A 72,089-nucleotide genomic window follows, 5' to 3' on the forward strand; every position below is an offset into this window, starting at 1 on the left:
TTTAAAACTGAACTGAACCGAACCTTATTTTAATTTTAAAAAATATAACATTGATTCTATTAAAAATGTCAAAACCGAATTTGAAATCGAATCAAACTGCATATATGCGGTTCGGTTCGATTTCACATATTAGAAAATTCGGTTCGGTTTGAACCAGTAAATCAGTTCGATTTGATTTCACATATTAGAAAATTCGATTCGGTTCGTTTTGACCACCGAACCGAACCGTTTCCACCCCTACCATTTTATACCCAACCATGGAATATACACACATATAATTTTCATTATCTTCTATTATACTATGTTGATTCTTTCATTTTCTAATTTGTATGTTTATTTATTATTATTAATTTATAATAATGTGAGAAAAATAAGAGAAATCAAATGATGGAAACATCTTGAATAGTGACAGTGGTTCAAATATAGTTGGAAGTTGTTGAGGTTTTTATTAGGAAGACAATGGAAATCTCACATCTCAATTAATAATTTTAAACATTTTCAAAAATATAAAGGGGAAAAATTATATGACTTTAAGCTTAAATAGATAATATTAAACATATAGAAATGATAATTCGTATCTTGATAATTATGACAACAAATTCAAATGTTCCTTTCACACTAAAATTACTTTACATAATTACGGATATGTAGTTAATTTGTGTTGGCATAGTCAACCATTAAAAGAGATTTTATTTTATGAAATAAATTTTAGTTGTGATTGAAAAATGTTTATTTATAAGACCTGTCCTTTGATCATGCTTGTTTACTAACATTCTTCTTTGCTTTATACAATTTTAAGTACAATAACATTTTTGAAATCCAAAATTTTCAAATTTTAGCTTGATTTTTTAAAATAATGATAAAAAGTAGATGAGAAAGTAAGAAATTTATAGACTTAATTTTCACAGACTAAAAATTAAAAATCAAATGACTACCAAACGGATCATAGTTTTCACAAATCTATTTTTGTCGTCGAGATTTGTCTAAAAGATGACAAGAAGTAAAACTCACCACCTTATTGCTTTTAATTTATATTAAATTATAAAAGACGGATAATTTGAAGGGCACGTGCCCGCCCTTGCGTGGATCCATCCTTGAACATGTGGGTCGAGAAATTTGAACCTCTAATCTTCTGGACAAACACGCATATGCTTAAACCAGTCGAGTTATGCTTGAATTGACTACACAACCTTAATTCATAAAATATAAAATGAACGCAAGTGTGGGCATAGTTGTTAGTAATTGGAATGCCTTGAATATGTTCTTTGATATGGGGATCAGGGGCAACATCCCCAAAACCCAAATTGGATACAAATTATATGCTATATACGGTTTTGGGCCTAGAGTTTAGAGGGGTATTATATATGAACCCTTTAATCCCATTGACAACTTTATATATGTATTTTTATGATTTTTCCCTCAAAGAATAAACTACTTTCTCTCCCTCAGCCCGTGGACATAGCTAACACATTGTCAGTGAATTACGTAGATCTCTCCATCGCTCTTCATTGTTTATGCTTTCTTTGCGTGTCAATTTCATTTTTGTCATAAACAGCTGTAAGACAAAATCACATTCCAAAAGCCAATAGTTCAATCTCCAACATCCATACTCGTTGAACTAACAAAACACGAGAATAATCATCATCAAATGGGCTTCTACACATTAATTCTCATCATTAAGGTAAAAAAAAGATAACAAGTACTTGGGTAGCATGAGAGACCTAGATGTAAAGATGCTTTTAAGGCAAAAAATTCATAATAAGATGTAGGTGTAGATAAAAGAGAGTATAAATGCTTTCACCAACTAAAAGAAAAAGGTGAAAAAATGATGAGACATAGTGATTAGTGGCATTATAAAAGGGTAAGTCTCTAATGATTTTATGAGTGAATAATGAATGAGAGCTACCAATAAGTCCTTGAAGCATGTTCCAAGTTTGAGCAGTCTTAGCTAATTTTGTGCCTTATTAACTACCAAAGCTTAAATGAAGGCTATTCTATTATTAATGAAAAGCCTCCAAAGTTGGCGAGATTTGATCCACTTTCTCTAATCGTTTTCAATTTCAACGTGACACTTTAACAACACTTGTGGAAGTCCAGCTGTTGACACTAAGAATTTTTTTATCTTTTTATATTTTTTTGGTTTTTGAAGATGTTAATGCATTTTTATACACAAACACATGTAATGGAGGAATAGATTTGAATCTTTAGTTTACTATTATTATTTTAATTTTTACTTAAGCTAGAGTTTGAAACCATAACCATTCAACTTAAATTTAGTCATTCAAACTTTTATAAAAGGACATTACGTGGATATATTTTAAAAATTTATAGAGTGTGAACAAAAACTCTTTTTTTAATTATTTAAAAAAAAAAACTAACAAGAACGAAAATAATTAGATGTAGCTTTAACTACACTGATCTCTTTATAGCCTCTTCATTTATCACATAACAATAAAATGATAATTTAATTTTTTTGAAAAAGTCAAAATATCTTGCCATGTGACAGTTTTTAATTAGGTAATTGGTAGGTTACATGAAGATAGGTGCGGTCTGGGCTATGTCCAAATATTTTTTATTTATAATTTATTGATTATAGGTTAAAATTAGACATTTGAAAGTACAATGACTAAAATGAAATGAATCTAAATAAAGAAAATAAAATGACGTTTTAACTCAAAAAGTATTTATAAACGTAAAATCATATTGTGAATAAAGGAACTAAGTACTACTGGAGTACTCGAAAATTTTCCATCATGAAAATGTCCATGTGTCATACCATAGATTTCAAATTAATCAATGCCACAAAAGAGCAAGGGCAGTTTGAGATTAATTTTGAAATTATTAAAATCACTTTTGTTATATTCAAAATCACTCTAAAACATCCTATTAATTACTTAAAATTAATTTAATATTTTATTCCATAATTTTAAATGTAATTTTCATATCATCAAAACTGATTTTTAATGACTAAAAATATGTTATAGATTGTTTTTGAAGTAACAAATGATTTTAACCATTTAAGAATCACCTCCAAACATGCCCTAAATCATAGGGTAATTGTAATCCATGAATTCAAGTTCTTAATAGCTAACAATCCAAAGTAGATTTTACGTAAACCATATAATTGGACTAGTTTTTACCAAGGGCAGGGGTTTATTGTTTCCTCCAGGGCATAGAGTCATAGTCCTTAAATAAAATGAAACCATACTAAGTAAAATGAATCACAGTTCTTGTTAAAAACTAATCGCATTCAAATTGACTTTATTGAATTTTCTTTACGAGGATAGCCATAATACAGAGATCGAAATTTGGACTGCTCGATCTCTTAGGAGCAAAAGCGACATCTTTGCTTAGAGAAGGGTCATTATCGACTTGATCCCTTAAGGCTATGTGCTCTCCCTTCGACAAAATGGCTATTTTCTCCAACTCGGTTTCAACCTGATGCGTCATTTGTATTGATTGTATATGGATTGACTTAGACTGTTGTTGCTTTTGGTTTGGTTTGGTTTTTTCATCAGATTTTGGGTGCATCTGATTGATGTTCTTTGAATTATTGTTTTTCTTGGAATTTGCCTTTCCGTGAAGGTTTCTTGTATCGTCAATCCAATTTACATCTTTCTATTTTGTCTCTCTTTTTTGGCCCACCTCTCCCTTGGATTTTGTTTGTTTATATTATTCTCTTTTAAATGTTAAGTGTCCGTTTGGTTCTTTTTTTTTTTTTTTTTTTTTTTTTTTTTTTTGGTTTTCTTGATATCTCTTTGGATATTTCATTTATCAATGAAATTGTTTTTTATAATAGAAAAAATTGTTCAGGTGCATGTTCATTTTCAAATTATCTAAGATGTGATTTTTTTTAGTATAACAACTATGGGATGAGGAAATAAACCTCCGACCTTAAGCGCAGAGAAGTCATGTCAATACCACTAAACTAAGCTTGCATCGAACAACTTAATTAGCAAATGGCAGTTTGGCAATTAACAAATATGCACTAGCAAAGTAGCAATATGAAAAATGTATTTAAAAAATTCAATCACACAAATAAATATATTCTTGAGGGTAGAAAATAAAAGGTCACAATCACTGAGAATTATTAATAAAACATTCATATTTCCACTAAAAATATTAAACCAAATGGATACTTTCATGCCAAGGGCACCCAGACTTCCACTACAAATTACATCAATAACAGGCATTAACAAGTACATTAATAATAAGCATTCAAATTTTCACTACAAATATTAAAGCATATAATATCAATAATAGACATCAACAAATATATGATAGCAATGTAACAATATAAAGAATGCAGTTACATAGATAAATTCATTCTTGGTAAAAGATAAAAGTCACAATTATAAAGAATTATCATTAAACTGTAGTGAAAGCATGCTTTAAGGTAATTTTGAAATGGTCTATATCAGTTTAAAACATAATTTTACTTTTAATCATTGGAAATCAATTTTAATGATATGAAAATCACATTTAAAAGTGTAAACTAAAAATTTTAGAAGACGCTCGAGTGAAGTTGTTTAACCGTGAGCCAACAATAAGTTTAACATATATTTTCTTCATTTACTTTCATTGAGAAAAAAGGAGCGACTAGGGGTGTAAGTGGTACCGAACCGGCCAATCAATTATTGATATTTAGAGAATTGGAATCAAATGGGACCAATGAGAAACCATGTCGCCTGTACCGCTCAGACTGACGGTTTGGTCGGCTCCGTTCTAGATTTATCGTGTGTGTACGCTCAAAAAAGATGGGGACGAGGGAGCAGGAAAGAGGGAAATTTATAAATAAAATAAAATCTTGCATAACCCCATAATTGAATTCACGATAATTGAATTCATGACTTCAACGATGTAGGCACGTTTGCTCGCCATTCTAACTGAACCACTATTTTGTTAAACCTATAGAAATTAAATATATACATTATATAACGATCCGTTTGGTTTTCAAACTTCTTTTGGTCTAACCCGAACCTGACCAATTACTTTTGGTTTTATATATTTTCAATCCAAAACCGCTGAACCGATTGGTTTTAACCTAAACCGACGAGCGGGTTCTGTCGGTTTAAGCAATTTTTACGGTTTTCCGCTTTTTCCTTGCACCCCTAGGAACGACATTAGCAACTCCACCTCTTCAACTCTTACTCCTTGAACCAATGCTCTAAATTCCTTCTAAATAATTAAAGACAGGTTTCAAAATGATTTCACAAGTTTCAAAATCACTTCAGAAGAACATAACATAACACATGGAATTTAAGACATTGATGGCAAGGGAACCGAATTTCCACTACAAACAAAGTAGTGAGTAAGATGAGGGCAAAAAGGAACTTCAATGAATTGCACATCAACTGCCATGTTTGACAGATTGGTGGTCTAAATTTTGAAAAACAACCAACCAAGAAACGTGAAGCAAATGAAACCATAAGTGTTCATGGAAAAAATTAACCTGAAAAACCCTATAACCACTCCCACCCATAAAAATAAACAAATAAAATAATGGTAGTAACAGCACAACCGACGTACCTGCAAATGCATAATTGGTTTCATATGATTTGATGACAGCTCAAGCAAATTAAAAGTAACACCGGAAACAGAGGGATAAAGTAGCAAAACTAATAACAGCTACAACAAAGGTCAAACCAAACATGCTACGCTTTAGGCGTTTCAAGTTCAACAATTAAAGATATATTCAATAACATAATCAAAAGGGAGTCCAATTCAAGAATCACAACCGTATTTGGCATTTGACTTAAACGTCTAGCTATGCTACAAACCAACCGCTTCACGTGCATCTCGCTGGTGTTTGTTTCCTGAATTATCAGAGAGCCTATAATGAGCATAACAACACTTTTTCTTTGCTTTTTTTTTTTAGTATAACAATTTGGGAGGAAAATAAACTTTGACCTCTCGTTGAAAGTGTGTCTCTTAAACCGGTTGAATTGTGCTCAAGTTAGCTAAGCGTAAAAACACTTGATTCAAAATGAATGGTATTTATACGGATGGAATCTATAGAAGAAACGAAAAAATGTTATCCATCAAAAAGTAACTTCAAAAAAAAAAGTACATGGTCAAAATTTCGGATTAAATTAAAAGATCTTTGTTTTCTCTATTCATGTATGCATTGGTTGAGAGTGTTATAACAATTGAACTATGCTTAGGTTAGCTGAGATTAAAAATACTTTCCAAATGAGTGGAATCTATAGAAGGAATGGGAAAAAGCTATCAACCAAAAAGTAACTTCGGAATAAAAAGTAAATGGTAGAAAATTTGGATTAAATTAAAAGATCTCTATCATCTACTCATGTATGCGTCAGTTCAAATTTGAAATAACTCAACTTCTTCAAAAGTCTAAACTGGCCTATTTTCCAAAAACTGATGAAGATGCGCCTCTTAAACAATTCAAATGCTCAAGTGTGAGTTACAAGAGACTGCGTATCTGGTACGTGTCAAGCGCAAAGGCAGAAAAAATGTGATCTACTTCTTTTTCTTTGATTTGTTTGACGATGACCGAGAATATGCAGTACCCTGCATTATCAATGAGAGACAATCTCAGTCAGTACGGAAGACGAAACGACTTCAAATTTTGATCATATTTAATTACAGGCCAATGAACTTACCTCAAGCCATTCGTCCAATGATGCATCTGAGGTCTTGGTTCCGACTTCAACCTTAGGAGCCCTCTTCGTTTTCTAAAATTAAAGGGAAAAAAAGGTATTATAAGACTGCTTAATATGGATGTGGGTGTGTGTTTAATGTTGACGCAACAAAACATTCAATAGCCATCAATTCATGATCATGAGAGTGTAAGAAACTCAGGATGCCAATCTAATTACCAATAAGAAAGAAATATACGATGTTACTTTAAAAAGGAAAAACAAAAGAGTCCTCGTTTCTATTTTCTTTATAAGAGATCATTTTCACCAGTGAGAGAATAATTACAAAGGGAGTGAAGATAAGAAGTCCTCACGACCTATAACAATTAAAAGAGAGTGAAATTAGAATTAATCAAGGAACTAAAACAAATTAAAAGCCATAAGTACAAGAATCACGACCAGTCTTGCTGAAACCAGTAGGTGTGATACAATGATATTTTGAAAGTCATTATTCCTTCTCAAAAATTATTTTGTACATTAACCACAAAACAAATGCAATTTCTTTCCCAGAAAAAATATTTGCAATCATTTTTAGTGCAAATGTCATTTCATTTATTAAGAGAGAAAAACAAAACCAAACCAAACCAAAACAATAGCCCATTAACAGAACTTAACACACATCAAAATCCCTACTGCGCAAAATGTACCTGGTCTTTTGATAGGAAACTAAGAAAACTTCATCGATTAAAAAAATACAAAAAAGGGTGATAAGAAATCGACCCCTGAACCAAGGGAAAAGTCTATCAACATATTGCATAATAAGATTTACTGAACACATCTGCTAGTTATTTTTTGTGTGGTTACACATAATTCACCCACAGGAATGCTGCATAGATTCTTCGAAGCACTGATATTTAGCATTTGCCGCTTGAAAACAAAAAACAAGTCATCAAAAAATCCAGTTTTAGCAGGCTTGCATACCTTGGAAAGATTCTGTATTTGACCATGAATCCATAAACCAAGCAGCACGATAAGTGCAATTCCAAGGGTAACTAGAAATACGGATTCAATGCTGAGAAAACCACCAGCTTCAGCAACTTCAATGGTACCATTGAAGAAGGTACTTTGATATGGATGCTGATCTATTTCATAGATAATGGTTCCAACGAGATCAAAATTTCCGGACTGTATAAAGAGAAACAATGTCTTTTTATCCATTTATGCATTCTTATACTTACAGTCGAAAAGCAAGGTAAAGGAGAGAGAATCTAGATAACAATAAATTTAATTTCAATATAGAGGACTTCACATCAACACAAAAACCTGAAGATATTTGCTGACAGCAAAAAGGTAGGGGAAAGTTGCTTGTGACGATGCTGGTACTGATCCATTGTTAAAAGCCTGGAACCAAAACATAAACATAAATAAATAACAGAAGGGAATCAACTAGATGCAAAATGCAGTAGCGAGTAATATGTACATACAGGCACATGAGAAATTCTTAGAAAAAGAGAAACAAGACATTACTTATCTACTCTTTTGAGCATAAAGAACTGAAGTTATGTGCGAAAAAAGAACTAGAAAATTTCAAAAATACAGTGAGATAAAATCTCACTTATGGAATGATTATCGACACCAAGGAGGACAGCCAAAACTACAATAGAATTTCATGAACTAAAATATAAAATATTGATATGGAAGTGATACAACAACACAACAACGTTTCTTATAAGAAACCTTTCAGTATCAAAAAAAATAAGAAGAGAGTGGATGCCCCCAACAACCAATAGGAGTTCCAAAATGGTTCTCCAACTTGTACAAATAACAAAAGACAAGTGTTTACCGAAAAGGGGAAAAAATATCCATCCAAGAATAAGTAAAGACTCAAAACAGAAACACAGCAATTTTATGTAAGAAATTAGCTTTTCACTAAATAAGGCTGAATTACTACTTTCCCAATTAGCACAAATCATGGAAAGCTCATAATCACAAAATAAGCTATTAAAAGAAGTACAAGAGCCAAATAGAGATCTATATCTTTGAATTCCAAGATTTCTCTACCACTCTCCTATAAAATTTCTCCTATTTCTCTACATAGAAAGGATTTCAGAAAAGAATCCAGCAACAACGAACCAATCATTAAGAATCCAGTATCTTAACAATGCATAGTTTGTAACACTTTGGTCTTATTACATCCTTTTCAGATACTTCTCAAAGTCTGACGACTGTCTATTTCTTAGCAAGGAAAAAGAAAAAAGAAAAGGAAACACATACAATTTCTTAAAGATCCCAAATGTCACAAGATTTCTTTTTTTTTATAGAAACGGTATGTATACACCCCCCCCCCCCCCCAAAAAAAAAAAAAAAAAAAAAACCCTAAGGGCAAGGAGTTGAGAGGACCCTTCCAAAGAGCTAATGAAGGAGAGTCTTCCAATTGCTAATAATCATTAAAAGACAACAATTACAAAAGAATTTGGTGTAATTAGTGCAGCACCAAGAGATTGTATGCTGAATAGAAGACCAAAAAGAATTAGAAGAAACAAATTTAACTTCAAACAACCTACATTGTTCTTACTTCTTTCCAAAGGAATTGGTCTGGAGAGTCAACAGCCTTCTTGAAACTTTTGCTAATGCAGTAACGTAAATTATATGGTGTCTCAGGTCTACCCTACTTATCCAGCCACTTAAACAAAGTTGAGGTGGTTTCTAACACGTCTCTACTTAAAGGCCTCGGCCCCTTGAGAGCTAGGGCCATTTTAATGTAAATATTTTCTGGTTAGCCTTACCAATGTGGCCTCTACTCTGCCATAGACTTGATCTTTAACCCAAGATTTTCCCAAAAGTTCAAAAAGTTCATAAAGTTGTTAGCTCCTAGGAAGATTAAAGAAAAGTTGTTGCAGAAAAAAGCCTCCAAGTTCCTAACGAAATAGTAGAGTTGTTTATCATGAGCGTGCAGTAGGACCTTCATTGCTTTTTTTGTTCGTTGCCCATTTTACCATTTCATTCAAGATGGTAAATCTGGTTGAATTCCTTCAATCTTGATTGAGTATTTTCAACGTATTGATTTTTTTTTTTTTTAAGAACAAAAATATGTTCGCTGATAAAAAAGATGTACAGCCAGCTACACAACAACTTTTGTAATTATAATAGTTTTTTTATCAGCCTCGATTGTAGTGCCTTATTGTAGTCTTTTGGAGGCTGGGTTTCCCCTTCCCTAGTCTTTAGACTGTACAATGTACATTTCTTTGTGATTTATCTGGTAGCTGTTTTTTGTATGGAATCTATGTGTGACTGATTACTGTTACTGTATACTAAATTTTAATAGGTCAAACAGCAACAACATCTCCTCCTAGGCTTCAGAGCTCGAGAAAGGTGATTTATATTACGGACCCTGATAGTAATAAGCTAAAGCAGGACCAACCTCCTAGAGCTAAGAAAAGGGCTCCTTGCGGAATTTAAATCATATCTCACAGCTTTAACTTAATCAAGAATTCATCCCCCTAATATATAAATTACATAATAGGTCAATCATGCTACATCATGAATACTTGAACCCAGTGAGTAAAAGTTCTGGAATTTTCTTGGCATAAAATTATGCTTGCATATGGCAGACAGGATATAAGTTATGCAATGAAATGATGGGGGAAAAAGACCTTGTATACATTAACCATGCAGCCACATACCTGTGCAGTAAGATTTTGAATCAGTAACCGGTGATCGAAAGTGTAATGGACACTGGCCTTTATTGCAATGACATTCAAGCTAGAATCCCCTGTTTTTTTTTACCAAAAGAAATGAAGTAAGAAACACAACAGACAACTCGCATCAATTGAAAAAGGGAAAAAAGTAATGAATAAAATAAAAAATAGAAAAGATATAACAGCAGGAAACTCCATCATTGAAAATATATGGGAAAACTTCAAGCAATCCTTTCAAGATAAAGTTTTCAAACCCCAGCTTGAGGTATCCGATAAGGGCGCCCTCACTGTTTTTTGTGCACTTGAGCCCTAGTAACCCTCACAATTACAAATAAAAAACTATAACGAAAAAAGGTATTACTACATGAAGAAAACAGAGATTAAAAAAAATAATTATACAATGCACAAATTGGAAAAACGGGAAGAATCAAGAAACTCAAACTGAAAATGGTGCATTCCCCGTGAGAAGACAAGATAGCAATACTTAAGTCTAAACTAAAATTAAAGCCACTTAAGACACCAAATGAAATATAAGACTGCCGACGGTTGCTGATTATACAAAAATAACGACAATATAACACTTGTAATTGATAGGTAAGGGTCAATTACCATTATTTTTTATTCCTGCTAATAGTTCAGTCTCTTCTCCGGCCACCACTACTGCATTTGGAGAAGTTATAAATTAGTTACACTACTTTTTTACATCATATTTAAAAGAATATATTTCTGTTCAACTTAAATAGAATACTCACAACGTGCACTATTTTTGGGGAAAACACACACTGTATCAACCCCTGGAGCAGCGCTGAAACTCCCATCACCAAAATCTAGTTCATCCTCCCCAACAATCCCCAAGTCAGTGGCATCATCAACGGCAGCATCTTCAGATTCCACGTCCGCATCCGATTGACATCTAACAACTTAAGAAGGAAAAGAAACGAAAATACATAAAAACAAAGGAAGAATTGAAGTATACAGAGTCATCATATCGCGGAAGATGGATAACAACTTTAACAGAAGAACAACCTAAAGCCAGCTATTAACCAGAACGAAAACGTTAGAAACGCGCGAATCAAAGTCCGTTCAACGAACCCAAATATCGAGCTTAATTTATATAGTTGACATGGATACGCTAAAAACGCTGCCCAAGCAATTCGTTTAAACTAAAATCAAGTATAAGAGAGTCGAAGAGCCACAGAAAGGCTATCGAACACAGCATATAAATGTTGAAGAAAAAAATCACCGCGAAGATTATAGCTGAAAATTAGCAAATCAAACGCGCACAAGATCCAATAGAAAATCGAAAAAGCTCTAGCACCAAATGCAATAGAACCAGAGAGAAATGCATAAATGGACCCGGATCTCAATGAAATGGAGAATTGAAACTGTAACCGTGCAAGCGAGATCAAAATTCGATTAAATCTAGAGCCAACAGTTTAAACATATGCAGGTCCAAGCAGAAATTTAGGGATATAGAATTAAGCAAGCAAAACCTTGGAGAAAAGGCGACGCAAGGAGAAGGAGCGTAAGAAAGAAAATCCTGAAGACCTTCGACGCCATGATTGAGAGCTCCGAAGACTGCCGTAGCCTGAGTGAGTTTCGTGAGGAAGAAAATCGGTGAGCAACGCGTGGATTTCAACGCCACGCCGAGCCAATCTCAGGGATTAATGGCTCGAAAGACCCCTTTTAAAGGTCTTAAATAGCAAATGATATAGTTTTTGAAAAAAATGTCAAATGCTCATTTGCTTTGTGACCACATGAGGTTACATTTGTTGAAACGTCCTAGATCTTGTCATGATCACGTGAAATTACATTAGTTGGAAATGTCTTAAAACTCGCTAAACTTTGGAATATCCTATAAGTGGCATATGGTAAACTTTAAACATATTCTATTCACAATAAATATATTATTGAGATTTCTTTTAATAAAGATGTTATTGAATTGTATTCATTACTAAATCCAATAGACTAACTTATGACTATAATATAAATACTTAAACTTTATGTAGAGATATAAAAGATGATCAAGTTTAAGTATATAGCCAAAAATGTAACGCTCCAAAGTTTTAAAAAAAAAAAGAAAGGAAAAAGAAAGAACAAAAAAGAAGGGAAATTGTTGGCTATTTTGAGAATAAAGAGTTAGGATTTTAAAAAGGGGAGTCTTGGGTTGTGTGTAAAAAGAAAAAAAAAAAAAAAAGAGAGAGAATTTCTTTTTCTTTTCTTCTTCTTCTTCCTCCTCCAGCCGCTCGATTGTGGGCCTCCCAATGCAATCATCTTTGCCGTCAACTGCGCCGCCGTCGACCGTGGGTTCCAGCCGCGCCGAAGTTTTTCCCTTCCAACGTCGTTCTCTGTCCGCCATTTGTCATCAGCGCTGGTAACGGTCGGTTCGCGATAGTCCGGTCGAGTGGTCTGTTAGGGATAAGTTGTTTTCTTTGTTTTGTTGGCAGCCCATTGTCATTTGGGGGTTCTTGGACCTAAGCTAACATTCACCCATGGATTTTGCAATTGGTTTCAGGAGCGTGTGTCGGTAAAGGAAGTCTTCGAGCGGAGTAGGGTCTTGTTTTGGGCAGTGAGTTATCTTGAGGTAAGTGGTTTATTGTTGTTTGCCCTAGGATGTTGTTAGGCCTACTGAGGAATATTTTTATGTCATATGTGAAACTGTGATGAAGTCTGCTATAGGTTTTGTGTTGAGTTTTATGTGTTGAATTTGAAGTATTCTTATTGTGATGAATTGGGTGTAAGGATTAAAGGGATACTGTGATAAGGTTGAAGCATGGATATAATGTGTTACCAGTGAATCACTTTCCTCCTCTCTTCTTTTCTTCATTCCAGAAGTTCCTATAAAAATGGGAAATGCCCTACCTTTGAGTGCGGGATTAAAGGGATACTGTGATAAGGTTGAAGCATGGATATAATGTGTTAAGGCCTGATGTTTGAGTACTGATGTATGAGTTATGAGTAAGTACTGATGTATGAGTATGAGTTATAAGTAAGTACTGATGTATGAGTTATGAGTAGTCTGTGAAACAGTTGATTGATGTATGGGTAACGGTGCTAAAGTTTGATGTTGAGTCATGGCCTTGATTGTATGCTTATGTTTAATTATGTACTGGATGTTTGTAAGCTTATGTCCATATGAGATTTTAGTGACTGTTAGTGTACCATTGGGCCATGCACATCGCATGTGTGAGCCTTCGGGCCACACCCTATGCTTATTACGGTGTCCTTTTTGGGATCACCACTTGTAATTATGCTGTGACATTTGTGTCACTACTTATGAAAACATGCCTTCGGGTTCGCCCCTTATGCCTATGTCTATGCCTATGTTCATGATGTCTTTGTGCATTTTTGGTCCAATTGATAAATTAATAGGTCACTGAGTGGGCCCAGTAGTGGGCCACTTACTGAGTATATTTTAATACTCACCCTTTTCTCTCCCTTTTCAGGTAAGAGTAATGGCAGACTGGTGCATGACAAGAGAGATCCGTGACCTGGCCATTAGGACGATTCACTGCTTCCGCATATAGCATTATGTTGTGAGATATGGGTTAGGAGTTAGGCGTCTTTCACTATTATGCAAAATATCTCAATTTTATTATTTGACTATTTAATTTCAAACATTTGTTTTAGTAGAAATAAGGGGTACCCCAACTGGTAAATTATTTTATTTTATTTTGCTTTAGTTTATTTATTATTATTTAATTATGATTTCCCATCCTTGCTCGTTTGAGCATTATTAAATAAAATTTTTGGCTCTTTAATTTGGTGATTTAAAAGATATTGTACGATTGAGTCTATGCATGCATGAACTAGCGTCCTAGAATGTTGTAGAAAACTAGGGTCGTTATAAAAAATGTTTATAAGTATATGGATAAAGTTAGGTACCTAATCCTGGGGACACTATGGATGCAGCCCACTTTGTATATTGATTGATGTGATCCCAAATCGTTCATGTAGAGACATGTGAATGGGGGCATACTATACAAAAGATGTTTGCATAAGACTGGACCACGAAATAGACACTTTTCTTTATAACATTGTTTATTATTAAAACTGATTATTTCAATTCGATGACCTAAGGTAACTCGATCTAAATCCTGAGCTAATTGTGGACTCCTATTTATTCGAGATTATCCTTTAATCTGTATAGGTGAGAGTGGTTCAACATCACCACTCAATAAATCTTTCATTTTAGGGGCAAGACTGGATAGATAGTTGGGGGCATAGTTCTGCAAAATGAAACTCACTCCTACCCATTTTAGGGTTAGCAGATAAGTTGTTCCCTTAAGTACTAACTCCTGGTCTTGAATAAACGGGTCAGCCTTCTCGTGGCTGAGAGGGATTCGGTTTATTGGTAGGACCATAAACCAATTATTCATTAGAGGATCAGTTGAGACTTAAGGAGAAAATGTATTACAGGGGTAAAATGGTAATTTTGACCTAGCTGTAAATACGAACGACCTGTGAATGATTGACTCACTAATTATGGTTAAATCAAGTGGACGGAAATATATCTATCGTGAGGAGGGTGCAACTACTGAGCTATAGGGGTATGTCTCGGTAGTTAAATATTGATTAATTCGGTTTAAAGAGTTTAGCCAATTAATCTTAAATCGTTGGAGCTCGTGATCTATAGGTTTAAGGTTTGGATTATTATATTAAATATAATCTATGTTTAATTTTTAAATTTAACGTTTTTGTTTTAGAGAGTTGACAATATTTAAATATGATTTAAATAGTTAATGAGGTGTTATATTAAGAAGGGCTTCACTTGGAAGAAGAAAATGAAATACGAACAACCGCGCTGGTCATAATAGATCGACTTTCATGCTAATTCTTGCTCCAGCATGAAAAGGAACGACCATCAGCAGCGGTAGTACGATTCTATCCGTTCGAGTCTAGGTCTACCGGTGGGTCGTCCTCTGAGTCATTCTTGCAAACAAAGAAAAAAAGAGATGGAATTAATTCAAGCCAGCAAAGGACTAAGGTAGGGACGAGAAAGGTAAAGAGAAGTAAATCCTTTGCTCTTTTTCCTTCTCTCTTCCAGTTCTCCCCCTAGACTAGATTTGACAGGGGCGGACATTGGGTTGCCTAAATTGTCGGATGATGCTATGCGGGTCGATGCTTGCATACGCTCAGAGCAACTATGTGTCGAATATGTTGGCTTATCGAGTTGGTTGCTTTTTGGGTATGAGGGCTCAGTAAGACTTGGACATGACAAGAGTGTCAGCCAAGTTCGTTGGCATTAATATTTGATATTAAAATAAATTAATTACATTAGTTTAATTAATTTTCCAATTTAATAATTATTAAATTTTTAATTTTTATAAATCAAAATTATAAAATTGGATTAATTGTTTTTTAGATTTATATTCAATTTTAAATAAGTTAATTTATTGAAATTGGAAAAATTGGAAATCGATGAAAGTGAGATAATCCTACTTATTCCACTTTGAATAATACCTCAAGCCACTAAGTTGAATGGAATATGAAGTGGCTACTTCATGTTTAGTCTCAGTGCATGATCTTCTTCTATATAATGAAGTTAATAGATCAGATTGTATGAGTATGCAATCTGAAAATCAAAAAAAGAAAAATCAGTTTTTCCTCTGAATCTCAACTCTCAAAACCACTTCAAATTCCCCTCAATTTGAAGACCACACCTCAATCTAAGGTCTGAGATTAGTAGAAAAGATACTTGTGGTGGTCTACTATAGAGATTGAAGAAGAAACTCGAGGTGAATCCAGTCAATTTGGGAGAATCATCAAAGGTATTCACTTGAAACCCTAATATGCTAAAACTCTGAACATGCATGCTAATTAAATATTGATGTAGTTAGAGTGTTTAGATCCTTAATTACTCCCGTTTGTTAAATGTAAACTCCATCAACATTATTGTCCGTCTTTTTTCTTTTTCCTATTTTTCTCTGGTGCGAGAAATTTTCTTCTGCACCTCGTCTTCTTCTTCTCCAGCTTCTTCTCCTTTGTACGTCTTCCTCTTCTCCGGCACAACGAGTCCATGTGAATAGCTTTGATGCGACAAACTTTAGTGAGCAAGAGACGAGATAAATGAGTGATTTTGTGAGTGATGAAACGAAGAGAAAGCGAGACGAGCTGGAGCAAGAGACACAGTAAATTGTGAGTGAAAAAAAAAAGAAGAGAGAGCAAAATGAGCTAGAGCGAGAGATATAATGATTTGTGAGTGAAAAAAAGAAGAGAGAGCGAGATGAGCGAGCGAGACTACTTTTCCACGTGCATGTGAATATACTTTGGTAATTTCACCCGAATTTGACATCAGCAAAGGGTCATTCGACATTTTTTTAAAAAATGGGTCATTTCACATTTTTCGTTTATTTTTTAGATCATTCATTCGACGGACCCCAATCTTAGGTTCTCAGGTCAAATCCCACATCTCAGCCAATTTTAACCCTGTAGTAAATTGCCTAGTTATTTTCATAATAATAATTTCAATATATTTAACCAACTAAATCTTCAGATCAATTAAATTATATAGCAACTTTTAGAAATAATTAAAAAAAACATATATGTATATATTAAATTAGATTAAAGTAGATTTAAGAAGTGAAAAAAAATTCCAAGGCGTGAAATGGTGGTTGAACAACTAAAGACAGGGAATGAAGTTGTGGATGAAGGGTAGGGGGTCTGCATCATGATTTAGATAATGAGAGAGAGAGAAAAAATAAGATTTAATTACCATTAAAGTTTTTTCTTTTACCTTTTTTGTTTTTATTAATTTATTTTGTTTTGAATCGCTAGGTTTAAGTAGACTTTTAAATAAAATAAGTTGTGGATTGGGTTTTTTTCGAGTGGTTGAACTTAAATTTGAAGAAAAAAGATCCAGTGTATCCCTTTCACATATCAGATACGCATATCTAATTTTTTTTTTTTTTTTTTAAAAAAAAAGATACTTCAAATTACGAATCGGGCATGTATCTAGATATATCCATATCAAGTACGTATTCAATACTGATTCCCTGCACAAGTAAAAGTATTTGTGCTTCCTAATTTGTAACCATTTCATTTTTTATTTAGTTCTTTTTTTTAAATTAAGCCTATTCTCTTCTAATTTTTTTCCTATAATGTTCATATTTATCAAGTAAAAGAGCTAAATTCTAAAAACGAAAACAAATTTTTAAAATTTATTTTCTATAGTTTTCAAAACTTAATTTAGTTTTTTAAAACATTGATAGAAAGTAAATAACAATCCAAGAAATTTTAGAGGGTTGAAAATGTTTTCAAAAACTAAGAACCAATAATTAAATATGGTTATCAAACGAAACCAAAATTATATCGCAACTTTGTAGGTATAAAAATTGTCGAGGTGAATATATTTTTTTCCTCAACAATAAAAAAGGTAGAAATTTGAATTATCTTTCACGTGATTGAACTAACAAAATAAATAAATAAGTGTTAATAGCTATAAAAATAGTAAAATTGCTTATTGTTTTAGGGTAGCGGTTTTAAGTGGCAAAATTACTAGAGATATTTTCAAATATAAGAAAATGTAAATGTCTATTAGTTACTGATATTGATAGACCTTGATAGACTACTACCATCTATCAATGTCTTATCATTATTATTTTATTATATTTGAAAATATTTTCGACAGTTTTCTATATTTAAAAACAGCTTTTGTTTTTAATAATTTATTCAATTATAGCTATCATCCGGATGTTTCTTTCTCTATGGCAAGAAAATAAAATTAAATATCTAGAGAAAGATAGTTCACTACTATGATCTCATGAACTCAGAGTGGATGGTCCAACAAGGCATCATCTTGTATGAGTGGCAAGATATGTGGAAACTATATCAGTATCTCACTCAAAATGTGGATAAACCCCCAAATAAAACCTTAATTATGCTTTTCCGACATAACATGAATAAAGTTTATAAGAGAAGAAGCCTCTGAATAATCAAAAAGGCTATCTCAACCAAAAATAATAAAGTCCCACATATAGCTAAATCAATTGATGTCTCAACTAATTCCATTGGTCTAATAAAGTTATGTATACCTTTCGTTGCAAGCATTGCCTTGTCCTCGATCTTCACTGCATTAGTATTGAACTTGAAGAAATCAAGTGGGAGATGTTGCCATCTAGAGGTATCGACTGTGCTCGGGCTAGTACGTTCCAAAACTAAGTTTGAGTTGAAAGGCTTCTAAAAGTATTTTGTCATGCATCACCCTCTTTCATATCCATGCATCACCCTATGAACAGACTATTTTAAATTATACATTTTACTATTTATATTGAAGAAAAAAAAAAGATCTTCGATATCCACGAACGAGGCATCTGTAAACTATAAGGGGCTGTTTGGGGTGCTAAATTGAAATAAAATATTTAGAGTTCATAGGTCTGTTTTGGAGTGCAGAGTTGAGTTCATATATTTGAGTATCTGATGCAGTTTTGAACTCTAAATAATATGCTTTTATGATTACTATTTTTGTTTTGAAACTTTTTTATTTAATAATTCTACTCATCTTTGTTTGAATAAAATATGGACTACAATTTTTCTTTCTTTTAATTTTTAAATCTTTTCTTTCTTTTTTTTTTTTCTTTTTTGGGTAATAAACAACAATTAACCCATTATATTTCTTATAGAAATATGGTTCAATAAAACGAGTAACTAAAGCGAAATCAAAACTTTTGATTCTAGCTAATTTTTCTCCATAAATTCCATTGTTATCTTCTTCTTATTGTTGCTCTATATTTTTACTGTCATGAATTTTCTTAATTAAATCTCCCGTATGAATAACAGCTAGGAAATTTTTTTTCATTTTATGTTTTTTTTTTTGGTTATATTTTACATATTTTTCAACTACATACATACCTTTTGTCTAAATATTGTTAACACTTATTTGATATGTGAATTCATTATGTATAAATATTGCATTTAATATAGAAAAAATAATATTTTTTTTTTTATATAATCAACAACCCTACAACATACTTTTAACAGTCATCAGTCTTATAGTAGTCGGAGATGGTTGTCGAAGTTGATTATCGAAAATGATTTTTGTTGGAGTTTGTAGTCAGAGGTGGTTGTCGAAGCCTGAAGTTGGTCATTACACCAAAGGCTTGAAGTGAACGAGAGAAGCTATCGAGAGAGTACAAAATGCTGACGGTCAAAGTTTTTCATCAGATGTGGTTTTCGAATCTCTGAGTTGGTCAAGCAAAAGTGGTCGTCGAAGTTGATCGTCGAAGATGATTTTCGCTGGAGATTGTAGTCGAAAATGACTATCAGAGCCCAAAGTTAGTCGCATGAAGGTGATATTAGAGTTGATTGTCGGAGTTTGTTTTCGAAGGTGGTTGTCGAAACCTCAAGTTGGTCGTCAGAGTTGCTCGCTCAAGGTGATCATCGAAAGTGGTTTTCATCGAAGTTTGTAGTCGGAGGTGGTTATCAAAGGCCACGAAGGTGATTGTCGAAGTTGGTCATCGGAGTTTGTTGTCAAAGTCAATTGATCGTCGGAGTTGGTAGCACGAAGGTGGTTGTCGGAGTTGGGTCACCGGAGGTGGTTTTCGAAGGCAAGAATTGGTTGTCGAAGTTGGTCGCCAAAACTGTCATCAAAGATGGTCGTCGGAATTGTCATCAGAGGTGGTTGTTGGAACCTAGAGTTGTCAACAAAGGTAGTTATCTGAGCCCGAAGTTAGTCAGAATATGACAGTGGCTGATCAATGAAACCACTAAAAACATGGGAAGAAAGGAGAGTTGGGATGAGTTGGGGTAAGTTGATAAAATATATCAACTCAACTCCACCAACATTTAAAGTTGGTGGGCCAAACAATGAGTTGGTATATTCATATATTATACCAACTCAACTCAACACATGTTGGTGAGCCGAACACCCTCTAAGAGACATGTCGTATGCACACATACATCACCTCAATTTATCTTGTGTAAGTTATATGAATATTTGTTTCTTTTTAAAATACAAAGAGATGAAGTAACTTATTTTTTTTACAAATCTTTTAAGACATGTTTGACACATAGTGTGGGAAGCTATGGAGCACAGATACAGATACAGCTACATGATACGGATACGATTAAATATGACAATTCGTCAATTTCTAAAAACTTAAGATACGGATACGTCTAAAAATGCGTCATTTTTTTATATATTCTTTTTATATATATATTTCTAAAAAAAACAAGGATACTGATACATTGAAGATACATTTTTTTCTTTAAAAAAATCTAGGATATAGATAAATTTAGCATACAAGTTAATAACAATAGCACAAAATAGAATACAAACACTGAAGTACAATACAAAAAAAGCAATATATAAGATGTTAAAGTACAATAGTTAATAAAATACAATAGAAAAGCAACTCATATTGTAAAGAAGAAGAAAAAGATTAGAGAGAGAAGTATGAAGATAAATGAAGAACTTATTGTTGAAGATATCCAAATGATTTATATTTTGGTGGACTTTGTGAGGATTCCAATGTGAAGATGAAGATTTGATGATTCTAGTATAGGGTTTGGTCCGTTATTTTTTTTTTTTTTCCTTTTAGTTTTGGACTCGAGTAGTGAGCTTTTTAAATAGGTTGCTTAATTTTATATTAGAAAAGATTAGATAAGTTACTTGTTTTTTTTTCTTAAAAAAAAGTACGCATAAAAATAGATACGTCAAATCGCGTGTCAGATACATATCTAAAAAGTATTTGAAAGTATAGATACAACAAATCACGTGTCAGATACGTATCTGGGATGTATCGGTATCCGATACGTGTCTGTGCTTCATAAATGGGAAGAATAGAATTGTTAACTCCTATTCTTATTTGACCCAAGGAATAAGTTAGCCATGAACTAAAAAACCATCAAGCTCTATCACTTATTAACTATTTACTCACAATTAATCAACTTCACTCACTTGTCCAAAACATCCCATAGAGTTTATTTAAAATTTGTGAAACAAAAATACTAGTGCCGGAAAACCATTTAAAATAACTTCTTTCTCAAAATACTTGAATAACAAATGCTTCAATTTAAATTCTTCTCCCACCCACAAATGCTTCATTTACAAATAGGCGAATGCATCAATAACACCATTTAAACACATTCCAATACGATCGAACAAAACAGTCATCTGCATATCCATTAACGTAATTACATGTGTTGTTCCGTCTTTTGTCACACACACACATATATATATAACAATTCACATAGTTTGTAGTTCAATGAGAAGCAAATCGATCAATATCACTGGAAGTTCCATCCACCCTAAACGAGTTTCTAAAGCCAGAGTGTAGAACAATATAATATCTCGATCCTATCCTACAGGCTAAATGCTTAAATAACACAGCACAAACCATTCACAACGAGCAAGGAAACGGATGCTCAAGGGAACATTACATAATTTAACCTGTCAGTTAAATTCATATTCCTTCAAGATTTCTAACATCTAGGCATGCACGCGAAGACACCAGTAAGAAAAAACTGAGGATTTCGAGCATAAATCATACTTCTTTTGCTATATGCCATTGAATCAATCCCCATGGATGGTGTACCGCTCCCATTTCTTGGTTGGATCATATATCTGCAACAAATAGGTAAAGAAGGACCTGTATATGTCAGAGGTACTGCACAAGGAGAATAATCGCATGACCAAGCTAACATGCAGAGAAAGAGAGAAGATAGCTCACCTCCCATCTTGAAGCAGGAAAGATATGTTTATTCTTCTCATACCAGTGCCTCTCAACAACTTTCCCGGCATGAGACTGCAAGAAAATAAATAAATATATAAATATAAATTTATAAAATGACAATAACAGTATAACCCAGACCATAACTTGTAAACAGGCATCTTTTTCTGTTCTGTATTAACGAAAATTTTAGGACTCAAGTTCATTCTTCTTGTTGGACACTTCTGATCAAACCACAGAACGGGGCGGAAAAATAACATAAAAGGCAACTGCATATTATCAAGTGCTCGTAATATTTCGTATTTGATAGGTCACACAAGGGCCCAGGGTTTTCAGTTTCTTTTATAATCCACTATCTTTTTTCCTTTCCTAGTATATTTCATCACATCAATGAAATATTGAAATTTTCATTGAACTAATTTAGAGTCTATAAGTTAGGAGATGACATCCCAAATTTTAAATTATCTGGAGTTATATCTGAATTTTTTTAGGCCAAGATGCACTTAAGAAAACTTAGCATATAACCTACTTGACATCAAGGTATCCAAGACTTTTCGTAGGTGCTCCTTGTGCTCTCCCTCTATCTTGGAATAAACCAAGATGTCATCGATAAAAACTGTTACAAAAGTGTCCAGAAACTCCTTGAACACTCTGTTATTCATATCCATAAATATTGCAGAAGCATTTGTCAAGCCGAACGACATTACAATGAACTCTTGATGTTCATATCTAGAACAAAATGCAGTCTTAGGAATATCACTGTCTTTTATCCTCAACTGATGGTATCCTAAACGAAGATCAATCTTGGAGAAAACTATAGCTCCCTGTAACTGATCGACCAAGTCGTCAATTCTAGGATGAGGGTACTTATCCTCAATGGTTACCTTGTTCAACTCTTGAGGCATAGTGAGTCATCCATCCTTCTTCTTTACAAACAACACTGGTGCATCCTAAGGTGACACACTCGGATGTATGAAACCCTTGTCAAGCAACTCTTCCAACTGGGTCTTGAGCTCTTTCAAGTCTGCTAGAGTCATTTTATATGGAGCTTTAGAAATAGGAGTGGTGTATGGTTCTAAGTCGAACATAAAATCTTTCTCTATACAGTGGCAACTCTGGAAGATCCTCTAGAAAAATATCTAGATGCTCCCTGACCACTGGTTCGTGACAAGGTGACCTCAGGATCTCTAGTATCAACTACACTGACCAAAAGACCCCAAGCACCTTGCTTAACCAACTTCATTGCTTTTATAGCTAAAACTACCTTAGGCAAGACCTCAATCCTCACCCCTCAGAATTTAAAACTAGCTTTTGTAGGAGGGCTAAAAACATCCTCCTTACGAATGTGACAAGCCAGGATCAAATGATACGAGGGCATACTGTCCCAAAATAGGGAGTGTACCTGTCACCACTATGTCTATCTTGTCAACCTCTCGCCGAGTTGTAGTATACACTCGGCCATGTTGCTATTGTTGCCTGCTCGAATCCCTCTTACTAGAATCTGAGAGCTGCCTCTTATTACCTGAAATGTTTCTATTAGGACATTTATCAATCGTGTGCCCTTCCTGTTTGCAATGAAAGCATGTCCCAGTGCCAACCAAACATCGTCCCCATTGACGTCTTCCGCAAGAGTTGTTACACACTAGTCGAAACTCCTCTATACCATTCCGGATTAGGAAGATTGTTGCTTAGTATCAGAACGACCTGTCTAAGTTTTGACTCTTTGGCTGAAGCTCAGGAGCCTTCTAATCTGTTTTCCTTTCTAGCCCGAGATGGATTCTACTACCAACGATTTCAAGAACTCAACCCCTGATGGGCAGCCTACCTGTGCTATCACACGGAATGTTGCTGCATAAGTAATCAACTCAAAAGCTTGTACAATACCCCATACCCCATCCCGTAGTCCTGAACAAATCTTTCGGCCCTTTTTGTCTTTGTGGACACCAAATCAAGACAAAGCAAGACAACCTATCAAACTTCTCCTCATACTCCTCCATGGTCATGGCCCTTTGCTTCAAATTCATAAATTATGTCTGTTTTTTATATGTAGAGAAGTACTTTTCATAGAACTATTCCATGAACTAGTCCCATATTGTCTGTCCACCACTAGCACCTATCATTCTTTCTATCAAACGCCACCAACGTTGGGCGTTTTCGATGAGAAAAAGATGGCACGCATAAGTTTTTGGTCTTCGAGACACTTCATATATTGGAAAATGGTTTCTACGAAGGACAACCACAATTCTATTTTAGTAGGGTCCTTCAGTGACCCATTGAATGTAGGAGGGTTATATTTTCTAAAATCTCTCAGGTGTTTTGCTTCGAGAGACGAGCTTGCAAGTTGTGATTCTGGGTCTGAACTTGTGGCGTCTGGACTTGTCGGAAGGGGTACTTGTTGTGACTGGACATGTTGGGTTATTTGTTCTGCCACAATGTCTTTTATTTGCCCCATTCTGACCTCTGTGACAACTTCTCATATAGTCACAGCCATTGCAGTATACTCGACTAGGACGGTTGGGGGAACCTATACCTGCGGAGGCGCAATTGAATTCTAAGTTCAATTTCTTGTCCCAACTCTTTGCGAGAGTGCAGGACCCAGAGGTCTAGGACCCTCCTGCACCAGAGGATCCCCCGTCGCCTAGTGACCCTCTAGGTTAGTGTGGAAAAGAGTTGGAACAAGTCAAACCCAGAATTCAATAGTGTCTCTACAGGTACAAGTTCCCCCAATCGACCAAGTCGAGTATACTGCAATGGTCACGGCAATAGGAGAAGTTGTCACAAAGGTTGTGATGGGACAAATAAAAGACAATGTGGCAGAACAAATAACCCAACATGCCCAGTAACAACAAGTACCACCCCCGCAGGTCCAGACGCCACAAGTTCAAAACCAAAATCACAACTTGCAAGACTCGTCTCTCGAAGCAAAACACCTACGAAAACTTCAGTGTACCATGTTTTTACTCATCGAAAACGCCCAGCGTTGGTGCTGTTCGGCAAAAAGAATGATAGGTGCTAATGGTGGACAGGCGACATGGAACCAGTTCAAGGAACGGTTTTATGAAAAGTACTTCTCTATCAACATGGGATACAATAAGCAGGCAGAATTTATGAACTTGAAGCAAAGGGCCATGATCGTGGAGTGTGAGGAGGAGTTCAATAGGTTTTCTTGATTCGCCCCTGATTTGGCGTCCATAGAGGCAAAAAGGGCTGGATATTTGTTTAGAGACTATGGGATGGGATGCCAGGCATAGTACAAGCTTTTGAGCCGACTACCTATGCAGCAGCATGAGTAGGCTACCCTGGGTTAGAAAAGGAAAGCAGACAAGAAGACTCTAAGCCTCAACCAAAAAGTCAAAATTCAGACATGTCGTTACGACACTATAAGCAACAATCTCGAAATGGTAGAGAGGAGTCAAACAATGTGTATCTCTTGTAGAAAACGTCAATGGGGACGATAAATGTGCAAACTGGAGGAACACACAGTTGATAAATGTCCTAACAGAAACATATCAGGTAATAAGAGTCAGTCCTCGGGTTCTGGTCAAAGGGATTCGAGCAGGCAACAGCAACAACATGGCCAAGTGTATACAACTCGGCGAAAGGTTCAAGTGACAGGTACACTCCCTATTTTGGGACACTATGCCCTAGTATTGTTTGATTCTGGGTCGTCATATTCGTTATATCCTTAGTGTTCATGAAGCATGTTGGTATAGAAATAGAATTGTTACAGTATGTATTGTTAGTTTCTACTCCGTCTAGAGGTATAATTTATGCATATGAAAAAGTTAAAAGTATGTCAGACTGTAATAGCTGAACGCATGTTAAACGTGACTCAGGTAATCTTAGATATGCAAGATTTTGATGCGATTCTAGACATGGATTGATGGGCTATCAACAATGCCATTATAGATTGTTTTCTAACCCTCCTACAAAAACTAGTTTTAAAGCATGTTGAAATGACCTAGGTTGGTTTATGGGGACAGCTTGCACTCTTAGAAGCCTTCAAGACAAGCAAGAACGACATAGTCGAGTCGCAAAGGATGCAATGGAATGCCAGGGCTATCAAGTGCCGAATCCGGATTCCAAATCCTGGTCCAAATCCTGGGCTTAGGGCGTTACAAGATCTCTGCCATCTAAATTCTAGAAGTACGTTCACTAGGATAGAAGGATTAGCTCAATAAATCAAACTGTAATTAGCTCACAAGATACAACGTTGTAACACAAACAAGGGGCTGAAGCATTTAAACAATATTGAGATGCAAATAATTTATATACAAGAGTAACTAGAGAATGCAAATATACTCTCTACTTCCACCGACTTCACTGATCTTACATTATCAATCAATCACAAGAAGCATGCATATAAAATAAACTTGAAAATATACCTCATCCTTCTCTATTGTTGCATCGGCAATTGTCCGAACATCCTCATGTACATCAAAGTGGAAAAGCTGAGCATCATCAAACAAAATGCTAAAAATAAGTGCCCTCAAATTTACTAAGACGACAGAAGTTTGAAAGGTGTTGGGCGTTTATAAGATGTAATAGGCTTTTTGTCACTCGTGTTACATACATGAAAACATGATAGTGATAGCTAAATAAAAGTTCAACAAAATTATTAAAATATATATATATTTTTAAAAAGAAACCGAATTTTTGTTGAGAAATATGAAAGAATGTATGAGGAAATACAAAAAAACAAGTCCACCAATTCTAAACCCTAATCTTCAATATGGAGTTGAATACACTTGAAATCTAAATCAGACACATGCAAATAACAAAGTCTTAAATTATTACATCTTGAAACACTTGAAGATAAAAAAAAAAAAATGTGAACCCTTTGTGCATTAGCACTTACATAAAGAGTTCACATTTCTTATGTTCAAGTGTTCAAAAAAAAATTGTGAAGAATCAAATTTCCAAAATTACAAAAAGAAGGCTTACTGGGCCACTTTTGCCTCTAGCTTTGTTCACAATAAGCTCATAGAAGCTATGTTGCTGCACAATACAAGAAATACTCAGCATGGTCACCAAGCAGCAAAGACCGATATAATATTCCAAAAAATTTTGAAGTTATATTACATGGGGTATTATAAGATCCTCTTTCACATATAGCAAATTCTCTACTGAGGTAGTCCTAATTTCACGAAACTCAGGGGCAAGTTGCTGCTGTACAGCCCTCAGAAACTCTCCAATTGTATCACCTTTTCGTGCCTAAATGATGCGAGGTTGAATTTAAAAGAGGAAAACAAAAAATGTATACAAGGTTAAAAGTAGAGCTGAGGAAGGGAGAAGAAAATGGATGGTTCCAGAATAAGATAATCAATACTAACCTGCATGACTCGCCTATGGCCGGCTCCATCCCAATAACTGTAAGTGATTTCAAGAGGCTCATCTGCAATACAAGGGAAGAAATTAGTCATTTCTTTCAGTATTGTATCATCTAGTATGTCACCATGAAATCTATACAGGTTCCAAATGGAAGATTACTTCGAATTTGCTCCTGCTCCCGAAGCCACTGTCTCTTCAACCTTTCACGCTCAGCTTGCTCCTCAGCTTCTCGCTCACTGTAATAGAATCCTCAATCCCCCTAAGCTAAAACATTAGTCCCAAAAAAATATAAAAGATATAGGGAGGACAAGGAAAAGATGCCACACCTATCAGGCAAAAAGCTAGTCTCCACTGTAGGATCTTTGCCAAGTTTACCACGACCAAGCTTTTTTGGTTCCAAATTTTCTATGAAGCATAAGCACAAGCTTAGATTATCAAGTGTAAGCATGGCTAGTAACATCTTAGCATTGACATGAGAAGTCAATTTCCGTCAAACTATTACACTAAAACAGCATAAGATTTATACCACATAATTCTCATCGTACTCAAATGAAGTAAATTAATCATAGCTGATTGCAAATAAAAGTAAATTAATACCAACTAATTCAGATACAACAAGAAACCCACTCACTATTACCATCATCCTCATCACTTCCATTCTCAAAATCATCAGAAAAAGACAAGCGTGAGTTCCCCCTTATTTTCCTTTTCCTCCGCTTCTGCAATTGGAGTTCTTCTTCCCTGAAAACAAGGAAATAAGAACAATGAATGGAAGGCGGCGATAGTTTTTCAAGTAGAAGATGACCATAAGACAACTTACTCTTGTTGTAGCTTTTGAAGTTTCTCCTTCTCCTCTTCTTCAATTTTGTTTCGAATATTCACCCTCTACAGTTACATCAGCAAAAACAAATTGTTTATAACTTTATTAGCAGTAAAGGGAAAAAACTCTTATATCATAATTTCTTTCTTTACCTTCTCAACATACTCTTCTCTCGTCACCAAACCAACAGTTTCCTTCTTGAACGCTGTCTCGAGAATCTGAAACACCAAGAACAAAAATTAAAAAAATCCAGACAAGGTTTTAAACCGAGATCATCGAAATTGGAAAAACATGTACAATGGATTCAAAAATGGGAAGAATGATACAAGTGAAATCGAATAAGAACCTCGGAGGTACTGGAGCCAAATTGAAGGAGACCAGGCTGGCCTTTGGCAGAGGCTGTCTTGGCCTTGAGCTCCTGGATTTTCCGGCGCTCGGCTTCTCTTTGCTTCTCGAGTCTCCGAATCCTGACAGCGTCCTGGGCAGTGCCCACGTACCCATCTCCCATGCCCGACATTTTCTTCTGGTTTTTCTTCGATACGATAGACTCTGCGTTACAGCCCCAGTAGCTGTAGCCTTTCGCAATGGATCGGAGGAGAGGGTGGGCGAGCAAGGGTGGGCTGAGCGTGAAAAAGGATTTAGGGAGGAAAAAGAGTATCTTTTTTAGATTTGTGTATATTTAAAAGTGTGAATATTTTTTTAGATTTTTATATTTATGAGATGTTAGGAAATTGAGGAGGACATGAAGAAATTATAATATAATATAATTAAAAATAAAATAACTAAAAATATAAACTTGGATTATGAAAATTTTAGTGAAATTTGAAGTGGATTTCTTAACAATGAGTGTATGATTTTAATATTGACCAAATGTCACTTTTATAGTCAAAGTGACAAGTAGGATGTGGACTTACATAGACACCAAGCATGAATAATTACAAGACACATGGACAACATGAAAAGTGACACACGGTTTTGGGACACTGAGCAATGAGCATCTATTTATTATTATGATATTCATAATACCCCCTTAGATGTTTATATATATATAATATGTCTCGTTAAAACCTTATTAGGAAAAACTCATTGGGAAAAAACTCTGGTAAAGGGAAGAGAGTACATATTTCATATAATACATAATCCTAAAAGAATACAATATATTTACTCCCCCTCACGAAAACATCACTTAAGATCTCTGAGTCGCGACATTCCAATATTGTGCATCGATTTTTCAAAAGTTGCGGTTGGTAATGCTTCTGTAAATAAGTATGCATGGTTATCCTTCGAACAGATTTGTTATATAGTGATGTCGCCATTTTTTTCAAGATCGTGAGTGTAGAAAAGCTTCGGTAAAATATGTTTTTTTCTATCTCTTTTAATATGTTTTCCTTTGATTTGGGCTATGCGAGCTATGTTATCTTCATATAATATTTTTGGAAGATTTTTATTAAAAAACAAGCCACAAGTTTTCACGAATGTGCTGAGTCATTGACCTTAGTCATACACATTCTCGACTAGCCTCGTGAATTGCAAGAATTTCAGCATGATTTGAGGAAGTGGCCATAGTCTGTTTTACCGATCGTCGTGATATAGCAGTTCCTCCATATGTGAACAGATAACCAGTTTAAGATCTAACTTTGTGTGGATGAGATAAATATCCAAAATCTGCATAACCAACTAGATCAAATTTTGATTTATTTGAATAAAAAAACAAACTCATGTCGATCGTTCCTCGGAGATAACAAAGTATATGCTTAATTTCATTCCAATGTCTTTTTGTAGGAGAGGAACTATATCTAGTTAATAAATTTACTAAAAATGCATTATCTGCCATTGTATTATTAGCAAGATACATAGGTGCACCAATTGCACTAAGATATGGTACTTTAGGACCGAAAAGTTCTTCATTATCTCCTCGAGGTCGAAATATATCTTTCTTTATATCTAATTAACAGACTTCCATTGGAATATTTAATGGATATGCTTTGTCCGTATAAAATATTTGCAAAACTTTTCCTGTATAAGTTGACTGATGAATAAATATTTTATCTGCTAAATGTTCAATTTGCAAACCAAGGCAAAATTTTGTTTTTCCGAGATCTTTTATCTCAAATTCTTTCTTAAGATATTCTATTGTCTTTGAAAGATCTTAAGGAGTTCCAATTATATTCAAGTTATCAACATATACAGTTATAATAGCAAATCCTGGTTATGATTTCTTTATAAAAACACATGGACATATTGGATTATTTTGATATCCTTCTTTCAATAAATATCCATTCAAGCGATTGTACCACATTCGTCCTGGTTGTTTCAATCCATATAGTGATCTCTGTAATTTTATTGAATACCATTCCTGGGAATTTGATGTATACGTTTTAGGTACCTTAAATTCTTATGGGATTCTCATATAAATATCATTATCAAGAGATCCATATAAATATATTGTGACTACACCTATAAGATGCATATCCAGACTTTTATATACAGTCAAGCTAATTAAACATATTAGTGTAATTGCATCCACCACTGGATAATATGTCTCCTCATAATAATATCAGGTCTTTGTAAAAAAAAAAAAAAAACTTTGTGCAACTGGTCTTACTTTGTATCTTATGACCTTATTATTTTCATTTCTTTTTCTCACAAATACTCATTTGTATCCCACAGGTTAATACCTTATGGTGTTCGAACTACTGGTCCAAAAACTTGACATTTTGAAAGTGAGTTTAATTATGCCTCGATTGCTTATTTCCATTGAAAATCTTTTCTATGTCGACATTCTTCAACAGATTTTGGTTTAAGATCTTCATTTTTAGATATAATATCAAGAGCAATATTATATGCAAAAATGTTGTCACTAATTATGTTAGTTTGATTCCATCTTTTTCCCGTCATGACATCGTTTATTGAAATCTCATTATTATCTTTAGGTATTTCACCTTCCTCACTAGTCATGTCAAAGATTTCTTCATGGGTATTTACATCATCAACCAAGTCTTTTTCACTATTAATTATTTTTCGTTTTCATTATTATCTTTAGGTATTTCACCTTCCTCACTAGTCATGGCGATGATGCAACTCGGAGCATCGCAATGCTTGAAATAGGGTTGCAACGTTAAGGCCACTGCCAGATACTCGTTACTCGATACTCGATGCTCGTTCACTCGGTAGCGTTTTCTCGATTACTTGACAACCTTTTACTCAATGGTACTCGATGATGCTTGATGGTTGATCATACTCAATGGAATTTGATGGCATTTTGGTATTTTCAACTCCTTTGAAGCATAGATGTTCAAATCAACTCCAAATTGTTTCAAATTAACCCCGTTCTTCACCAAATGATTAGTTATACCTCTTGGTTGCTCGATACCTACAAATTAAGGAAACACACACATAAAATCCACTAACGAGCCCGAATTAAGCTAGGAATAATCTCTTTTTTAAAGCTAACAAACACCCCAAACTTAATTCTTGCTCGTCCCGAGCAAGGTAGAAACACACAATCAAGTAAAAAATAACTAAAAACATGCTAGCTTAATTTGCAATGATGTTACTCCAGTCTAAACAGTCGAATCGAATGAAATTTGTACTCGAGAAAGAAAATCAATTATGATCAATCAATGAAGCACAAGTTTAAAAAGGATTCTTGATCTATTCATGCATGATTGAGCCTAGAGTCTTGCTAGTTAAGCTTGTACAGCCCGAAAAAGTTTTAAAAGGTCCTTATCCCATTTTCCCCCTACACTAGTTCGGTTATCGACCTTGGACATACCACACACAAAAAAAAGGCAACACTAAGATAAGGGTGTCTAAACTCACACACACAAAACATAAAGGGCATTTATTTTACCTAGAAGGCTAGCTTTCACACCCCACCGCCGAGAACCTATCACTCTTTTCTTATGGGCCTTAACTAGACACGGCGGAGGAAGCTCTTTTCACCTCTATCCATGCACACACACACACTATTTTTTTTTTTTACAGGCACATCGATTATGCCTCATTTTTTATTTTACTATATTTTGTTTTCAAAATTGCAACTAATTTGTTTTTTTTCTTCTTCTTCTTTTTTTTATTCACAGTAGGCCTTATTTTATCCACTTTGTCTAGTTTTGCTCTAAAACAAGCATAGTTACTCCTAAGTCAAAGGTGGACCTTTCGAGGTGACAACAGAAATACAAATCAAATAACCCATTTCTAAGTATGCAAGACTTTAATTTCGCAAAACAATGACTTAAAGATGCAAGTGACAATAATTTTTTTTTATAAAAAGGGCTAAAATCATGATCATGTTGTCCTAATATTCCTTCATGCAAATTTCATTACAGGAAGAGTGCGTCATAAACTATCATGATAAAACAGGGAAAACAACAAGCAAGGCAATCAAAGCACATAACATACTACCCAACGAGTACCCTACCTCCAACTTAAAATTATGCATTGTCCCCAATGTATTTCAAGTAAAGCTTAAAAAGAATAAAGCAAAGGAACAAAAAACCTCTGATAACGATGTCGCGCATGGGATGGTGGTGGTAATGGGTTTGCCTTTTAGAAAGATGCTCTCCTCTCCTAGGTCATCCCTATAAAATAAAAACAAAAAGAAACCTAATATAGAAAACGAATAAAAAAAACAGTAAATTTTATCACCTCGCTCCCTTTAGGAAGGACAAATTTTTAACATCGATTGCTCGACGTGACCTATCTCTTGTCAAGGCACAAAAAAATTCTCGTATTTCTCTGGTCTCTTCTTAGATGAGTCGATATAGCCGGGTAAGGCTATAAGGCTCTTCATCTTTTGAAGAGAACTAGACAGGTCAAATTTGGTGTTTTTAATATTAGATAAAAAAAAGGTAAAAAGAAAGAATCAAAAGACTCAAGGACTGACTCAACTGAAAATAAGGACTCTAACCCAACTGACTCGATTGACTCATGAAAACAATAAGAACAAAACTAAAAAATATACGATATACCAGACAACAGAACAGGGCGAGTTTTCTCAACCTCTAACTCTATCACTTGGAAATTGTCGGGTTTGGGCTCAGGTTCTCCATAGTCCTCACAAACTGGTTCTAAACATGACGTGCTATCTCCCAACTCATCTTCAATATCGACATATATTACCTCATCGTCGCACGCCTCTGTGATGTCAAAAGATATGTGTAACAGGGGTTGCATCTTCTCTCAACTGAGTCAGAAGGTTGAGTGATTGAGTCATTCAAACTCTGAAGATTAGTTCCAACCTCGGTCTGAAGACTAAAGCTCTCCTGGAGGTCGTGGACTTCCTGCTAAAAAACAATATTGTTAATAGTAAGTTGTCTAATCACATCTTCTAATGACATACCTGAGTTGATGGTGTGAGCATGCATCATCATGTCGGATGTGGCAGGGTATGGATCATAGTGGAACTAATCTCATCCTAGGTTTCCATAGTCATAGGATTCCTCCCATTTAGGCCGATGAAAATCGTCATCCATGTAACTAGGATACCCTCCTATGGAGTAGTCTCGTGGTATAGGGCTCCACTGCATACTTAGGCACGCTTGCTCAGGGTGATTAGTCCTACATGCTTGCACCTACTGCAGGTTACCTGCAACCAATTGACTAACCAAAGAAGTTAACTCAGCAAGTTGATCTTGAAGGTCCCAAACCTCGTCACTAAGCCGAGATGCTCCACTCGATTTTTCCCATATTTGTTGATGATATCTGTCCATGCTTAAAATATTAACACAAAAAGAAAAACAAATAAAAAGCAAAAGAATACTCTAACATGAAATTTAACTGACGAAATGTCAATGGCTTCCCCGGTAACGACACCATTTTTTACAGGCCCAAAACCTACGTCGTTAGTAAGCTTCGAGTCTGGTCAAAAGAAAGTTTATAATTACCAACTACTCCTATTACTACAAAGATGTAGTAATAGTGGTAAGTCTGAGTCGATCGGCAGATAAGCATAATTGGTTTTGTTAAGTTAATTTTCTAACTAGAGTAATAAATGGGGGGTTTTGATGTGGAAGAGATAAATGCGTGAAATTAAATAAAGTGCAATGGATATATGAAACGATAATGAATTCATTTAGTTCTCGGATCAAGTAGTCATTCAATATAAATTATGTAGGGGTTGATGCCCTAAATCTTGTAGGATCCTATACTTTATAAACATTGTATGAACAAACTCTTTATGTGATTAATAAAATATATGATATTTTATTCACTTTGTCTATAAAATATGTGATATTTTAGTTGCATTAACCACAAACCAATAAACTAACATCCAAGGTTATCATTGTAACTTAAACATGTATGTGGAGATATACAGGTGGATCATGTTTAAGTGATAGATGAATAAGGATGGGTACCTTATCCTGGTGACACTACGAGTATGACCTGCTTTGTAGGTGTTACAATTATTGTAAAGTGCTACAAATGATCTGATCATGATCATTCACGTATTAGACATGTGATCGGGGATATTCTATACAAAGGAGTTCGTATAAGACTGGATCATAAAATGTTTAGTTTCATTATATAACACCATTCATAATAGAGACTTACATTTCACCAGGATGACCATAGGTAACATGACCTGAATCTTGAGTGAGTTGTGAACTCTTACCTATGAGGGCGGTCTTTTGAATTGTATAGGTAATAGTGGCCAGATCGCCAACTCAACAAGCCTACCATTTTGAGGATTTGTCTAATTAGGGAGCTGGGAACACGACTACACAAGATGAAATTCACTCATTCCTCGAAGCAAGGGTAAGTACATAAATTGCTCCCTTAAGGGCTGATTCCGGGTCTTGAACAATCTAGTGCCACGCCCTCTCTTGGTTGAGAGGGGTTTAGTCATAGTGGGACTATGTCTATTGTTCATTAGAGGGATCAGTGGTACTTAAAGAGTTAGATGTAACTACAGGGGCAAAACGGTAATTTGGCCCAACTGTATTACGAGCAATTTGTGAAAGGTCATCATACTGTTGATTGGTTATATCCAATGGACACAAAAATATATCTGTAGTGAGAAGAGTGTAGTTTTCGGTCTTTATGGAGTGCCCGACAGTTAACGGATTGTGAAAAATGTAATTGAAGAGTTTAATGAATTATTCATGTACTGTTGGAGCTTTAAGCTACAGGTCCATAAGTTCCCCTTGGTAGCTCAAAATGATTTAGTTGAGAATCAGATTTTGGGTTAATTTGAATTGATCAAATTAATAGAGGAGTTTAATTATATATGATATAATTGTTATAATGTATTTGATATATTATAGTTTAATGAGAGGAAATAAATATTTGAATGAGATTCAAATATATTTTCTATGAATGTGATTCATAGTTGTTAAATTTAATATAAATATGATTTATATTAAATGTCATAAAATAGATAAAAGAAACTATAGTTTATATTGTATATGATACAATATTAAAACTATAGGTTATATGTTATATTTGATATAACATATAATTTTTTTAAAAATATAATATGATGAGTTAGTTATCATATTTATTTATATTATTTTATTATTATTTGAATAATAACTTCCCTATCTTTTCTCTCCAACCACTTTAGTGGGTAGTTATTAATTTCATAGCAAAAAGGAATAAAAGAATAGTTTGTTTTTCTTCTTCCTTGAACGATTGGTTTTTGCTGAACGGTTGAGTGACAGAAAATTTATATGTTCTTGTTTGTGAGAGAACTCTCAATCTACTTCTTCCACCAAAACTTATCCCTCATAACCAAAATAGTCAGAGTCCACCATTACTGGGTTCTCACCCCGAGAATACCAAGGACTTCATTGTGGTCGTGTCCGAGTTCTATTCGATAAAATCTTGAAGAAGGTCTGCAAGAAGTTACTGGGTCCGTGATTGTTCGAGGGATTCGTGAAGGAAAAGGTCTTCAAAGGTAATGTATCTTGAAGCCCTTTTTCTTTGTAAAAAGCATGCTGTAATTTATTTTGAATGCATATATGTTATATGTTTACTGTAACTTAAGTTTTCAATAATTAATGGAATTTGGACAATCTGCTTCCACTCAAGATTCTCCTCAAACGAGTTCCTTCAATTGGTATTAGAGTCGGGTTGTTGGTTTCTGATTCCAAATTCCATTCTTGTATTGAATTCGTTTACAATACTGGTGGGTTTTATTATCTGCATTGCGTTTGTGTGATAAATCTTTGTGGATGTGTTGTCGATGGATGTTTCAAGATAGAAAGCTCAGTTTAAGGCTTTTTGTTTAATTTACAAAGTTGGTTTGTAAAGGGCCCATACGCTTTTGGGCATTAAACATTGCAATCGAGTCTGTATTTGTTAAATTTTGAGCCGCTCGTGAAGCTTTAAAGAAGAAGGGTTGCAGTGCATTTCGATGGAGAAGACAAAACGGAGGTTGCCACATCGTGTAGCTAAAGCCAAATGATAGTTTAGTTTTTGTTATGGGATCGTGTAGAGTTTGCTACACGATCGCGTAACATTTGCTAAACGATCGCATAGCTAATGCTACGCGATCATGTAGAGTTTGCTACATGATCGTGTTACGTTGGCTGCATGATCGCTTAAACGCTAGCTTGCTGGATGTTCGCACGGTATTGGATACTCGATGCATCCTTGTGTGTTACACGATCGTGTAGACTATCATACTCATCACATAGTCATTAGCTACACGATCGCATAGTATAATACTCGACGCGTGGATATTTACTAAACGATCATGTAGACTTTCATGCTCATCGCATAGTCATTAGCTACACGATTGCATAGACTTGACACCTTGCTGCTCGACAATAGGGCATTTGCTACACGTTCAGCTGCAAGGATTCTTTGTGGAGCGGTTCGAGGCAAGTGATTCAAGACCCGGTCACTTGTTCTGAACCGATGGAATCAATTATGCAATAGTTAACCTTTTAATTTCCGTTTTAGAGAGGTTCTATCCCGATCCATCAACTTTTAGTATAAATATACATGTGATGTACGTTTTTATTATATGCCATAATATATGTCATATAGTTTTAAAACCCACCATAGGTTATGCATTTATTTTCATGCATCATTCTATATTATAAGTGTTATAATATACTAGTATGCATGATTTAAATCACATAAAGCATGCTTATGCACCATATAATATAAGAGCTATAGTATATGTATGCATGCATTATAGCACTACATGAAGCATGATACTACCTTAGGTTAAATTATAAATGTTATAATTGACTTATGTATATCTTTTATGTAATGGTTGGTTTTAATTCTTTCATTTACTTATAATTGTTGTAATAAATGAAATTAGAATTAAAATCAATAATAAAGAGTTGCATGCAAACCTTAGGCTATAATCATTTTTTTAAATTGTTTTAAAATTTGATTGAGATAGACCTAAGATCACGTTTCTAATGAGATTAGAAATCTATGTTTAATCTTTTATGTAACATCCTGAATTTCAAGAAAATTTAAGTTAATTATCTAAAATTATTGAGTTTAAATTTCCCTTTCATTTGGAAATTTGGGGTTAAATTGAAATAATTGAAAAACTTTTATTGGTTAAATTGAATTTAATTGATTAGATATTCGAACTGATTATCTTAAAAATATTAAAATTTGCTTCCCTTTGATTTTGGATTTTATTGCCAACTTAAAAAAAAAAAATTAAAAGAGATAATTAATTTCATGTGGTTTTGAATTGATTTAAATATTTGGAAGGATTTAATTTGTATCAAATTGATGGATCTTATTGTTGGGGTTGATGCCCTAAAGTCTCGTGTCCTGTAGTTTGTAAACAGTATGTACGAACACTTGTGATGTTAATATATGATATTTACTTCACATCTTGTTGTTTTGCTCGGTTATTTGTTTTATTTGCTTTACCACAAACACATAAATATAAAATCCCTAGTTATCTGTATGTGACTCAAGCATGTATGTGGTGACATACAAGTGGATCATGTCTTGAGTGATAACAAAAAATGGTCTGTAGTATATGGATAAAGAAGGGAAACCTTATCCTGGTAACGCTACGGACGGGCCCGCTTTGTGGAATGGTCACAAGTGTTGTGACTTGTCACAAATGGTCTGATCCTGATCATTCGTATTGAGGACATGTGAGCGGGGGCGTCCTATACAAAAAGTTTGTATAAGACCTGATCGCGAAGTGTTAATGTCTCGTTATATAACACCGTTCATGACAAAGACTTCACTTCACTAGGATGACCATAGGTAACATGACCTCAATCCTGAGTGAGTTGGGAACTCCTACCATTGAGGGCGGTCCTTTGATTTGTATGGGTGCGAGTGGCCAGGTCGCCAATTCAAACCTACCATTTTGGGGATTTATCTGATTTGGGAGCTGGGAACTTAGCTACATAAGATGGAATTCACTCCTTCCCCGAGGCAGGGGTAAGTAGATAGATGGCTCCCTTAAGGGCTGATTCCGGGGCTTGAACGATGTGGCACCACACACCTTCTCTTGGCCCGGGATGTTTTCTACTGCTTAAGGTTTAACCATATGAAAAGAGTCTTCATCTGGTTTGAACCTTTTTCCTTGTTAATTATTGTATTCTGAGCATGCCGATAATGAGTTTTAGATGCATAACTGTATGTGTTGAATGTATGTCATTTGTGTTTTGGTCACTGTGAAATCGGAGTGATCTAAACTCGCTCCAGGAACTCTCAGTATGAGATCCTTCAATTAGTATCAGAGCCAGATTTCTGATACTCCGATTTCATCTATTGCAACGGAATAACGTTTACATTCATGGTGGGTGCATTTCTACGCTGTTTTAAATGTTAATTCTACTATGGATGTGCCAGACTAATGGATGTTTTTGGGATGAATTACCTCGGTTTGTTTAATTCCTTTTACATTTTCGGTTGTTTGTAAAGGCCCCTACGTTTTAGGCATAAATAATCGTAATCAAGTCTGTATTTAAAGTGCTTGAAGTCTTGAGTCGTTCGTCGAAGTTCTGGGCAAAGATTGCGGCTCTTCGAGGAAGGAGATGATCTAAGGTTGATCACATCATGCAGAAGAGGTTTTATGCGATCGCTATCCATCGCATCATGAAGATGAAGAAGTATGCGATTGCGGTTGAATGATAGGGTATGCGATTAAGAGTTGGTAGTATTAGGTTGACAACCGGGCACGCAATCGCTGAGTATCATTTAATGTGCGTGCAAGCTAGACAATTGTTTAGGTCAGCAAGCTTCATCGCTTAGTAACTGACTAAATGATCGCTTAGCATCGCACGGTAAATCGTTTACCAAGTTGCACGCATCGTGTAGACGATGAGACGCTCGCATATCGTTTAAAGCGCGCTAGACGATCGTTTAGGTCAGCAAGCTTCATCGCTTAGTAACTGACTAAACGATTGCTTAGTAACTCAAGGTAAATCGTTTACCTGTCGTCGCGCTACAAGATCGTTTGGACGATCAGGCTTCACAACCTCGTCGTCGTCTACGCGATCATTTGCTAATGTTCCTATCGTCTAGTGCGCGCTGAACGATCATCTACCTGCTGGAGTTTGCTACACGATGAGACCTCTTGGCGGTTCAAGACCCGGTTCGCCTGTGAACCGGTTTGCTCGATGAAAAATTTAATAGATAGGGTTTTCGTTCCGATTTTTTGGTTTAAAGGATCATCCCGATCCATTAATCTCTTTGTTTAATACATGTGATGTATGTTTTATATGTCATATGGTATGTACATATAGAAAATCCCACCTTAGGTTATGCATTGATCATGTATCATCTCTTTATTGTAATTGTTATAATTTAGAGAAGCATGATTTTAATTATGTAAGAGCATGTTCATGCATCATATAATATAAGAGTTATATTCATACATGCATAAAAAGCATTGACATGCATCATCTTTATATTATAATTGTTATAGTATAAGGGTGAATGATAACATGTTTGCTTGGTTATTACGTGTAATATAAAAGTTATATAGTAATGACCAGGCATTGCATGAAGCATGACACATAGGTTACTTTATAAATGTTATAAACGCCTCGTTATACGCAATGTTTTTTTAGTTGTTTCTTTTTAAGAGTTAAAGAGAAATTAGAACTAAAAGAAATAAGCAAAAAATGCATGCTCACTTAGGTTTAATTCATGGTTTTAAAATGTTTAAAACTTGGATCACATAGACCTAAGATCACGGTTCTAATATGATTAGCAACCCTAAGGCTTTAATCTTTTAATCAGTTTAATAGGATTAAATTGGCTAATAAAAGGTTAAAGTGTAGCAAATCTATCTATAAGGGACCTTTTGTCTAAGGCGGGTTCTGTCTAGGCTGGGGTATTTAAGTTGACAGAAACGTAACACCCCTACCTGGAAACTTACTTGGAAAGGTGAATTAGATAGATTTGATGCATGCATGCAAGTTAAGGACAGTCCATTAAAGTGTTTAAATGTGAACTTGTTTATATTTCATAAACAAACGTTGTTTATGAGCAGGCTTTAAAAAGACCACTTAGACTAAAATCAAGTAGCCAGATTGTCTAGGTTAATGAATCCCTAGGTAGAACATTCAAGTGGGAGGTACTTGGAGGCATAAGATGCTTCACTTAAACCTTTCACTTTTCTCCTAAAGTCCTACACCGTGAGATCTATCCTCGGCCTCGCGGCACCTTTGGCGTGTCCCCCTCAACGGATGGTGTTTGGTTAGGTAAATATCAAGGGTGATGGAGAGAATGTTCATAGTAAGTGGGAGCGAGAAGTGCGACAGCATATCCCTAGGTCTCCCTCATTAGGTTGAATAAAGTTACTGCGCATCGCCTCGAGGCACCCTAGGAGTGTCCCCTTAAAGGATGGCAGTTTTGTGCGTTTCTTTATTTGATCTCCTGTAAGAGGATAAGGTAACTTAATCTCTTGTCCTAATATGTCTTTTCCCTACAGTAAGCGCATTAGAGCGGGACTCTGGCACCGAAAACGAGGGGTTACACTTACACGGAATAGTTAAAGGTTAACGATTCTGGATCGAAAAATGGTGGCTGTTAGGTTCAGTTCCAAGAGTTGGTTCTACCTAATGGTTGAGAAAGTCTCATCCGAGTGAAGGCACAATTGATCACCCCACCGGTGGCGTGTTCTGACTCACTGGGGCATCATTGCAAAATAGAAGTTTATAACTTAGGGTACTTGAAATTGTTTTGCAAAACAAATAAAGATTTGTTCGTATTTTCAACAACTTTTTCAAATGGCTACAACCACCTTATCGTTGTTAAGCACCAAAAAAACAACTTGCGACAATTTTTCAACATGGAAACACATGATCACGACGATCCTAATCATCGAGGATCTCATGTTCGCTCTCACGGAGGCTTGTCCTTCTATTCCAGCTCCAAATGCCGCTGGAAATGTTCGAAGGCATACGAGCGATGGACAAGGACGAATGAGAAGGCCCAAGCCTATATCTTGGCAAATCTTTCTAACATCTTGGCCAAGAAGCATGGGGTGAGATTATGGAGTCCCTACAGGGGATGTTTGGACAAGCGTCTGAACAGCTTATACATGAGGCTTTTAAATACATCTTCAACTCCAAAATGCAAGAAGGCACCTCTGTTCGTGAACATGTGCTAAACATGATGGTCCACTTCAATGTGGCGGAGTTTAATGGGTCTACCATCAATGAGGGCAGCTAGGTTAGCATAATCCTGCATTCTTTACTGGAGAGCTTCCTGCACTTTGTTAGCAATGTGATTGTTAACAAAGTGAAGTATAACCTTACAACTCTCCTCAACGAGTTGCAGACATATCACTCCTTACTGAAAAGTAAGGAGAGGAAGAAGGGTGAGGCAAATGTTGCTTCATCCTCAAGGATGTTTCATAGAGGTTCGACCTCAGGAACGAAGTCTGACCTTTTACTTCTAACTCTGCAAAGGGGAAGAAGAAGAAGGGTGGTAAGGGAAAAGGGAAAGCACCTGCTAACCCACCGCCTGTCACCCCGAGGAGGTGTCCACCAGTTGCTAAGGGAAAGTGTTTCCATTGTAACCAAGATGGACATTGGAAGAGGAACTGTCCTCGGTATCTAAAGGAGAAGAAAGCAGCCAAGGCGGATAAAGGTAAATGTGATTTACTTGTGCTCGAAACTTGTTTAGTGGAGAATGATGATTCTACCTGGATAGTTTATTTAGGCGTCACTAACTATGTTTGTTCTTCTTTTCAGGGGATTAGATCTTGGCGACAACTGGAGGCTGGTGAGATGACGATGCGAGTAGGCACCGGGCACATCGTCTCAACTGTGGCAGTGGGAGGACTCCAGTTAACTTTACAAAATAGGTTTCTAATTTTAAATGATGTATATATTGTTCATGAACTAAAAAGGAACCTTATTTCTGTAAAGTGCTTATTGCAATGTAAATACACTGTTTCTTTCCATTTGAGTAAAGCGTTTATTCATAAAGATGGTGTCTTTATTTGCACAGCAAATCTGGAATCGAATTTATATGTGCTAAGGTCGTTAGCCATTAATTCCCTCTATAATACTAAAATGTTCAGAACTACCATAACTCAATCAAAACGTCAACGAATTTCTCCAAAATAAAATGCCCAACTTTGGCATCTATGTTTAGAGCACATAAATCTCAATAGGATTGAGAGATTAGTGAAGAATGGACTTCTAAGTGAGTTACAAGAAAATTATTTACCCATGTGTGAATTTTGCCTTGAGGGTAAGATGACTAAACGACATTTTACTGGAAAAGGTTTTAAAGCCAATGAGCCTCTTGAGTTAGTACATTAGATGACCTTTATGGTCCTATGAATATGTGAGCCCGAGGTGGCTATGAGTATTTTATCAGTTTTATGCTTCCTTATCGGACACGTTTTGGGGTTTCTGTCACACCCCACTCTAGATTACCCTCTTAACCTGGATGGAATGGTGACTGCAGCATTTACCAACCCTTTTGCTGGCACTTACTACCTAACTAACTTGTTAACTTTTACTCAAACCCTGAATACATACACATCATCAATATACAAACATATTAACTCGGAACTAAACACATTTACATTACAGGGTTTCGCAGCATTGTTCATACATGAATATTACAACTTAGTGAGCCCCATCTAGTATACTAGTCACTAGACAGACACATGTGTACTAACTAATACAGGTTTTCAATTACACTTCCTTCAACTTGTTTCTTTGAGTGGCAAAGCAGCAGCGGAAAAGTCTTTTAGGAACTGACCTCTACCTGAAAAGGAAAACATTTGAAAACGTGAGCTAGAAGCCCAGTGAGTGACATAATAAAGACATAAATCTCATGCTTAAACTGAAAGCTCGAAAACATAATATTGGAACTAAAATGTACCAAGCAAACGTGTACACAAAACCTTTAAAACCACCATTAAACATCATTATTCCTTAGTTGAGAACGAGCATACATCGCTCTAGCTCCCAACGTTTGTTACCGGCCAAGAGACCCATACTTCGGCCTCCCTTTGCTGGTATATAGCCTAGGAGACCCATACTTCGATTTCCCTTTATCCTTAGTTGAGAGTGAACTACTAGATCTAACCCTCAATGTCAACCTTAGTCGAGGAGAACCCTTTTGCTCAATCCTTCAACGTCAACCTTAGTTGGGGAGAACCCTTTTGCTCAATCCTTCGATGTCGTATTACCAACGTGCACGTGGTGTTTTCTATGTACCGTCAACACCTTCGGTACATTTATTCAGATACCTTTCTTACCTTCAGTATCCGACTCACTTAAGCTATCAAGTTCTCGAAGAGCATTAAAAGAATAGTTTTCAAATATAGCATAGAAAACTCTTTAGGATACCTTTCTTACCTTCAGTATCCCTTTTCATTTTGTTTAGGAATACCAACGCATGTACTTTGACAACCTTAGGTATTTAAAACATAGTACATCAAGCTTTATTCAACCTTAGCTTTAACCCTAAGGCACGCTTCATACTTCGTGAAATAAGTTGGCTTAAAACATACTGAACCAGCTTGTAAAAACCATTAGCATGAGTTAGACATGGAAAACATACTTGGAAAACCCATACACTAGTAAACATCATGAAAATGGAGTTACTAAAACATGCTGAAAGTATTTGGACAAGATAACATATTTAAATCATGTCAATTTCCGTGGAAAACATGCTTTACTTAGCATAAGAAATAGCTTCAAACATATGTTGCTTGACACTTCATTTGAACACTTAGCATGAGAAATATCTTCTAAGAAATCATAATTTCTAAGTCATTAAAACATTAAATCATTACATAGTCACTCACAACTCGTTGGTCTCTTAACGGGTTATACGCCTCTTCTAGCTCTTCTTGGCCCGAAAGGACATAATTCTCGGTTAACTACTTAGAATTCTTAGCAATATACCTCAAATAGGTCATTTACTAATGGAACTTCCATCATCAAAGACAGCTTTACTAGAGAGATACTCATCATAAGTGCATTCTTCTCATGAGCTAGATCCTCATGAGCGAGAGCCTCCTCATGAGCGAGATTCTTCATCCTAGCGGTACTCACCTTTCCAGTGAGATTCAGTCCAATTTCTAGCGAGATTTCCTTCTAGAGCGAGATCCTCATCACAAAATTAGCGAGATTTCCTTTATTAGCGAGATCCTCAGCACAAAATTAGCGAGATTTCCTTCATAAGCGAGATTCTCATTCTCCATATGAGTTGTTTGCTTGTTCTTCCCAAGCAGCTGTCTGCTTATGCACAGCTTCTCTATTACAACTTCAAAAATTCATAACTCAAAATCCAGACCTCTTTTGAAGGAACTTACTTCTACAAACTTGTTTACAATTGAGTTAAATTTCTTACCTTAAAATTTCAGCCAAAAATTCCTTATTGTTTGGCTTAGAGCTTCCAATGTTCTCCTCGGGCCCTGATTAATCAGAGATTCTGCCTCTTCTGCAAATTCCTTACTTTTGTTCTTCTCCTCTTGCAATCTTTCTCCAACAAGACCATCTCAAAAACTAGATTCTCCTAGCTTTCAAATGGCACCACTTTCACTAAATTTGCTCTTGTCAATTGCCGAAACCATGCTTTTGAAGTTCTTTTTCCCTTTTAATCTTCCTATATCCTCCCGAATTCAAGGATTAACCGCCACGTGCCAAACCAATAAATGAGTTTCCTTATTTAACATGTTTTCCTTTCCTTTCTAAACAGCTCCTATAAATAACATGGATTTTCACTTATTAGATATTTAATATATCATTCCTTTAACTAAACATGTTTGTTTAGGAAACTTAAAATTCGGGGTTTAAACTTAGCTACACAAGAACTTATTTCTTCTTTCTTCCATCCTCTATCCCTCCTAAACCATGGCTTCATTTAACTCACTAAAAGACATCACATTACTTACTTTTACTTAAAGTAATTAGGGTTCGGGTTTTACAGTTTCGCAGTAGAGACTGCGAGTACATACTCAACTGTGTTCCCTCTAAGAGTGTTGCAAGAACACCTCTGGAGTTGTGGAACGGGCGTAAAGCTAGTTTACATCATTTCCGCATTTGAGGTTACCCTGCAGATGTGCTTGAGGCTAATCCTAAGAAGTTGGAACCACGGTCGAGGTTATGCCTCTTTTTAGGCTACACCAAAGGTACACAAGGGGGTTATTTTTATGATCCAATGGAAAATAGGGTGTTTGTGTTGAATGTATGTCGTTTGTGTTTCAGTCACTCTGAAATCAGAGCGATCTAAACCTGCTCATGGAACTCTTGGTATGAGATCCTTCAATTGGTATCAGAGCTAGGTTTCTGATACTCTGATTTCATCTGTTGCAACGGAATAACGTTTACATTCATGGTGGGTGCATTTCTACGTTGTTTTAAAAGTTAATTATGCTCTGGATGTGCCAGATTAATGGATGTTTTACGGATGAATTGCCTCGATTTGTTTAATTCCTTTTACATTTGCGGTTGTTTGTAAAAACCCCTATGTTTTTTGGCATAAATAATCGTAATCGAGTCTGTATTCAAAATGTTTGAAGTCTTGAGTCTTGAGTCTGGGCAAAGGTTGCGGCTTTTCGAGAAAGGAGATGATCTAGTGTTGATCGCATCGTGCAGAAGACGCTCTATGCGATCGCTGTCCATCGCATTGTGAAGATGAAGGACTATGCGATCACGGTTGAATACATCGGTTGAATGATGGGGTATGTGATAACAGGAATAAATGCACGTTATTACAGTGCTAAGTTCTTAAACAATATTGGCTTGCGTTGATAAAATATATAAGGTTGCGTCCAAAAAGCATTAAGTTTATGGCATAATTAGGAATCTTCATTCTATGTGATTATCTTGTATTATGTATGCTTCATTCGTCCATTAGAGATACTCGGGAGGGTAGTCTAAGGACAGGATCTAGGCTTGGAAAAGTCAGGTTAGAATCTAGGCTCGGGAGAGTCAGATTAGAACGCATAATCAAGAGATAGGAGCTTAGCAATAAGCACTATTTGCTATTAACACATCGCATGCATCCTAGAGATAGGATATGATTGTGTGCTGTCACCTTGTCTTTGTGTGCATCTTGCATCATCGCTCTATGGACACTTTTGCATTCAACACATGCGTCCTAGACTTAGGAGCACCGCATTTGCATTGGGAAATGATTTATTGTTGCATGAGTGTAGCATGATCGCATAGTCTGACGCATTCCCAGGTAACGCTAGTTAAAGACCTTCTCAACCCGTTCATCCGCATACTCAGTGCATCTATTGCATAATCAAACTTTTGATAATTTCATCTTTCCGCAATCTTAATTGATAAATTCATCTTGCCGGTAGACTTTCTCATTTTGGATTATAAAGCGAACAAAGATGCGCCCATCATATTGGGACAATCATTCCTTTCGACCGACCGCGCTCAAATTGATGTGCGCAAGGGGGAGATTGTAATGAACATTCATGGGGAAAAGCTCCAGATTAAGGCAGTCAAGATTCTAGAGGACAAAGAAAAGAGGGAAAAGCCACCGTGGACGTGAAAAGACCAGCTTGGAATAAGCAGTCCCTGAGTTACTATATAACTCAACCTCATCAGGGATGCAACTCTTTTGAATATCCTTTTTCCTGCATCAATACTTCATGAACTTTCATCATCTTGTTATTATCTATCATCGTAATCACTTTTTTGTTATTGTTTATCTATCTGCACTTTTCTTATTCTAAAAAAAAAATGCGATCGTGTTGAACGATTGCGGTAAAAGACTTTGTTTTGTTTAAAATCATTTGACCCTGTCGATGTTTTTCTTGCAAACAATTGAGGCGAACAATTGCGGAGGCGCCACACGAAGACGTAACTACTTCACTCCGTCACCGCAATACAAAGAAGGAAGATCGCCGCAAAGCAGGATGCAACAACGAATAATGCGAGCGACAACGCAAATTTAGGTGTTGTATTCTTCCTTGACTTTATTCCAAATTTTGCACTATCGCATCGAATTTTAATTTTAAAAGTTTTGTCACCACATTCTCTTTGATTACCGCAATCATTTAACATTGATAAATTTAGTAAGTCGCCGCATGCTTTCTCTTTGCCAATTATGATTTCAATGATGAAAAACATGCTTCTATTTTTTTCGTATACACTAGGGTCAGCTTAATTTTAGGATAGTCACCTCATGAAATATTTCTAGAAGTTAGTGGTCTGCTAGCTTTCTTTCAAACTGACCCTTTACCAAACTTCCCAAGAACATCGCATGACTTCTTTCAATCTTTTGGCAATGAGGATATTGCCACATTTTAAATTTGGGGGTGAGGTATTTATTTTTCGACCTTGCTATTTTTAGCTTTATGAAAAAAAATTATTTGAGAATAACAACTCCACTGTCAACACAATGGGTAAACCCATGTTGATAAGAGTTAAGTTGTGAAGGACATTTACCCGTAGTTGGATGTCTGCATGACATACGTGGGGGAAAGCCAAAACGAAAGTAAGTCGCCAGGATTAGCGCATAAATAAATGACCGCATCTCTGCTGCCAAGTAGGTATGAGTTTAGTCTGAGAAAGAGTGCATTGCTCATAGTTGGATGTCCACATGACACACGTGGGGGCAAGCCAAAATGAAGGCAAGGCACTTGGATCGGCGCAAGGTCAGAAAAAATAATAATGTCAAGAAATATGCAAGAATAAAAATCATTTTTAAAACCCTGGTGGAAAAGTTTTCTTTTTGAAATAAATCATGCGATGTCCCGGAATTTAGTAAAGTCCTTTTGAAGGTTAAACTTGCGGTCCCTAGGTTTTAGAAATATTTTAAGAAGAGATTTGAATAAAAATTAAGGAAATTTTGGTGTATAGGATTTGAATGAAGTATCCTTGAGAAATCTAGGAAAAGAGATTGCGGTAGACTTTCTAAAGGAAATCTTAAGCTTATGCTTGAGGACAAGCATTATTTAAATTTAGGGGTGTGATAACGGGCAGAAATGCACGTTATTACAGTGCTAAGTTCTTAAACAATATTGGCTTGCATTGATAAAATATATAATATTGCATCCAAAAAGTATTAAGTTTATAACATTGCGGTCGCATGCGTTTATCGCATAGAAACAGTTAATTTTTGTATTTTTATGCAGAATATGCGTTGACGCAAGGCGAAAGGCGAGATCACAAGAAATCAATGGTCGAGCACAGCATTACCGCAAGGCTTTGCAGTGATTTGTGTTCACAAACATCTGCTCAAGAAGGATTGCCGCATAGAGCCGACGCAACTTGGTGGACGTATCTGAGTGAAAGGCATAATTAATCACGATGGGACAGAAAGCTGATGACGGTCGAATCTGAATTAAGTTGACAAGCCACTAACGATAACAAGTACACTAAGCTTTTCGTTGACAAATATTCGACACATCAGTCAGAGAATTAAAGCCATCCCTCTATGCAATCATAAGAGAGAAGCCGCCTTTCACCCCGAAGGCTCTATAAATACCGAAGGCAACCTTCAGAAAAAGGGTTCAGTAGTCGGTTCTTTTTGTTCATAGTTTAGCCTTGTCCATAGTTTTACTTTGTATTTTAAGGCGGAAGCGAGAAAAGGAGATTGTGCCGATAGATTATTCCAGTGAACTTAGGAGAGTGCCGGAAGCTTCAAGATCAGAGAGAGGGCCAGCTCCTGTGGAAGCAGGAATATTTTTTGAACCGAATAGAGTTGACAGTGTAAAAGCCTTGGGAAGCAAGGGATTGCTACTAGGCTCTCTATCCTTATCTTCCATTGTTATTTTGTACTCAAACTCATTTATAGAAATGGAATTTACTTCTCTATATCTGTTCACTCTCTGTTTATTACGCATGAGTAGCTAAATCTGTTGAATGGGTTGAGAAGCACTTAGCTAGCATAAATGGGATCTTCATTCTATGCGATTATCTTGTATTATGTATGTTTCATTCGTCCATTAGAGATACTTGAGAGGGTAGTCTAAGGACAGGATCTAGGCTTCGAAAAGTCAGGTTAGAATCTAAGCTTGGGAGAGTCAGATTAGAACGCATAATCAAGAGATAGGAGCTTAGGAATAAGCACTATTTGCTATTAACGCATCGCATGCTTCCTAGAGATAGGATATGATTGTATGCTGTCACCTTGTCTTTGTATGCATCTTGCATCATTGCATAGGAAAAGAGTAGAGACTTAGGAATAAGTTCTATGGACACTTTTCATTCAACACATGCGTCTTAGACTTAGGAGCACCGCATTTGCATTGGGAAATGATTTGCTATTGCATGAGTGTAGCATGATCGCATAGTCTGACGCATTCCCAGGTAACGCTAGTTAAAGACCTTCTCAACCCATTCCTTCGCATACTTAGTGCATCTATTGCATAATCAAACGTTTCTCAAATCCGCCGCATTTATTTATTTCATTACCGAAATAATAACACCAAACAACTATTTGAGTTACCAGTTACCACAAAGTCTTCATGAAAAATTATAACTGCATATTGTTTTCCCAAGTCCCTGAGTTCGACCCTAGACTTACCAGGAAACTCAGTGGGGTTTATACATAGATTCCACTGAGAAAACTTGTTACTCAATGCAATTTCATCACGGCATTTCATTCCATATTTTCACCTCATAAAATAACGCATCAGTATGCAATCAAGAGTTGGTAGTATCAGGTTGACGATCGTGCATGCAATCACTGAGTATCATTTAATGCACACTCGAGCTAAACGATCGTTTAAGTCAGCAAGCTTCATTGCTTAGTAACTGACTAAACGATTGCTTAGCATCGCCAGGTAAATCGTTTACCAAGTTGCACGCATCGTGTAGATGATGAGACACTCGCATATCGTTTAAAGCATGCTAGAAGATCGTTTAGGTCAGCAAGCTTCATCGCTTAGTAACTGACTAAAGGATCGCTTAGTAACTCAAGGTAAATCGTTTACCTGTCGTCGCGTTACACGATTGTTTGGACGATCAGGCTTCGCAGCCTCGTTGTCGTTTACATGATCGTTTGCTATTGTTCCTATCGTCTAGTGCACGTTGAACGATCGTCTAGCTACTGAAGTTTGCTACACGATGAAGACCTCCTGGCGGTTCAAGACCCGGTTCGCCTATGAACCAGTTTGCTCGATGAAAATGTAATAGATAAGGTTTTTATTCCTCCTTTTTTTTGTTTAAAGGCTCATCTCGGTCCATTAATCTCTTTGTTTTATACATGTGATGTATGTTTTATATGTCATATGTTATGCACATATAGTAAATCCCACCTTAGGTTATGCATTGATCATGCATCATCTCTTTATTGTAATTGTTATAATTTAGAGAAGCATGATTTTTTAATTAGATAAGAGCATGCTCATGCATCATATAATATAAGAGTTATATTTATGCATGCATAAAAAGCATTGACATGCATCATCTTTATTAGTAATGATTGGACATTACATGAAGCATGACACATAGGTTACTTTATAATTGTTATAAATGCCTCGTTATGTGCAATGTTTTTTAGTTGTTTCTTTTTAAGAGTTAAAGAGAAATTAGAACTAAAGAAATAAGAAAGACATGCATGCTCACTTAGGTTTAATTCATGGTTTTTAAAATGTTTAAAATTTGGATCACATAGACCTAAGATCACGGTTCTAATATGATTAGCACCCCTAAGGCTTTAATCTTTTAATCAGTTTAATAGGATTAAATTGGCTAATAAAAGGTTAAAGTGTAGCAAATCTATTTATAAGGGACCTTTTGTCTAAAGTGGGTTCTGTCTAGGCTGGGGTATTTAAGTTGACGGAAACATAACACCCCTACCTGGGAACTTACCTGGAAAGGTGAATTAGATAGATTTGATGCATGCATGCAAGTTAAGGACAGTCCATTAAAGTGTTTAAATGTGACTACTTGAACTTGTTTATATTTCATAAACAAACGTTGTTTATGAGCAGGCTTGGAAGAGTGCCGGAAGCATCGAGATCAGAAAAAGGGCCAACTCCTGCGGAAGCAGGAACATCTTTTGAACAGAATAGAGTTAACAGTGTAAAAGCCTTGGGAAGCAAGGGATTGCTACCAGGCTCTCTATCCTTATCTTCCATTGTCATTTTGTACTTTGAACTTATCTATAGAAATGGAATTTACTTCTTTATATCTATTCACTCTCTGTTTATTATGCATGAGTAGCTAAATCTATCGAATGGGTTGAGAAGCACTTAGCTAGCATAACTGGGGATCTGCATTCTATGCGATTATCTTGTATTATATATGCGTCATTCGTCCATTAGAGATACTCGGGAGGGTAGTCTAAAGATAGAATCTAGGCTTGGAAAATTCAGGTTAGAATCTAGGCTCGAAGAATCAGATTAGAAATGCATAATCAAGAGATAGAAGCTTAGGAATAAACATTGTTTGCTATTAACGCATCGCATGCTTCCTAGAGATAGGTTATGATTGTATGGCGGTCACCTTGTCTTTGTGTGCATCTTGCATCATCGTATAGGAAAGAAGTAGAGACCTAGGAATAAGCTCTATGGACATTATCGCATTCATCGCATGCGTCCTAGAATTAGGAGTTTGTAACACTAAAGAAGGATTTCCTTATTATGCATGCACTGTGCCATAAACTTGACACGATGTTTTTATATCTTTAGTCTTTATGTGATACTACTTCTAAATATGCGTTGTTAATTATATGCTTGTAGTATACGATGAGGTAATGTGTGTCACAAGTTTCCTTGCGCTAAAACCAAGTATAATTCCAACGCAAGTTTCTCAGAATAATCCGAGGTCGAACACATGGATTGTTTTCGTTAATGTGTTACTAATGTGGTATATGCGACCAATTTTTACAATTAATAAAGAATGGTTGTTTATACCGTAATGTAATTTGCGATGAAATAAAGTTGCATACATAAAATAAAATCCTAAACTAATATGATACAAGATATAAGATACACGATACATGATACTGAGTTAGAGACTGACTGTGAAGTTATACAAAGGATCGTGGTATGCGATGGCAAGTCTTTATGAATGTAGCAGAAAGAGAAGGAGTAAATAGTAAAAACAACGCAAGTTTGTCAATTGCGTAAAAGATGCAACTAAGGTTCCGCTTTCCCTTGGCGTACACCTCTCGGTGATCGGCCGCGTTCCCATATCTCTATGGTGAAACAGGGATGAACGTGATGAACGCAAGGTTGTTTCCATCTTTGGAAATACTCCTCGCTTTAGTTAACGCATTCTTCCAACCTTCCCTCGATAGGCGGAATAACATCTTCACTTCTACTCCTCACAGGTGAAGATGCCATCGAGCATGCTTTAGCTAAACTTAATTATTTCCTTAACACAAATTAATTTACTTGCTTAATTCTTGCTAATTACCCAGGGAATTAGGAAAACATCATGAAGAAAATGGATTATGGATGAACAGAAATAGACAGAGAGATGATAATGGTAATGATCATAACATTTAATACTAAGATTAAGCATTCGATACATGGTGTGAATGAAAGATTAAGAAGATGAATACAAGTGATGAAATAGAGATTAGAAACAAATACAGAAGAAGTGTCAACGTCTTGACATAGATCATGAACGGAGGTTTTTCTTGCCGGCGTGTGGTAGAAATGGAGAGGAGTGCTTCCCTCTCAGGCTTGCTTTTCTGGTAGAACTGACCTTTGCACAGAGCTTCAACGACGGGGATTGGAAGGATTCCTTGCTCGGAGACTCACCTCTCGGCCTTGTCTCTTGATTATCCCGGATCAACTCTGGAAATCGCTTCAGATCAGTCTCTCTCTCAGATCAGTATATACACGTCTCTATGTATTCAAGTTTATCGTTCAGTGAATTTGCAGAAGCTATTTATAGGTGAAGCTTGGCTCTTTGACTTCGTGGAACCCACTTTATGGTTATGGTAGTTCCTGAAATGGCGGAGGGAATATTCCTTTTGTTACGTAATCAACCTGTCAGAAATGCACAACTGAAAGCTGTACATTTGTCAGAATCCTCCGTAAATGCGTTGCTATTTACATCTTCGGTCGATCGCCGCATGCGGTGTTATTTTTTATTACCGCATGCGGTTGAATTTGCATTGATCGCTAAGCTCTTGATCGATTGTCGCATGCGTCGTCATTGCGTTGAGCATCTCTTCATTCCTGAATGATGGGCGCAATGCGACGTAGATGCGTTGTTTCTTTTATCTTTGAGTCATTAATGCATGCATTGTTTCTTTTATCTTTGAGTCACTGATTTCTTGCAAAACAGAAATTGAAACACTCTATTCTACCATCGCAATGGTGTTAGTGGGTGTATTGACGACATTTTACAATTTTCGCATTTCTTAGCCAATTTCTATACTATCGACGCAACTTTTCTTTCTTTTTGCCGCAATATCTAAATAAAACAGTATAAATAACTTGTATTTCTAAAAGTTATCAGAGTTACTGCATTTGTATTGGAAAATGATTTACTGTCGCATGACTATAGCATGATCGCATGACTGTAGCATGATCACATAGTTTGAACGCATTCTCGGGAAACGCTAGCTAAAAACCTTCTCAACCCGTTCCTCCGCATACTCAGTGTATCTGCCACATAATCAATCTTTTCTCAAATCCGCCGCATACTTTTTACACCACAAACAACAACCAACCTATCATTAATTTATTTGTTACCGCAAAGTGATCTTAAAAATTATCACCGTATATTGTGTTCCTTAGTCCCTGAGTTCGACCCTGGACTTACGAGAAAACTCAGTAGGATTTATACTTGATTCTACTGAGAAAACTTGTTGCACAACACATTTCCATCAACGTAATTCCTTCCATTATATCATCGCATAAAATAATGCATCAAGTTTTTGGCGTCGTTGCCGGGGACTTCGGCAAGACAGTGTATTAACGGTAATTTTTCTGATTTCTTTACAGCTCTCAATCTCTAGCGAATTACGATCTAGAGATTGGGAGGACGTTCCGACGAAGATTGAGAGATAGCCGCCAACAACAACCACCAGAGAAAGACAATATGGCGGAGTAACCTGGAAACGGAGTACCAAATGAAAACAATGTCATGGCGAATCCAATCCTACTGGCAAACGATCGCAATAGGCCCATTCGAGACTATGCACTGCCCAACCTCTATGATTTCACGCCAGGAATCATGAGGCTTGCACTTGATGGATCTCGATTCAAAATGAAACCGGTGATGTTGTAGATGATCCAGACTGCTGGACAGATCTGAGGAAGGCGTGGCGATGACCCGTACGACCACCTCCGGAGCTTCATAGAAATCTGCAACACTTTTGTGTTCCCAAATATTTCCACCAAAGAAGTTCGACTAACTCAGTTTCCATTTTCTTTCTATGATCAGGCACGAAAATGTGTGAATTCTCTCGAACCGGGGGAGATCAATTCATGGGAATAAGTAGTAGAAAAGTTTATGAAGAAATATTTCCCACTAACTGAGAATACCAGGAGAAGGAAATTAATAACAAATTTTGAACAGGACATGGACGAATCGCTCAGCAATGCTTGAGCGAGGTTAAAGAGGCTGGTAAGAGACTGCCCGCACAACGGATTACCAGACTGCTTGCAAATGGGGATTTTTTTATCACGGATTAAATCCTACTTCGTAGATCGCTGCCAATGCGGCAGACGCTGGAGGTCTGCTAGATAAAACGTATGATGAGGCCAAGAACAACCTGATCGCATCTCTAAAAATCACGAGGACTGGAGAGAGAGCGATCAGAGATTGAGAATAAAGGATAGTAACGCAAACAATGGTGCTATCGCATCACTTCAGAGTCAGATGACTGCGATGATGAACTTGATACAGTGAACGCAATCAACCAGATTGCCGAAAGGTGTGGTACTTACGGTGAAGGACATGTAATGGAGGAATGCCCGCAAAACCCACAGTCTATTTATTTTGTGAAGAATAATCCTTCTCTAACATGTACAACCCCGGGTGGAGAAACCACCCAACTTTGCATGGAAAAATCAGCAGCAAAATTTCGAATAAGTGGCCGAAAAAGAAAAGCCACCCAAATTTTTCCCGTGAAGCAACAGTCAGACGAGTAATCAAGTTAGCAATTCGCAGGCGCCGCAATCTTCCTCTTTGGAAAGTTTGTTGAAGCAATATATCGAGAAGAAGGAAACTGTGCTTCAAAACCAAGCGACATCTATCCACAACCTGGAACTACAGATGGGCCAGATTGCGAGCGAACTTAAGAACATACCGCAAGGGGCCCTGCCGAGTTCAACGGAACTCCCACGTAACCCAGGGGTACGGGTAAAGAGTAATGTCAAGTAATGACATTGAGGAGTGGCAAGACTGTGGTAGGGGAGAAGAAAGAGCCGAGTAGAGCTGCTTCAATTGCGCTGGAACAAGAGATTGTGGTGACTCGAGAAGAAGAAGGAGAAAAATAAGCAATAGAGCCAGAGATTGCGTCCACCTCAGAGCTAAAAGAACAGGGGATCGTGAGAGTACAGTTTCCACCTTTACCACAGAGATTCAGAAAGAAGAAAAATGATCAGGTACAGTACCAACGCTTCATGAATATGTTAAAATAATTGCATATTAACATTCCGTTCACTGAAGCAATTGAGGAGATGCCCGCCTATGCGAAGTTTCTAAAGGATATGGTGACAATGAAGAGAGACACTGGTAAGTCGCCACGGTGGCCTTGACGCAGAGCTCAAAATCGATAATCCCACTGAAGATGCGTGATCATGGGAGTTTTACTATAGCTTGCTCCATTGGAGGATTGTACATCAGGCAGGTGTTATGTTATCTTGGAGCCAACATTAACTTGATGCCTCTGTCAATTTTCAAGCGGCTGAATGTGGGGAACCTTGCGCCCACGACAGTGACTCTCCAATTAGCCAATAGATCTCTGGTGCATCCAGAGGGGAAGGTGAAGGACGTGCTGGTCACAATTTACAAATTTATATTGCCAGCAGACTTCATCATCTTGGACTACGAAGCAGATAAAGATGTGCCCATCATTCTGGCACGACCATTTTTTTCTACCGATCGTGCCTAGATTGATGTGCACAAAGGAGAGATCACCTTGAGCATGAATGGACAGAAGCTCAAGTTTGACATTATCCGTGCCATGAAATATCCTGATGTAAAAGACCTTAATGAATCTGACAATGAACAGAGTTTAAATGAAGAAGAGAAGCCTGAAGATGAGGATGGGGTCGCATCCATTGTTGCATGCAATGCGATTATAGAAAGAACAAATAAGGAAGATGAGATGATCGCAACCCAAGAAGAGGAGCCAACAATGAATGAAGAAAGAAAAAAAATGCAACCGTCCTTAAAAAAGCCACCAATAGTAGAGTTGAAGACCCTGTCTAGCCACCTAAAGTATGTGTTTCTAAGGCAGAATGAAAAGCTATCGGTAATCATTTCCTTTGCACTCAATGAATACCAAGAGAATGCGCTGCTGAGCATTCTGAGAAAATATGTGAGAGTATTGGCTGGACGCTCGCCGACATTCGAGGAATTAGCCCCGCATATTGTATGCATATAATTCGTCTCAAAGAAAACCAAAAAGGATCGATCGAACATCAGCGCTGACTCAACCCTGCGATGAAGGAGGTCGTAAAGAAGGAGATAATCAAGTGGTTAGATGCGGGCACCATCTATCTGATAGCAGACAACACGTGGGTCAGCCCTGTGCAGTGCTGCCGAAGAAAGGTGGGATTACGGTAGTCTCTAACGCAAATAACGAGCTGATATCGCAAAGAACCGTCACTGGATGGCGTATTTGCATGGACTACCGCAAGCTGAATGCAACAATGAAGAAAGATCATTTCCCTTTACCTTTCATTGATCACTGGATCATGTAGTTGGAAATGACTTCTACTGCTTCTTGGATGGGTATGCCGGTTATAATAAAAACATAATTGCTCTCGAAGATCAAGGAAAGGCCACATTCACCTGCCCGTATGGAACTTTTGCTTTTCGCCGCATGTCGTTCGGCCTCTGCAATGCGCCGAGCACTTTCCAAAGATGCATTGATGGCCATCTTTTCAAAATATCTCGAAGACTCTGTAGAAATATTCATGGACGAATTTTCTATATATGGGCACTCATACGAAGTCTATCTCGACAACTTGGAGAAGATCTTGAAAAGATGTGAGGAGACGAACCTTGTGTTTAATTGGGAGAAATGCCATTTTATGGTGAATGAGGGCATTGTGTTGGGGCATAAGGTATCTAAAGACCAGTTGGAGGTGGACAAGACAAAAATTGAAACAATTGAAAAGCTACCACCTCTAACGAGTGTCAAGGCTGTTAGGAGCTTCTTGGGACATGCCGAATTTTACAGACGTTTTGTCAAGGACTTTTCAAAAATAGCACGACCGCTTAGTGCGTTGATGGAGGCCGATAGAAAATTTGACTTTGATGATAATTGCCATAACGCATTCATGATTTTGAAGAACGCACTGACGACTGCGCCCGTGTTGATCACGCCAGATTGGACACTTCCCTTTGAATTAATATACGATGCGAGTGAGTATGCAATGGTAGCAATGCTAGCGCAGAAGAGAAAAACAATACTACATCCCATCGCATATGCGAGTAAGACTTTAAACCCTGCTCAAACTAACTATACCACCACAGAAAAAGAGTTGCTTGCAGTAATATTTGCGTTGGAGAAATTTAGAGCATATTTGCTTGGAACAAAAGTACTCATCCATACTGACCACTCAGCGATAAAATATTTGATGACAAAGAAGGACGCGAATGTGAGGTTGATAAGATGGGTTCTCCTCCTCCAGGAATTCAATATGGAAATAATTGATCGCAAAGGGATGGAGAACCAAGTTATGGATTATTTATCCAGACTAGAAAATCCAGAGATTGACCGCAATCAGTCCTAAGTGAGCGCAATGTTCCCAGACGAGCAGTTATTTCATATTGAAGAATTGCCATGCTACGCAGACGTGGTAAATTATCTGGTTTGCGAGCAATTTCCTGAAGATTATATTGACCACCAAAAGAGACGGCTCAGGCATGAATGCAGACATTATTATTGGGATGAGCCAAATTAGTATAAAAGAGGGCTAGACCAGATTATGCGACTATGTTTACCAAATGCTGCTCAACAACGCATATTATCGCAATGTCATGATTCACCATATGGCGAACACTTTGGAGGTCAACGCACCGCAGCGAAAGTATTATAAAGTGGGTACTATTGGCCAACACTATTTAATGATGCCAGAGACTATGTGATGAAGTGTGACCGGTGTCAACGCACGGGTAACATTTCATGGAAAGACGCGATGCCCATGAACATCATTTTAGAACTAGAATTGTTCGACATCTGAAGCATTGATTTCATGGGACCATTCCCACCTTCGAATGGTCACAAGTATATTCTCTTAGCCATCAACTATGTGTTTAAGTGGGTAGAAGCAGTAGCATGCGCCGCAAATGATGCGACATTAATCTTCAAATTTCTAAAGAAAAATATTTTCACGCGTTTTGGCACTCCACGTGCCATAATAAGTGACGAAGGCTCCCACTTTGTCAATCACCTTGTCAAAAATCTACTGCTGGAATATAATATCCTCCACAAAATGGCCACCGCATACCATCCATAAACGAATGGTCAGGCTGAAGTGTCCAACCGAGAAATTAAATTGATATTGGAGAAGGTGGTAAAGCCTTCGCGAAAAGATTGTGCAACAAAGTTGGACGATGCGTTGTGGGCATACTGGACTGCCTACAAAACACCGATAGGCATGTCTCCGTATGCGTTGGTGTTTGGTAAAGCGTGCCATTTACCATTGAAGCTGGAGCACAAGGCACCGTGGGCGGTGAAGAAGCTTAATTTCGACATAAAAGCAGCAGGGGAATTAAGAAAACTACAACTGGTCGACCTTAATGAGTGGAGAACGCTAGCTTATGAAAATGCCAAAATTTACAAAAAACGAGCAAAACATTGGCATGACAACCGGCTATGCGGCAAAAATCTCCACGTCGGACAAAAGATCTTACTTTTCAATTCACGGTTACGGCTCTTTCCTGGCTAGCTAAAGTCGTGCTGGTCCGGGCCCTTTATAACTAAAGAAATATTCTTGCATGGTGATGTTGAGCTAATTAATAAGGAAGGGACCCGTATATTTAAAGTTAACGGGCAAAGAGTCAAGGCATATTGTGAAGGTGACTTTCATCGAGAAAATACCTCTGTAGATCTGAGAAATCCGAAATGAAGGGAAACCGAGTGGCCCTTGCGCTGGCATGCGATAGAAAATCATCTGGGGCACAAGTCTTCTTGATTATCTTTTTTCTTACTTATGATTCATAAACTCTCACTACTATGATGTTATCTCAAATTTCGTTTATATGTCTTCATTTTGTATTTACAAAAAAAAAAAAAAATATTAACTTCGTTTTTTTAATTATTTGACCTTCTCGATGTTTTTCTTTACAAATGATCAAGGTAAATGATTGCGAAGGTGCTACACGAAGATGCAACTACTTTATTTCGTCACCGCAATCCAAATAAAGTAGATCGCTGCAAAGCAAGATGCGTCAACAAATAATGTGGGCGACAACACAAATTTGGGGGTTGTATCTTTCCTTGACTTTATTCCAAATTTAGCACTATCGCATCGCATTTTAATTTTGAAAATTTTATCACCGCATCATCTTAGCTTACCGCAATCATTTAACATCGATCAATTTTAAGTCACCACATGCTTTCTCTTTGCCAATTATGATTTCATTGATGAAACGCATAATTCTATTTTTTCGTATATACTAGAGTCAACTTAATTTTAGGACGGTCACCTCAGGAAATATTTCTAGAAGTTAGTGGTCTGCTAGCTTTCTTTCAAATTGACCCTTTATGAAACTTCCTAAGAACATCGCATGACTTCTTTCAATCTTTTAGCAATGAGGACATTACCGCATTTTAAATTTAAGGGTGCAGTATTAATTTTCGACCTTGCTATTTTTAGCCTTATAAAAAAAATCATAACGTTGTGATCGGATCCTACCCATAGTTGGATGTCCGCATGACACCCGTGGGGGCAAGCCAAAACGAAGGTAAGAATCATGATCAATACATAAAAAATGACCGCAACTCCGCTGCAAAATGGGCATGAGTTTAGTCTGAGAAAGAGCGCCTTGCTCGTAGTTGGATGTCCGCATGACACATGTGGGGCAAGACAAAACGAAAGCGAAGCACTTGGATCAGTGCAAGGTCAGAAAGAAAAAAAAAACATAATGTCTAAAATACGCAAGGATAAAAAAATCATTTAACATCCCAGTGAAAAATATTTTTTGAAATAAATCATGTGATGTCCTAGAATCTAGTAAAGTCTTCTTGAATGTTAAACTTACGGTCCCTAAATTTTAGAAATATTTTAAGAAGAGACCTGAATAAAAATTAAGGAAATTTTGGTGTATAGGATTTGAATGAGGCATCCTTGAGAAATCTAGGAAAAGAGATTGCGGTCGACTTTCTAAATGAAATATTTAGCTTATGCTTGAGGACAAGCATTGTTTAAATTTGGGGATGTGATAACGGGCAGAAATGCACGTTATTACATTGCTAAGTTATAAAACAATGTAGGGTTGTGTTGATAAAAACATATAAGATTGTGTCCAAAAAGCATTAAGTTCAAAATATTGCGGTCGCATGCGTCTATCATATGAAAATAGTTAACTTATGTATTTTTGTGCAGAATATGCGTTGACGCAAGGCAAAAAATGTGAGCACAAGCAATCAACGGTCGAGTGCATCAAAAGATTGCGTTACCGCAAGGTTACGCGGTGATTTGCGCTCGCAAATATCTGCTCAAGAACGTTGCCGCATAGAGCAGGTGCAACTTGGTGGGCGCATCCAGGTGAAAAGCGTTATAAATCATGATGGGACAGAAAGCTGATGACAGTCAATTTCGAATTAAGTTGACAAGCCGTTAACGAACTACTGTAGTAAGTACACTCAAATTTTCGGTGACAAATATTTGACGCATCAGACAGAGAATTAATGCCATCCCATCAGTGCAATCATAAGAGAGAAGAAGCCTTTCACCCAGAAGCTTTACAAATACCGAAGGCAACCTTCAGTGAAAAGGTTCGTCTAGTTAGACAGTTAGATAATTTTCTCCATAGTTAGCAGTAGCCTTGTTCTTAGTTTTTCTTTTATTTAGAAGGTGAAGCGAGGGAAGTGAGATTGTACCGAGAGATCATTCCGGTGAACTTGGAAGAGTGCCAGAAGTGTCGAGATTAGAGAGAGGGCCAACTCCTACGGAAAGAGGAACATCTTTTGAACAGAATAGAGTTAATAGTGTAAAAGCCCTGGGAAGGGATTGCTACCAGGCTCTCTATCCTTATCTTCCATTGTCATTTTGTACCTTGAACTTATCTATAGAAATGGAATTTACTTCTTTATATCTGTTCACTCTTTGTTTATTACGCATGAGTAACTAAATCTGTCGAATGAGTTGAGAAGCACTTAGCTAGCATAACTGGGGATCTTCATTCTATGCGATTATCTTGTATTATGTATGCATCATTCGTCCATTAGAGATACTATCTAAGGATAGAATCTAGGCTTGGAAAAGTTAGGTTAGAATCGAGGCTCAGAAGAGTAAGATTAGAAACGCATAATCAAGAGATAGAAGCTTAGGAATAAGCACTGTTTGCTATTAACGCATTGCATGCATCCTAGAGATAGGTTATGATTGTATGCGGTCACCTTGTCTTTGTGTGCCTCTTATATCATCGCATAAGCAAGAAGTAAAAACTTAGGAATAAGCTCTATGGACATTATCGCATTCATCGCATGCATCCTAGAATTAGGAGTTACCGCATTTGCATTTGAAAATGATTTGCTATTGCATGAGTGTAGCATGGTCGCATAGTTTGAACGCATTCTCGGGAAACGCTATGAGGAGACCTTCTCGCCTGTTGCCATGTTAAAGTCGATCTGCATCCTCCTGTCCATTGCAGCTTATTATAATTATGAGATCTGGCAAATGGACGTCAAGACGGCCTTTTTGAATGGCAATTTTGAGGAGACCATTTATATGGTGCAGCTCGAGGGATTCATAGCCCAAGGTCAAAAGCAAAAGGTTTGCGAACTGAATCGGTCTATTTATGGACTTAAACAGGCGTCTCAATCTTGGAACGTACAATTTGATGCTGCGATCAAGTCATATGGCTTTGACCAAAACGTTGATGAACCTTGTGTCTACAAGAAAATCATCAACGCTTCAATAGTCTTCTTAGTGTTGTATGTATACGATATCCTACTCATTGGGAATGATATCAGTCTACTGACTGCAGTTAAGAACTGGCTAGCGACCCAATTCCAAATAAAAGATTTGGGAGAGGCTCAGTTTGTTCTAGGTACATAGATCTTTTGGGATCGTAAGAACAAAATGCTAGCACTGTCTTAGGCATCGTACATTGACAAGATGTTGCTCAAGTACTCGATGCAGGACTCTAAGAGGGGCCTATTACCATTCCGGCATGGAGTCATTTTGTCTAAGGAAATGTGTCCTAAGACATCTCAATAAGTTGAGGATATGAGACGGGTCCCATATACGTCTGCCGTTGGTAGTTTGATGTACACGATGCTTAATACTCGTCCACGAAAGATCTCATACCGAGAGTTCCATGAGTGGGTTTAGATCGCTCCGATTTCACAGTGATCGAAACACAAACAACATACATTCAAGACATACAGATATGCATATAAAACTCATGTTGACTGCAACAGCACGATCCGAACGTACACGAACAATGCCGCGGGGACGACACCACTACAAGAGAAACCCGGGTATCTTTGGCGTCAAAAACCCAAAGAGTAGACTTTGGTGAGTTTGGTAGAGGACGGAGGAGAAGGCGTCGTGTAGACAATAAGCAAATGGGAGATGCACTATGCTATAATATAGCAAAAATGCTTAGCGTATTGTAGAGCTACACGATCGTGTAGGAAAAACTAAATAATCTTTTAGGAAAGATGTATATGATAGTTTAGAGAACGCATGAGGTAGACTCGTTTAGATGAACGAGCTTTTATTGTATAGGCTCTCGCGATCGCTTTCACGGATTCTTTTTGGGCGCGGGCGAATACGATATGCACGATTGAATTATGAAATGAAAATGATTTTCATTATTTTAATCCGCCGGTTACCATAAACTTCGCAGCCCTACTTCCCACGTCCGAACGTGGATCAATCGGTTAATTATCAAATAATTAATCAATTAACTTAATTAATAAATATAATCATATTATATTTATATCCTATAGTTTGATATCATATATCTACTATAGTATTTTCTCCTCTATTTGATATAAATCATATTTATATCTTTTTTCCTCCAAAATAATGTATCTCATACATTTAGCCAATTACATCCTATATAATTAACCAGTCCAATTATATCATATATAATTGAACTTCCTCTAGTCAATTTGAACATTTTTAATTAACCCAAACACTGGTTCTCGACTTTATCCAAGCTACCCAGGTGACCTAATGGACCTGTGGCTCGAAGCTCCAACGGTACGTGAATAGCTGACTAAACTCTTTAGCCACGAGATCCACCATCTGTTAACTGTCAGTGATGCCACTAAAGACCAACAGCTGAACTCTTCTTATCACAGATATATTTCTGTGTCCATCGATATAACCAATCATGAGTACGATGACCCTTCACAAATGCTCATAAGTACAACTGGTCCAATTTACCATTTTGCCCCTATAGTTACATCTCACTCCTTAAGTACCACTAACTCCTCTAATGAACAATACAACATAGTCCAACTTGGTGTGAACACCTCTCGGGCCAAGAGAAGGTGTGTGGCGCCACATTGTTCAAGCACCGGAATCAGCCCTTAAGGGAGCCATCTATCTACTTACCCCTGCCTCAGGGAAGGAGTGAATTCCTTCTTTTGTAGCTGAGTTTCCAACTCCCAAATCAGATGAATCCCCAAAATGGTAGGTTTGAATCGGGGACCTGGCCACTCGCACCCATATAAATCAAAGGACCACCCTCAATGGCAAGAATTCCCAACTCACTTAAGATTGAGGTAATGTTACTTATGGTCATTCTAATGAAGTGAAGTCTCTGTCATGAATGGTGTTATATAACGAGACGTGAACACTTCGTGGTCAGGTCTTATACAAACTCTTTGTATAGGACGCCCTCGCTCGATGTCCTCAACACGAATGATCAGGATCAGACCATCTGTGGCAAGTCACAACACTTGTGACCATTTCACAAAGTGGGTCGCGTCCGTAGCGTTACCAGGATAAGTTTCCCTCCTTTATCCATTTACTACAGACCATTTTGGTTATCACTCAAGACATGATCCACTTGTTTGTCACCACATACATGCTCGAGTCACATACAGATAACTAGGGATTTTATGTTTATTGGTTTGTGGTAAAGCAAATAAAACAAATAACCGAGCAAAACATCAAGATGTGAAGTAAATATCATAAATTAACAATCGCTGGTGTTCGTATATACTGTTTACAAACTATAGGATATGAGATTTTAGGGCATCAACCCCAACAATCCAGACATCTGTTACGCTGTGGGCATAGTCAGTAGGTATCAGTCTAACCCAGGCCAGGGTCACTAAACCGCAGTGAAGAACATCCTCAAGTATCTTCGGAGAACGAGGGACTACATGCTCGTGTATGGTTTAAGGGATTTGATCCTTATAGGATACTGTAATCTTAGAATTTATCTTATGTCACACAATGCATGGATGATTATAACGCAAGTTTATGATCCCCGACAACGGCGTAGAATTTGATGAATGTAATGTGCATGCATGATGATGTGTTACAAGCTCATTTCCTCATAAACTTGACACGCAGAATGTAATCTTATGTACTTTATCACACAACGCATTTTTATCTTTAAGCATGTGGATATATGTTACTACTTTTAGATGTATGCGTTATTAATGAAATGCTTGTAATATGCTATGCGTTGTCACAAGTTTCCTTGCGTTGAAACCAAGTATAATTCCACCGCAAGTTTCTCGGAGTGATCCGAGGTCGAGCACAGGGATTGCGTAGTTAATGCGTTACGTTCGTGGTTTATGCGACCAGGGGTTTTCAATTAATAAAAAGAGTGTGTGTTTACAAGTATTAAAAATTGCAATAAAGTAAAATTATGCAGTAAAGTAAAGTTGCAATAATAAAATAAAGTGCGATAGAAGTAAACCTAATCTATTATGATACAAGATACAGGATACTGATACATGATACTGAGTTTGAGACTAACTGTGAATATTATACAAAGGGTCGTGTTATGCGACGACAAGTCTTTATGTATGAAACAGAAGTAGAAAAGATAACTAGTATAAACATCGTAAGTTATTAATTACGTCAAAGACATAACTACAGTTCCGCTTTCCCTTGGCGTACACCTCTCGGTGATCGGCCGTGTTTCCACATCTCTGTGGTGAAACAGGGATGAACGTAATGAACGCAAGGTTGCTTCCATCTCTGGAAGTACTTCTCGCTTTAGTTAACGCATTCTTCCAACCTTCTCTCGACAGGAGGAATGACATCTTCACTTCTGCTCTCATAGGTGAAGATGTAGTCTAGCATGCTTTAGCTAAACATATTCGTTTCTTTAGCACAGATTAATTTACTTGTTAGATTCATGCTAATTACCAAGGGCTTAAGAAAACATCATGAAGAAAGTGATTAATGGAGGAACAGGAAATAGACAGAAAGATGGAGATGAAAATGATCCTGACATTCAATACTAATATTTAGCGTCTGATACATGGTGCGAATGATAGACTAAGAATATGAATATAATTGATGATAAAGAGATAGAAACAAATACAGAAAAGTGCCAACGTCTTGACACAGATCTGAACGGTGGATGTGCTTGCCGGCGGATGGAATGAATGTAGAGAAGAGCTTCCCTCTCAGTCTCGCTCGTCCGGTAGAAGTGACCTTGGTACAGAGCTTCAATAGCGGGGATATAAATGAATTACCTTGAGACTCACTCCTCGTCCTTGTCTCTAAAATCTTCCTGGATCTTCTCCGATCAGGCCCTTCAGACCAGTCTTTCTCTCAATATACAAATATCAAAATATGCCCGTATCAAGTATATCTTCTCATAGAATTTCAGAGGCTATTTATAGGCTCGACTTTGACTCTCTATAGTGTGGACCCCACTTTATTGTTATAGAAATTCCAGAAATGGTGGAGTGAATATTCCTTCTGTTACGCAATCAATCCCGTTAGAAATGCACAACGGTCAGCTGTACATGTGTTAGGATCCTCTGCAATTGCGTTGCTCTGTTGCATCTTCGATCGTTTGTCCGCATGCAGTGTTGTTTTTTTATTATCGCATGCGGTTGAGGTTGTGTGGATCGCTTAGCTCTTGATCGATTGTCGCATGCACCTTCATTGTGTTGATCGTCTATTCATTCCTGAATGATGGGTGCAATGTGACGTAGATACGTTGTTCAGATTATCTTGAGCCATGAACGCATGCGGTGACTTGATTTCCTGCAAAACATAATGGAAACATCATTTTCTACCATCGCAATGGTGTCAGTGGGTGTATTCACGTCAATTTATAATTCTTGCATTTCTGAGCTAATTTCTCTACAATTGACGCAACTTTTCTTTCTTTTGGCCGCAATATCTAAATAAAGCAGTATAAATAACTTGTATTTCTACAAGTTATCAGATACACAGATTCTGACTTTCAGAATGATAAGGACTCTTACAAGTCCACATCAGGGTCAGTCTTTACTTTTAACGGAGGAGTTGTAGTGTGGCGAAGTACTAAGTAGGGGTACATCGCCGACTCCACTATGGAGGCGAAGTAGGTAGCGACTTGCAAAGCTGCTAAGGAAGTCGTCTGGCTCAGGAAGTTCTTGACAGACCTGGATGTTGTTCCAGATATGTCTAGACCCATTAATCTTTATTGTGATAATAGTGGGGCAGTGGCAAACTCCAAAAAGCCAAGGAGTCACGAGCGCGGTAAACACATAGAGCGAAAGAATCATCTGATCCGCGAGATAGTGCATCGAGGGGACGTGATCGTCACGTAGATCGCTTCGGAGCACAATGTTGTTGACCCTTTTATGAAGGCTCTCATAGCTACAGTGTTTGAGGGTCACCTATGAAGCATGGGTCTATAAGATTGCCCGCGGCTGAACTAGGGCAAGTGGGAGATTTTATTGTACTGGGCTTTTATGCCCTAGTTTATTGTTTTATAATAAGTTTTTTGTACACCCCACTTCGCTTTAGGACAAATGGGAGATTGTTAGGGTTGATGCCCTAAAGTCTCGTGTCCTGTAGTTTGTAAACAATATGTACAAACACTTGCGATGTTAATATATGATATTTACTTCACATTTTATTGTTTTGCTCGGTTATTTGTTTTATTTATTTTACCACAAACCAATAAACATAAAATCCCTATTTATCTGTATGTGTCTTAAGCATGTATGTGGTGACATACAAGTGGATCATGTCTTGAGTGATAACCAAAATTGGTCTGTAGTATATGGATAAAGAACGAAAACCTTATCTTGGTAACGCTACGGACACGACCCGCTTTGTGGAATGGTCACAAGTGTTGTGACTTGTCACAGATGGTTTGATCCTGATCATTCGTGTTGAGGACATGCGAACGGGGGCGTCCTATACAAAGAGTTTGTATAAGACCTGACCACGAAGTGTTAACGTATCGTTATATAACACCGTTCATGACAAAGACTTCACTTCACTAGGATGACCATAGGTAACATGACCTCAATCCTGAGTGAGTTGGGAACTCTTGCCATTGAGGGCGATCCTTTGATTTTTATGGGTGCGAGTGGCTAGGTCGCCGATTCAAACCTACCATTTTAAGGATTTGTCTGATTTGAGAGCTAGGAACTAAGCTACACAAGATGGAATTCACTACTTCCCCGAGGCAGGAGTAAGTAGATAGATGGCTCCCTTAAGGACTGATTCTGAGGCTTGAACGATGTGGCGCCACACATCTTCTCTTGGCCCGAGAGGTGTTCACACATAGTTGGACTATGTTGTATTGTTCATTAGAGGAATCAGTGGTACTTAAGAAGTGAGATGTAACTACAAGGGAAAAACGGTAAATTGGCCCAACTGTACTTACTAGCATATGTGAAAGGTCATCGTACTCATGATTAGTTATATCCGATGGACACAGAAATATATTTGTGGTAGGAAGATGGATACAGAAATATATCTGTGGCAAGAAGAGTACAGTTTTTGGTCTTTAGTGGAATCACTGATAGTTAACGAATGGTGGATCTCGTGGCTAAAGAGATTAGTCAGCTATTCATGTACCGTTAGAGCTTCGAGCCACAGGTCCATTAGGTCACCCGAGTAGCTTGGATAAAGTCGAGAACCAGTGTTTGGGTTAATTTGAAGTATTCAAATTGACAAGAGGAAGTTAATTATATTTGATATAATTGGACTGGTTAATTATATACGATATATTTGGCTAAATGTATGAGATATATTATTTTGGAGGAAATTAGATATAAATATGATTTATATCAAGTAGAGGAGAAAATACTATAGTAGATATATGATATCAAACTATAGAATATAAATATTTATTGATTAAATTAATTGATTAATTATTTGATAATTAACAGTTTTATCCACGTTCGGATGTGGAAAGTGAGGCTGCGATGGTTATGGTAACCGACGGATTAGAACAATGAAAATCATTTTCATTTTTAATCAATCGTGCATTCATATTATCTTGCACCCAAAAGAATCCGTGAAAGCGATCGCGAGAGCCTATACGATAGAAGCTCATCCGTCTAAACGATCATCTGCCTCACGCTTTCTCTAAATGATCACATATATTTTTCTTAAACGATCGTTCAGTTTTTCCTACACAATCGTGTAGCTTTACTATACGATAAGCATTTCCACTATACGATAGTAGAGTTTCATCTCCCACTTATCGTCTATAGGACGCCTTCTCCTCCGTCCTCTACCAAACTCACCAAAGCCCACTGCTTAAGGTTCAAACAAACGAAGAGAGTCTTCATCTGGTATGAACCTTTTTCTTTGTTAATTATTGTATTTTGAGCATACCGATAATGAGTTTTAGATGCATAACTGTATGTGTTGAATGTTGCCATTTTTGTTTCGGTCACTGTGAAATCGGAGTGATCTAAACCCGGTCATGAAACTCTCGGTATGAGATCCTTCACTTATGCCCTTTAATTTTGGTTTTTGAAGCCTAAATTAAGATAATTTGAAAAGTTAATTGACTTCTAAATTTAATAAAATCTTTAGAGATTTTGGAGATATTGTGATAAAATATTTTATTTATCTTTTCAAAATTTAGAAAAAAAATAAAAGAATTGAGATTTTTTCGAAATTAAATGAGAGTGAAAAGAGGTCAAAAATTGGTGAGAAAGCAATTTGATTTTTCAGCGACAGCTTCCAAAAAATTGTCTATTGCTAGAATTTGAACCGTTGGATCGTGCTCAAATTTGGTCAATCTGTTCGAGACATATAGAGTTTCATTTTGAATGGTTGGATCATTTTTTAAAGCTCTAGTTTGTTCGTAATCGCTACTGAAAAAAATCTGTAAACTAGAAATTCCCCTTCTCTTCCACGCTCGTAAACCCTCCTCATGCCAGATCCTCACTACCAGCCGCTAGCCTAAACAATTTATGTCGTCTGACAGCAACACACGCTGCCTATCTATGGTAGCCATAATCGACGCGTCGTTGATGCGTTATTTTATAAGGTGAAATTATGAAATGGAATGCGTTGAGCAACAAGTTTTCTCAGCAGAATCCAAGTATAAATCCCACTGAGTGTCCTGGTAAGTCCAGGGTCAAACTCAGGGACTAGGCAAAATGGTATGCGGTGATAATTTTCAAGAAGACTTTGTGATAACCAGTAAATCAAATAGTTGTTTGGGTTTTTGTTTGCGGTATAAAATAAAAGTATGCGACGGATTTGAGAAAAGATCGATTATGCGGTAGATACACTGAGTATACGGAGGTACGGGTTAAGAATGTCTTTAGCTAGCGTTTCCCAAGAATGCGTCAAACTATGCGATCATGCTGCACTTATGCGTCAGCAAATCATTTTCCAATGCAAATGCGGTGCTCCTAGTTCTAGGACGCATGTGTTGAATGCAATAATGTCCATAGAGCTTATTCCTAAGTCTCTATTTTTTTTCCTATGACAAGGTGACCACACACAATCATATCCTATCTCTAGGATGCATGTGATACGTTAATAGCAAACAATGCTTATTCCTAAGCTCCTATCTCTTGATTATGCATTCTAATCTGACTCTTCCGAGCCTAGATTCTAACCTGACTTTTCCAAGCCTAGATTCTGCCCTTAGACTACCCTCCCGAGTATCTCGAATGGATGAATGATGCATACATAATACAAGATAATCGTATAGAATGAAGATCCCCAGTTATACTAACTAAGTGTTTCTTAACCCATTCGACAGATTTAGCTACTCATGCATAATAAATAGAGAGTGAATAGGTATAAAGAAGTAAGTTCCATTTCTAAAGATAAGTTTAAGTACACAATGACAATGGAAGATAAGGATAGAGAGCCTGGTAGAAATCCCTTGCTTCCCAAGTTTACAATGTCAACTCTATTCTGTTCAAAAGATATTCTTGCTTCCGTAGGAGCTGGCCCTCTCTCTGATCTCAATGCTTCCAGCACTCTTCCAAGTTCACCGGAACGATCTCTCGGCACAATCTCGCTTCTCTCGCTTCTGCCTTAAATAAAGAAAATCTAAGAACAAGGCTATTATATCTAAGGAAAAATTCTCTAACTATCCAAACTTCTTTATTGAAGGTTGTCTTCGGTATTTATAGAGCTTCGAGTGAAAAGCGTCTTCTCTCTCATGATTGCACTGATGGGATGACATTAATTCTCTGTCTGATGCGCCGAATATTTGTCACCGAAAAGTTGAGTGTACTTGCTACAGTAGTTCGTCAGCGGCTTGTCAACTTAATTCGAACTCAACCGTTATCAACTTTTTGTCCCATCATGATTTATTATGCTTTTCACCCAGATGTGCCCACCAAGTTGCGTCGGTTCTATGTAGAAATCCTTCTTGAGCAGATGTTTGTGAGCACAAATCACTGCAAAGCCTTGCGGTAACACTGCGCTCGACCGTTGATTTCTTGTGATCGCATTTTCCGCCTTGCGTCAACACATATTCTGCATAAAAATACAACAGTTTAACGGTTTTCATGCGATGAACGCATGCGACCGCAATGTCATGAACTTAATGCTTTTTGGACGCAATCTTATATATTTTATCAACGCAAACCTGCATTGTTTAATAACTTAGCAATGTAATAACTTGCATTTCTGCCCGTTATCAGCCAGGCCACCAGTGCCCTGATCTTTGTCGGAATTTTGAGAAAAACCTTAGGTAAGACTTATTTTTCCTCATAATTTGGGAGGTGAAGTTCACCCCTTTGATTTTGGGTTCAATTAGTAACCTTTCTTTCGTTTGAAACTTAGATTCAAGGTTTGGAAGTTTTGAGGCATTGACCATCAAGCTAGATATCATTTTTTTTT

General features: G+C 36.8%; 2 protein-coding genes across 4 annotated transcripts; both read right to left on the reverse strand.

Moving 5' to 3' along the window:
- Positions 1-5,599: 5,599 nt before the first annotated feature.
- On the reverse strand, positions 5,600-12,101 carry LOC120089186 (Translocon-associated protein (TRAP), alpha subunit). Of its 2 annotated transcripts, XR_005485089.2 has the most exons (10): positions 11,791-12,101; positions 11,050-11,217; positions 10,907-10,957; positions 10,283-10,371; positions 7,923-8,000; positions 7,581-7,784; positions 6,624-6,695; positions 6,343-6,531; positions 5,911-6,012; positions 5,600-5,816 (listed from the first exon to the last, which is right to left on the reverse strand). XR_005485089.2 is itself a non-coding variant. In XM_039046599.2 (8 exons), exons 1-8 carry the CDS (start codon positions 11,855-11,857, stop codon positions 6,481-6,483), a joined length of 780 nt encoding a protein of 259 aa, XP_038902527.1. In that variant the 5' UTR covers positions 11,858-12,101; the 3' UTR covers positions 6,252-6,480. The 2 variants fall into 2 exon arrangements, 1 of the variants encoding a protein (XP_038902527.1); XM_039046599.2 differs by lacking the exons at positions 5,600-5,816; positions 5,911-6,012 and having other exon boundaries at positions 6,252-6,531.
- Positions 12,102-21,388: 9,287 nt separating this feature from the next.
- XCT (XAP5 family protein) lies at positions 21,389-28,806 on the reverse strand. Of its 2 annotated transcripts, none has more exons than XM_039046852.2 (12): positions 28,464-28,806; positions 28,270-28,335; positions 28,118-28,182; positions 27,935-28,038; positions 27,624-27,702; positions 27,457-27,533; positions 27,300-27,361; positions 27,049-27,180; positions 26,911-26,964; positions 26,352-26,417; positions 21,967-22,041; positions 21,389-21,860 (listed from the first exon to the last, which is right to left on the reverse strand). In XM_039046852.2, exons 1-12 carry the CDS (start codon positions 28,632-28,634, stop codon positions 21,810-21,812), a joined length of 1,002 nt encoding a protein of 333 aa, XP_038902780.1. In that variant the 5' UTR covers positions 28,635-28,806; the 3' UTR covers positions 21,389-21,809. The 2 variants fall into 2 exon arrangements, with proteins under 2 accessions (XP_038902780.1, XP_038902779.1); XM_039046851.2 differs by having other exon boundaries at positions 27,929-28,038; positions 28,464-28,804.
- Between the last annotated feature and the right edge of the window lie 43,283 nt (positions 28,807-72,089).

This window comes from Benincasa hispida, chromosome 10 (genome assembly GCF_027475165.1).
Source record: "Benincasa hispida cultivar pf3 chromosome 10, pf3_genome.v1.1, whole genome shotgun sequence".
Lineage (NCBI taxonomy): Eukaryota > Viridiplantae > Streptophyta > Magnoliopsida > Cucurbitales > Cucurbitaceae > Benincasa > Benincasa hispida.

What these genes read in the sequence shown, in the direction of transcription:
- XCT (XM_039046851.2), bottom strand. Translation starts at nt 28,634, where the DNA reads ATGTCGGGCATGGGAGATGGGTACGTGGGCACTGCCCAGGACGCTGTC. An exon ending in AGGATCTTATAATACCCCAT is followed by an intron (nt 26,965 to 27,048) that starts GTAATATAACTT and finishes TGTATTGTGCAG; the next exon opens with CAACATAGCTTCTATGAGCT. An exon ending in TTCCTGCTTCAAGATGGGAG is followed by an intron (nt 21,861 to 21,966) that starts GTGAGCTATCTT and finishes TATTTGTTGCAG; the next exon opens with ATATATGATCCAACCAAGAA.
- LOC120089186 (XM_039046599.2), bottom strand. Translation starts at nt 11,857, where the DNA reads ATGGCGTCGAAGGTCTTCAGGATTTTCTTTCTTACGCTCCTTCTCCTT. An exon ending in CCCCAAAAATAGTGCACGTT is followed by an intron (nt 10,958 to 11,049) that starts GTGAGTATTCTA and finishes CTCCAAATGCAG; the next exon opens with TAGTGGTGGCCGGAGAAGAG. An exon ending in CATTGGACGAATGGCTTGAG is followed by an intron (nt 6,532 to 6,623) that starts GTAAGTTCATTG and finishes TTGATAATGCAG; the next exon opens with GGTACTGCATATTCTCGGTC.